Below are 72,089 nucleotides of genomic sequence, written 5' to 3'. Positions count from 1 at the left end.
GACAGAATATTAGCTCACTTCTTCCACTTCTTCCACTTCAGGTCCCTATTGTTTTGTAGAACACCAGATCAAAATATTAATTTCCACTCGATTTACATTTACTATGACATTTGCAGTTTGCACACAGTGAAAAATATAGGCCTAAAGCAGTGTTTCCCAATCCTGGTCTTGGGCAACCAATGTCCAGCAGGTTTCTGTTCGCACTGCACCCCGATATAAAGAACTGAAACCTAAATTGAACTAATAATTAGCTTTACTTGATTTTTAAAATGTTTTAAATGTCCAAAAGTTGGAGAATCTGCGTGCCTGATATACTTTAGGTAGAATCACTATCACTGCTCCTACGCTTTAGCCAATCAGAGGGCTGTATTGATCGAGTTCTCAGGTAGTGGGGCGAGATCAGAGCGAAGATGGCTGCGCCCATGTGCGAGCGTGACTCTCTTAAACAAGCACTCTGATTATATCAGTGTATCATACATATTGTGAACTTTCAATACTTTCACAAGCACAGTTTCCAGGGCAGAACACAGTGGAGGCAGACAAAGGAGTGAAGGAAATGGTGACTGGTTTTATTTTGAATTTGTCTTTTTCAATGACCAATGCTGGGGAGGATTACAAAACATAAAAATAAAAATAAATAAAACCACCTGTCAAAAGTTGCAGCCAGTCTCTCCTCAAAAAACAGGAAAATAAAAATCAAAACACAAATCTGCAGCCCTGTTTGCTTTTCCTCTCTTTCTCTCTCTCTCTCCCCTTTGACAAACAAAAACTCCTCATTTGCTGCAGGTGCTGTCTAATTACCCCCCAGCCTGTAGCCTCTCACCCAGTTCTTTCTTAATTAATGGAGGCTGATTCCAGGGCATGTAAAGATCCCTCCAATGGTGTGTTTTGGGTCTGGTCAGCCCTCTTCCAGCCTCCCATAAGCTACCCCTAGTGGCTGACCTGTGAGCTGGCTCACAATATCAACAGAGTGGTGAATGAAGGAGTACAGCCTCTTACAGCAGATCTGTGGAGTAAAGTAGTCGAAAGTGCCCTGGAATGGATAGAATTGGGTGGAGCTGAGAGGGCATTAGCTGAATGGAATGTAAACACAATGTCAATGAAGATCGCCTTGTCATGCCTGATTCTACAGAAACTGGCGCCAATGAAGATTTCATTTAATCAAGTAAGGTCATCTTTCACCTGACAATATAGATGATTCATAGACAATAAAAAGATAACGAGTGCTGAAGAAAAAAAATGTACCACAGGGGTCTGTAACCCTTGGATGTCATCATAGGGAACCCATCTTTTCATCTGGCACTTTTCACCACAAGCTTTTCCTCACCAGGGACAATTAATCACAACTTGACATATTCTTCACCTATTTGATTTAGATAGAATATTTCATAATGTCCTACGATTCCAAAATAGTATTTTATTAAATCCTAGTTACAACCCATGGCAGTTGTAGTCTGTTTTTCAAGGAAAACTGTTTACATTGTCGTGTTTCAAAGTCTGGGTCACGGGAGGTTAAAAATGGATTGTCGAGTGCTAAATTAAGCTAGCATTTTGTTGCTTTTGCCTTTTACAACGACTTATAAATGTGACATGCGATTTCCATTTTGACAAGAATAAAGACAAAGTGCAGAACTAGACTGAACTCTATGCCTGATATGCGCGTTGCCCTCTCATCCTGCACACCTGACTGGACTGTGATATTGACAAAAAACAAGCAGCTCATCTGTCCCATAAATTTTGGAAATACATGCACGCATTTAGACAGGGCTCGCGAGTGAGCAGGTGTACACAGCCACAAAGGATGACAAGATGTGGGGGCGGCGGCATCTCCAAGGGTACACACCTGTCAAAACGAAGGTTGCGTAATGTATGTCCTGCCTCCTAAAGGCAAGTAACCAATCAGAAACATATATATGTTCTGCCACCGGAGCAGTTCTGTCCTAACAGAGCTGGTTTACAAAGCCTTATTTGTAATTTAACTTTTGCAAATGTACCAACCCAAAATTTGCATCACACAATAAGGTTGGCAGTAGCGAGTGAACACAATCAACTACACCACCCTGGTTTAATGAGGATGGGGGCTCACACCACCCAACCTTTTCCCCAGACAGGCACGATTCAGGACCCCAGTACACTACAACAGACACAGGGAAATGTTATATATATATATTTCAGAATGAGTAGCCAGTGCAAATATGAATGACAGACAGACGAATGGATTCGGAATCCTTTATCTGCAAATTCAACAGGAATACCTCTTGAAATAGAGGAGTCATTGATTGATCTGACAATTGATATGGCCCTGAAGCAGAGGTCCATGGACAGACCTCTGTCTGACTTCTGGATTTCAGTACAAATGGAATTGTGGCACTGAAAAAACTTGTCCCCTTTGAATCGACATTTCTATGCTCTTACTTACCTAAAAAAAACAATACAGAGCCCGTCTGAGGGTAGAAAATGATTTGCGACTCTTCCTGAGCCGTACTAAGCCCTGTCTGGAACACCTCTGTGCATCAATGCAGGCCCAACCATCCCATTAAGTGAGTAGGATTACATTCTTTAAAAAACTCTAATCAAAAATGATTTAATAATTAGGCTATAATACTAGGCTATATTAGGCTATAATAGGCTATCTCTCTTTGTCTCTCTCTCTCTCTCTCTCTCTCTCTCTCTCTCTCTGTATCTGTGTATGTGTGGAGGGAGGTGTGTGTGTGTGTGTGTGTGTGTGTGTGTGGGGGGAGGGGGGTGGGATCACAAAATATTTTCAACCTCAAAAAGGGGTTGCACTGTCAGAAAGGTTAAGAACCCCTGATTTACAGGATGTCTGCAGGGGCTTTATCAGGAGGACAGGCAGTACACTTGGATACAAGTTAGGGGTGACTCGCTCTCTCTTGATCGTTTATCTAGATCGGTTTTACTGTTTTAAGCACTATTTTAGTTGTTTAAATCCTGTTTTATGGCTGCAGTTGGTTTTATTATCATTGTTTAGTTGTGTGTAGCGTTTTCATCCCTGCCGTAAAAGCTAAGAGTGCATACTGGAATTTTAATACTCTTATATTGGAGGACTCCCATTTTAGGAACTGTTTTATTTTTTTCTGGCAGAAGTGGAGGGCACAGCGGGGGGATTTTGCTTCTCTCTGACAGTGGTGGGATGTGGGGAAGCTACAAATTAGGCAGTTTTGCCAGCAGTATACTCTGAATGTCACCCAGAACAGCATCTGGTCTGTGAGAGACCTGGAGATGGAAATCATGGAGCTTCAGACTTCTCAGGAGACCACAGCAGACACAGAGCAGATTGAGGCTCTCAAAGCCAAAAAAACATAATTGGCAGACCTGCTGGCAGCAGGGCACAGGGGGCGCTATTGAGGTCACATCTCATATGGATACCCCCACCAAATACTTTTCCAGTCTGGAGAAGTGTGGCCCAAATAAGCTCATCCATTGCTTGTGCTCGGCCTCAGGGCATGAGCTGCAGGAGTTGGGGGAGATCCAAAAGAGGGCTCTCGCTGAAGGAGCTCTAAGCTGCCCTGGACAGCTTGGGCATTGGCAAGGCCCCTGGCATAGATGGTCTCCCAGTGGAGTTTTAAAGGGGTTGTGACCTGTGGCCTGTGCTGGGTGAGGACTTGCTGTCTGCCCAGCAGGAGAGTCTGGCTTTCAGCTGCAAGGGAGCAGTAATTACACTCCTGCCAAAGAAAGGAGACCTGTGTGACAGCAAGAACTGGTGGAATGTTTACTGTGTGCCGACTATAAGCTGTACTCGAAAACTCTGGCCACCAGACTGCGGGAGTCACGCACTTGAACCACTCATACAGTGTCCCTGCCAGGTCCATCTTTAATAATGTATTTCTGATTTCGTATGTTCTGGACGTATCCAGGCTATTGGGTCTGGACACTGGTCTGATTTCCCTGGATCAGGAAAAGGTATTTTACTGGGTTGAACACCAGTATTTATGGAACACATTAGAGGCCTTTGGGTTCAGCCCTGATTTTATAGCCATGGCTCGGGTCCTGTATAGCGACATTCAGAGTGTAGTGAAGGTTAACAGTGGGTTAAGTTTTCCTTTTCATGTGTGTAGAGGCATACGGCAGGGCTGATCAATGTTGGGATGTTGTATTCACTGGCCATTGATCCCCTGCTCCACAGGCTGCGGACTGAGATCTCTGGCCTGATTATCCCTCACTGCCCGGCGCCTTTCAGGCTCTCAGCATACGCGAACGACATCGTGGTCATCGTGGGGGGCCAGCAAGATATTGATCATCTCAGTGCAGTGCTACGGGACTTTGAGACAACTGGGCCAAGAGCTGTGCTGTTGTCTTGTTTGGAGAGTGGAGGGGTGGCTCACCGGCTCTACCTTCTGGACTACAGTGGCAGTGTGGGGGCTTCAGGTACTTGGGGGTGCACCTTGGGGATGAGGCCTCCAAGGAGAAGAACTGGGAGGGGGTGCAAGGGAGGCTGGGCCGCTGGCTGTTCCCTCAGTTGTCCTATACGAGTAGGACACTGATTATTAATAATCTGGTGTCTTCAGCACTGTGGCACCACCTGGTGTGTGTGCTGCATCCTCCACTACTGCTGGCTGAGCTCCAGAAGGTGGTGCTAGATTTATTTTGTGATGAGCTGCACTGGCGGAGGCAGTATGTGCTGTACCTGCCCCGGGAGGTGGGTGGGCAGGGTCCAATTCACATCAGCAGCAGGGTTGCGGCTCTTCGATTGCAGTCCCTCCAGCGGTTGCTGTACGGTCCTGACAGCTTGGCCTGAAGGCCGCTGGCCTGCACACTGCTGTGGTGAGCCGGAGGTCTGCACCTGGACCTCCCCCAATTCCTGCTGGACAGTGGTCAGCTGACCCTCACAGCACTGACCCCCTTCTACCGTAGCCTGATGAAGGTCTGGAAGCTGCTGGGAGTGCAGAAAGCAGAAGGGGCCCCCTCCCTTTACTGGCTGCTGTAGGAGCCTCTAGTCCACAACTCCAACCTAGACATCACCCGCATCCTCCCCAGTTCCCCCACCTGCTGATCACTGTGCCACCTACTGGATGTTCTAGGGAGGTGCTGGCAGGGGGCAGACAGCTAGGCTGCAGCACTGGGCCTGTGCTCCTTACACTGCATTAAGAGGTTGCTGGTGCACCTCCGCTCTGTGCTACTTGAGCAGGATGCAATCCTACTGGGAGAATTGTTTGAGGGGCGTGAGTTTTCTTTCCCCACACTGCTGGTCACCCCCAACATCAAAGTGACTGCAACCCCAGGGTCCCTGCTCTCCCAGGGGGGCCTTGTGGCTGTGTCTTTTGACTCGGTGTTGGGTAAGTGCCTATACAGAGCTTGTATAAGGTCCCAGCACCAGGCCTTACTCTCCACACTCCCTGGCGAGACTGGCGAGAGCTGGTGATCTGCAGTGGAGGGTGCTGCACACCATTGTTGCAGTTAATTCCTTTGTGTTGCTTCTTAATCCCAGGGTTGGTAATGAATGTCCCTTCTGCCAGCGTCAGGAAACCGTTTTTCATTGTTTTAGTAAGTGTGCACGTCTCACCCCTTTTTTAATGGGTTTAGCGAGTTTGTTTAAGGATTTTAACATGGTTTTTAGTGCTTCAGTTTTTATATGTGGTATAAATGTATATGAAATTCACAAATTATCTTGCCCAAATGGCCAACTTCCTGCTTGGCCAAGCCAACATGCCAGTAGGAAGAACAAGATAGAGGGCAGGGCCAGTGATTATATTTTATGGTTGTTTTAATCCCAGGTGAAGTGCAGGATCACAGCTGATGTTAGAACATAAGAACATAAGAAAGTTTACAAACGAGAGGAGGCCATTCGACCCATCATGCTCGTTTGGTGTCCATTAATAACTGAGTGATCCAAGGATCCTATGCAATCTGATTTTAAATGATCCCAAATTTTCAGCTTCTACCACATCGCTGGGGAGTTTGTTCAGATTGTGACAACTCTCTGTTTGAAGAAGTGTTTCCTGTTTTCTGTCTTGAATGCCTTGAAGCCCAATTTCCATTTGTGTCCCCGGGTGCCTGTGTCCCTGCTGATCTCGAAAAGCTCCTCTGGTTTGATGTGGTCGATGCCTTCCATTATTTTGAAGACTTGGATCAAGTCCCCACGTAGTCTACTCTGTTCCAGGGTGAAAATGTTCAGTTCTCTCAGTTTCTCATTAGGACATTACCTTCAGACCTGGAATAAGTCTGGTTGCTCTCCTCTGAACTGCCTCTAGAGCAGCGATATCTTTCTTGAAGTGATAATGAGTGCATTGTACAGTCTGAACATTACTGCCCTTGTTCTCAATTCTATACTTTTGACAATATACCCTAACATCCTGTTTGCCCTTTTGTATTGCTTCCCCACATTGTTTGGATGGAGAAAAATAAGGAGTCCACATAGACTCCTAGGTCTTTCTCATGCGATACTTCATCTAGTTCTATTCCTCCCATAGTGTAATTATACTGGACATTATTGTTACCTGAATGTATTAACTTGCAGTTGTCCACATTGAATTTCATCTGCCAGGTGTCGCCCACAACTGAATATTATCCAAGTTCCTTTGACTATCCTGTGCTGCCGAGATTGTATCTGCTGAGCCACCTATTTTAGCATCATCTGCAAATTTGACAAGTTTGCTAATTATCCCAGAGTCCAGATCATTAATATAGGTTAGAAATAGCACAGGCCCTAGTACTGATCCCTGTGGAACTCCACTAACAACCTCACTCCAGTTAGAAGCAGCTCCTCTAATCGACACCCTATGTTTCCTACATCAACCAGTTAATAATTCATCTTCTTACATTACCCTGAATGCCTACAGCTTCCAATTTGATGATCAGTGTTTGGTGTGGAACCTTATCAAAAGCTTTCTGAAAATCTAAGTATATCATATCATATGCTTTCACATGATCTACAGCTACAGTTGCATGTTAAAAAAACTCCAATAAATTAGTAAGACATGATCTGCCTCGTCTAAATCCATGTTGTCTATCTCTAAGAATATGGTTTTCTTTAAGATGCTCCTCTATTTTCTGTCTAGCCATTTTTTCCAACATTTTACAGGTGATGCAGGTGAGACTGTTTGGTCTGTAATTTCCTGGCTCAGTTTTGTCCCCTTTCTTGTGGATTGGTATGACATTTGCTGTCTTCCTATCCAGTCTATTTTTAAAGTTTAGTCTCTATCCCTTTTGTATGCGCTATACAACATTTTCTTTCTCTTTATATTTTTGTGCATACTTCTATTAAACCAGTTTGGCCAATGTTTTTTGGTCCTCAATTTGCTACATTTTGGTACAAACTTCTCCTGAGCCTCAAGTAGTATATTCTTAAAATATACCCATCCATTTTCAACTGACTCTGTATCCAATGTGCTCCAGTCTACCTCTTCTAAGTGCTGCCTCATACCTTCAAGGTTTGCTTTTCTAAAATTGTAAACCATCATTTTAAACTTGGTCCTTGTTTTTTGAAAGAATGCCTCAAAGCTAACCATGTTGTGATCACAGTTTGCCATTGGTTCTCTAACTATTGTCCCTCTGACTCTATCTTGGTCATTTGAAAATATCAAGTCAATGCACGCACTCTCTCTGGTTGGTTCCCTGGCAAATTGAGTTAGAAAGCAATAATTTACCATCTCAACCATTTCTATTTCTGCTTCTGTAGTCAGACTGGGCTTTCCCAGTCTATGTTTGGGAAATTGAAATCCCCCATTATAACAGCCACATCCTTGCTACATGTGGTCCTGATTACATTGTACAATGCAACATCTTGCTGAATAGAGTTGGGTGGTCTGTAACACACTCCTATCACTAATCCTCCAGATCTCCTGTTCAAAAGTTTAACCCACAAAGATTCTGTTTTGTTACTGGGATCAAATTTGAGTTCTTCTGCCTCAATGTAATTTTTGACATATAATGCCACCCCACCCCCTCTTCAATTTTGCCTGTCTCTCCTAAACTGTGTGTATCCTTTCAACTTGTATTTATCCCCATCATTTTCTGTAAGCCATATTTCTGTCACTCCTACAACATCATAGTCACATGCCAGTACTGTGGCTTATTGGTCTAATATCTGGTTCCTTATACTCCTGGCATTGAGGTACAAACATTTCAGGACTTTCCTACTAGCAGCTTCACTAGGTTCTCTTTCCTTAGTGGAACATCTCCCATTGTCAGAGCTCCCTGCCCCCCTGGTCCCTAGTTTAAAAGATTCTCAACTACTCTGCACATGCATTAGCCCCCCTTCTGTTTAGATGTAGACCGTCCGGTTTGTACAGGTCACATCTATCCCAGAAGAAAGACCAATGCTCCATAAACCTAAAACTCTCTTCCCTACACCAAGATTTCAACTACCGTGGAGGTTCTGCTCTTTAGTTTCGTTCCTAACTCTTTAAATTTGTCTTGGAGAACCTCTGCCCTACCTTTTCCTATGACATCGGTTCCAATGTGGACCATGTCCAGTAAATTCCCCCCAGCTTTGGCCAGTAGCCTGTCTACTAGTTTAGGGAGATCTGCAACCTGAGCACCAGGCAGGCAAGATACCATGCGGGTCTCCTTATCACTAGAACACACTGTGTGATCTACACCTCTAAGAATCAAGTCTCATACTATATCTACCTTTCTGTTCTAGTGGGGAGTGGGCACCATGGTGCTCTGGTGCTCAGCTGCCCTCCCATCACCCTCTGAGTCCAATTCGGTGTCCAGCAGTTGGAATCTGTTGGGCAATCCTAGCTCTTGGGGTGTCTCTAGGGGTTGTGCGCACTCTTTTCTGCGGTTATGACCTACTGTAACCCAGCATTTCTCTATGCTGTCCTGCTATAAGGTCTCAACTCTCCTAGGTTTTGGCGTGCACACCATCTTCTCTCATGGGCTGATTGACCAATTCTTCCATATCACTAATACAGCACAGATCAACAAGCTGAGCCTCAAGATCATGGACCTTGATCTCTAGGATTTCAACATGCTGACAAAGTTCACAAATGACATCTTCTTGGATGAGTTCATCCATGAAGGCCATCATTCTGCAAACCTGACACTATAGTGGCCACATGCTTCTTATATATATTTTTTTGTTTGTTTGTTTTTTGGCTCCTGATACCTGATCCCTAATCAACTGTTAACTTTTTGTCACCGAGAAACAGTGCAGCTCTTTCGTAACAGCAGCTTTAAGTAGCTTTTGTCTACCTGCCACCAATTCACACCTAACTGGCCCCATTTGTGGACCTGCATTCTCATCTGAGGATTCACTCAGAAATACACCGATCAGCCATAACATTATGAGCACTTGCCTAATATTGTGTAGGTCCCCCTTTTGCCACCAAAACAGACCTGACCCATCGAGGCATGGACTCCACTACACCTCTGAAGGTGTGCTGTGGTATCTGGCACCAAGACGTTAGCAGCAGATCCTTTAAGTCCTGTAAGTTGTGAAGTGGGGCCTCCATGGATCAGACTTGTTTGTCCAGCACATCCCACAGATGCTCGATTGGATAGAGATCTGGGGAATTTGGAGGCCAAGTCAACACCTTGAACTCGTGATTCATCAGACCAGGTCACCCTCCTCCATTGCTCCCTGGTCCAGTTCTGATGCTCGCGTGCAAAATGTAGGCGCAGTAAGGAATTTAATATAACATATTCTACTCACTGTTAGGGATTATTAAGCATTGTTTTGATATTATGTAGGCATACTGATTATTTAACCATTTGTAACGGCTGTCTTATTTTAGCATTTAACTTTACAAGTTGCAAACAAAGAGATGATGTGTTGGAGCAGCAGCTACAGGGAAGTGAAATTGTGGCGGTGGGCTTTCACGGTGGAAAATAGACATTTTTTGAGGGTTTTGGACAAAACTCAAACTATTTCAAGGAACATCTCAGAGCTGACTACATAAACAAGATACATGCTGCTTTACAGACCAACCAGATAATAGATCGAGTCTTATGTCATCTACTGCTAGGTAAACCGTGCAGATATGTCAACCGAAACTCTCGAGTGTTAGGCATTATGATAACGGACACATTCCATGTCTGGCTAGCAGCTAGATCTGTAATATGTCCTGCCCCGATACGGACTTTTGAGATGTATAAAATTGTGTGCTGTGACATAAAGAAACTGACGGGAAACGATCTGGCATTGTGTTGGTGACGTTTCTTCCTGAGCTTGTATCCTGCGGAGGATCCACCCACCATTCTGCACTGACAGGACTGGGTTATCCTAGTCCAGGGGTTATCCTAGTCTGGGGAACCTGAAGGGTTCACTTCTCCGTGAAGTGGTTGTATCTTAATAGGCGCTTTTGACAGTGGACAGGGGTTAGCATGGGCACCCTGACTGATCTGCGATGCACTGTGTGTTCTGACATCTTTCTATCAGGACCAGCATTAAGTTTTTCAGCAATTTGAGCTACTGTTGGATGATATGATAACGAGATTATTAGTGTTATTCACTTCACCTGTCAGTGGTCATAATGTTATGGCTGATCGGTGTATATTGTGAGCTGTATGTAGTCTATAGCCATATCCCAATAGAGTACTGGTATACAGTGCCGGGACAGGGCTGTGGCTCAGCGCTGAGAGCTATAGCTCAACACTGTATAGATCTGTGGTGTGGGAGGTGCCAGGCTCAAACCTCCACCTGTGCATTAAACTTGTTCTTTTCTTTAAAATAACCTAGACAAACGTATTCAATGTTTAGTCTAGATAGGTTTGGGTCTCATTTGAGGAAAAAAAAGTGCAATGGGAAATGCAATTAAGGCTTAGATATGTATTTTGTTCCATAAATATATTATTGTACACAATATTGTCTTAAGTTTATATTTAAATACACAAACAAAAATAATTCTAAAGAACAAAATAATAATCGACTATTGTACTGAAATAAATATAGCATTATATTGTGTAAATGGCATTTGCATTTTAACATGATTTGCATTGCCAATGTGCATAAGCATTAGCTTGTCAGCACCAGCGTTTTGTATACGCTGTAAAAAATCACCCAGATTTGCCATTTGAGGTGAGGCACGGCCCTCTTCACCGACTTCACTTCCTGGTTAGTAGCAGAACAAACTAAATCCTTAGTACAGGACTAAAGCTGGGGATCAGCCAGTCTCCAGCTTTGCTCTGCCTCTTTTTTCGTTGCAATCGGTACTAACTTTAGTACGCAGCTGGGGATGATCCTGGAGGAGGGCAGAACTGCAACACTGTTGATCGAGACACTCCGGCTGATGAAGACAGGCGAGTCCAGAAGTCTGCAGTTTTAGTCAGGAATGACAGTCGGTACACAATACAGTAAATCCACAAAAAAAGGGTCAGTGAAATGTATGAAAAAAAAATTATGACCAGTATCTCTCACAGGTATGTAACCCGAGTGTTCCATGGGGGCCAACAGGGAGAAACACGGGAGGAGCTGACAGCGGCGGCAATACTGAATAAAAGATGCTTAACACCTTATCTTTTTATGTCTTCTCTTTTCACATATATTCATATCCAAAATGGCAAGAGATTAGACACTTAGCTTGCCCTGGAAGAAACCGTCCTCTCCAGCTGCATTCGCCAAATCTTTGCCGCTCACTAGGAACCAATACAGTCCTCTGGTAACAGATTTGTAATCCACACAGAATAGAAGGAATGCCACTCATCTCCACACACTGCCTCCCATCTCAACCTATAGCTCCCACACGTGCAGTCTGAAAGCTCCACACCAGCTGCTCTCTCTCTGCCTATCGACCATCTGTCAGCTAGTTAAATAGACCTAGTCTGCAGGTCAGGGACGCAGGTGAAGCAATCAGCTGTGGAATGCAGGTGGATCCACGTGGGAATGTGCTCTGGCTAGGTGACTCGGCAAAACAATACAATGCATGTGAAAAAAAAAAGTGAAAGAAACACAAAACACAAAACCAGTAATTTAATAAAAATCCAAAATCAAATAAAAGAAAGAAAAGTACACAATAGTAAAAGTCATAGAAAAGTAATTTCTGATTGAATAATATAAACAAAATACCAAGTGATGGCCAAGTCACGACACTGTCTGTGACACTTAAACCTTACATTACTCTGTAAACTGAGTGCAAAACATGTTTACAGTATGTAAACCTGCTGTACAAATATACATGCTGAGCTATACAGTAAGTAGATCTTTGTAAACACTGTAAACTTAATTAAAGTGCATGTCCTTTAACTGCATTCAGACTGACTCCCCCTCCCCTTGAATAAAGTGTTGACAACCGAGAATACAGTCAGGAGTCAAGAAGTTCAGCGGATTAAAATAAAAATTTCAATTATTCAAATAAAAAGTCCATTATTATGAATGTGAATCCAGTTTCTTGATTGACATATATATTATTACCCAACTAATTTTGTTGTTTGTTTTCACATTGATGAAACCTATCCCTATTAATTAAATGTATTTATAGCCCCGTTGAGCAGGAATTTTGTTTAGCACGAATAGTTCTTTTTCTCGTGCTAAGCAAGGTATACCTGTACAGTGAAAGCAGATAACAGCACATGCGGGTTGGTTTTTAGCCTGAGATAGAGATTGCATTGTGAGAGAGGAAAGGGTTCAAATTGGTCCGATTGAGAAATACATAATTTCAATTGGCTACTGCAGAGTTCAGCTGGACTTGAACCTGCACTGCTGTTAGAAAAGCTGTGGAGATCAGACCCTCCCTTCATACCCTCCTGTGATCAAACCAGGGGGTGCACAGGTGTGTGTCTGTCTGCTCTGCCTGTGCCTGAGCCCCTGGGAGAGAGGCTTGCTGTCAGGCTCAAGGGCCTACATGGACCCCTCTGACAGCCAACTGAAGAACACACTCACAATGCCCACCTGTCACACACTGCTTCAGCGGCCGCTGGGAAATGTGACAATAGCTTTACTTTGCTGTTTACTGCCTGTACTACTTTACTGTGATATTGTTTTGCATTTTGTTGTGCTTGTTAAATCAATCAATCAATCAATCAATTTTTATTTGTATAGCGCCCTTCGCAGGGTAGCCACAGAGCACTTTACAAACTGGTAAACATACAACAAACGTACAGCAAAATAAAAAACATAAATACAATAAAATCAAATCTAGACCTGTAAACATTTTACAAGATCTAGAATAAAGTGAGTGAACATTTAAGTAAATAAACCATTTAGGCACGGAGGAGAGAAAAACAAAAAAACTTCCTATGGATGGCATGTAGGAGAAAATGAAGTTGCTATCTCTGGGGGTTCCTCAGAGATAGCATCAATCCTGCTAACTTTGAAATTCAGTCTCTGAATTCCCACCAACATGAGTCAGGAACTGATAAAAGTGTTTTCTTCTCACTGTAAGTCCTGTGAGTCTGATCCCTTTGGTGCTCCCCTTATCTGTGTCTCTCTGAGGGTTAATAAAGACTGCAGCACTGCAGACAGCAGCCTCTGGGGTCAGTGCAAGAGGCCGCCCATAAAAAACGACACATGAAGAGTCTTGTCCAGAACAGAACAGACACACAGCCCAGGTACCTGGCACTGAACATCACTCCACACTGAGAGATACAGACCACAGCAACGAAATGACATCTGAAAGGTTTGAGCTTCTTCTAAAATGTTTTATTTAATTTATTCTTAAGAAGATATGTCATGAAATTCATTGATACATCAATTATATTCTTTACAGATTTTCACCAATACTGTTTTCTACATATGTTTCAAACATATGTGTTGTAAATCAATTTGATCACATTCATTAAATGATGTTTCTCTATATTCAATATATATTTTGAAATGATATACATATTTAAAATGTTTTTACATACATATATTTTTATTTTTATTTAATTGAAATACAGATATTTGTTACAGAATTTCAAATTACAAATATGTTGAAACATTTACAGTGTCCTCCAGATTGATTACTTTAAAATCTCCTTTGATACAGGAAACCTTCAGGAGGTCACTATATAGTTCCAGAAGATCCCACTGAACTTCCACACAGCAGAATGTTGCTGTAGATTTGTTTTTGTTACATTTTATTTATAGAACACTTAGAGGTTTGAATAAATCCGACCCTCATGTTTTCTGGAATTAAATTACTTATCGATCACAAACATGACTTTGTTCTGTGTAATGCAGTTAGACCCCTGATATGGTGTTTACTTATTCAATATAGAGAAATGCATAACTGAGCCAGTGTCCTTCTCTCCTCCCAGCTGCCCCTCTTCTCTTTACAGACCCTGTGTGGTCCTGAGCCATGAGTGACCCCAACACCTCCCTGCCCTCAGCCTCCTATTTTATCATCGTGGGGGTGCCAGGCCTGCAGGAACACTACACCACACTCTTCCCCATCTTCCTCCTCCTCTTCCTGGCTACCATCCTGGGGAACCTCCTGATTGTGGTTCTGGTGGCCCTGGACCCCCGGCTCCACACACCCATGTACTTCTTCCTGTGGAACCTGGCTGTCCTGGATGTGCTACTGACAACCGCCATGATACCGAAGCTGCTGGCAGTGCTGTGGGGCCACGACAGGACCATCTCCTTCATGGGCTGCTTCCTGCAGATGTACTTCATCATCTCAATTGCGGCTGTAGAAATATTCCTTGTGGCAGCCATGGCTTACGACCGGTACGTGGCCATAGTGAAGCCACTGCATTACAACACCATCATCAGCACAAGGGTGTGCCTCACGATGACCGCCACAGTCTGGGTGCTGGGCTTCCTTGTCCCCCTGGTATCTGTGGCCCTCGCCAGTTCAGTGCCATACTGTACCTCCAACTATGTTTTACACTGTTTCTGTGACTACCCCACTGTAATGTCTCTAGCCTGTGCTGATGTGATGGCCCAGGTGAATTTTGCCTTGTTTCTCGCCATGGTGGTTGACTGGGGACCCTTTGTATTTGTGCTGTTCACCTACTGCAGGATCATAATATCGGTGTTGAAAATGAAAACTGTGGAGAGCCGGAAGAAGGCCTTCTACATGTGCTCCTCCCACGTAGTGCTGGTGGTGCTGTACTATGTCTCCTCGGCTGTGGTGTATATAGGGCTGAGAGTGGACAGCATTTCCCCCATTGGGCGCATTTTCATTGGTGGGCTGAACTACTTCCTCACCCCCCTGGTCAACCCAATCATCTACAGCTTAAGGAATAAGAAGATAATGGCAGCAACTCAGAGGTACTTTGCACTCAAGTCTGTCTTTCCACACACTGCCAAGAACACTGTCAGGGCTGTTGAATAAATAAATCCCTGTAAATCCCTCAACAAAAACGTTTCTTGCAAAGACAGAACCGGATTACATGTGCCGGTTTGCCTGAATATACACAGGGCAGATGCAGCCATGTAGGTCGACCAGTTCACTGAATTCTTCAAGTTAAGCAAAAGGTCCCCCTGTGTCCAACTGTCCCCACATATGACACAAAGCACAAGCATCATGTTGACACACACAGACACAGTATACAGATCTTTACTTATGTGACCCCCACTTCTCCACACAGTACATCTAATAGGAGCCACACAGTACTAGGGGAGTGATATGGGACCTGGTTTGTTTGGAACTTGGCTAGTCTTAGTAGTGTAAACAGTGAAGTGAAGGTTATGTGAATGTATACTGCAATATAAGTATCAATTGAGGAAAGAAACTATACTATAATTATACTAGTGTAATCTATACATGTGTGCTGTACTTGTAAAAATAATATAACTATGGCGGTACACCTCCATCCAGGAAGGTGCTGCTGTACCACTGAGCACTCAATAAAACTCAAGTTATAACCCTTAATGCAAAATAAACCTTAGCTCTAAATACTACAAATTACAATTTAAACATTCAATTTAATGAAAAAGAAATACAATTAACAAAAAATAGTGTTTATGATTCAACAGTGAAACACATTCAATCAGTACTGTACAGATTAATCACAGAATGCATTGATATGAAAAATAACAAACCCTTCTTTCATAATATTTGAATTCTGGTACCAGTGTTTTACTGAGAGCTTGAGAATCCCTTATTCAAATAAACACAAACCAAAACATATCAGTCCCAAAAATGTAGTAAAATACATATTTATATAGAAATCCAAAACAAAATTAAGCGCAAGCAGTTTCAATCGCGTATTTTTTTTAAGAAATGAATTGAAGTAAAACTCTTTTATTCATACTGTGTCCAGTTCGAACTTATTTGGTTTCTTCACTTCAGTCACTGTATGCATTTAAACTCAGTTCAAATCAGACTGAATGTTTTACTTGTTATTGGAAATACGTAAATGTCTTAAAAATCTAGCAAAAAAATTGTAACTTAAGATATGTTTTTCCTATACTCACGTTCAGGGTAGTCTCCTTCTCTGTCTCCAGAAACTCATCCGATACTCCATTTCAGTCTCTCCTCTTTCACCGCCCATCTTGGGGTGATGAAATGCATGAAAAAGTCAAATTCTCAGGTCCAAATTTGGAAACTATTAATTAAGGTTATGGAGCAAAATTTAATTGTTAACTCATAAGTTGATTAATAAATTAGTAAATTAGTTTGTAAATTAATTAGTCAATTGGTAAAATCAATTCATAAATCAATTAATTAATTGATTGCACTGTTTGCCAAGTGATCTTTCAATTTAATTTGCCAATTGATCTTTCAGTTTTATTTGGCAAATGATCTTTCAATTTCATTTGGCAAACAAACTTCTTTTTAATGCTTGTAGGTCACCCGAGGGGGCGGTTTTTGACCGTCTCGAGGCACCAATCACAAGCACGAGGCCGGGTCCGATTAATGGTGTTATAATTGTGTAATGGGGCTGCTGTGCTGTTGGGGAGGGACAACTAGTTTTGAAAATATTTCACAGAGTCTGTTTTGACCCGTGAGTCTCGTACATTTCAACAGCAGTTTGAGTGTGTATGTTGAGTCTGTGGTTATTTGTTTGTCTGTTTCCTACAGTGTCTGTAAAAGGGTCCTTTTCCCATGGAAGCCTCAGTGCTCCCAGTTCCCTGCACTGGACTTTGGATGCTCTCTGCAGGACACTCCTGGTTACAGAACACATTGCTATAAAGAATGCAAATATGAAACTCATTCACAATGCCCACATTTCACAGACTGCTTGGTCGCATAAGTAAATTTGAATCTCAAACCTGCTTTGACTGTCCAGCAGAAGTGAACACAGGCACTGTCAGGGATGAAGCAGCTCTCAGCAGATCCAGCCTGTAAAAGCACATAATAGTGTGTGGTATAGTCTCAGATAAAACCTCAGATAAGGGGGTGCCCCAAAAGAGCGCCCATGAAGTAGCAAGCCATGTATGGATGTGCCAATAGCTGCTCTGGCACCTGGAGGCCAGTTGCCTCTCAACCCAAGGCAAGGGTCTCCACAATGCAGTGAGACAGGCCCCAAAACCAGGGCAGCATGACACAGAGTTGATCAGTCTGACCAATAGAGTATAAATATAACATTGCAATGCCTGCACAGGGCAAAGGAAATGCAAATGGTGCAGATGGAAAGCCATCAACTCCAGCGGCTTATCGACGTGATACAGTATCAAACGTTTAGGAAGAAAAGCGTGATTTGGATGCAGGGAGGCTCTGGAGCCATCATCTGCTAAATACAATCAGGAAGGATGCACAAAGTGCATGCCACTCCCTCTCACTCTTAGCCAAAAAAATGGCCAGTACAAAGGACGTCTTCAAAGAATAATTCTGAATTCTCAATATTCAGAGATTCTCAATTCACTGTTAGAAAACCTACATTTGATATATTGTTTCCTTTGAATCCTAAGCACCTTGGGACAGATGCACATAATTTGCCATATTCAACACCCAGTTTTGCGTGGCACAATCCATTCTGTGCCATTCACCCTTTAATTGTATAAGGCACAAAACGGGGGTAGTGCCTGAAATTATCTGTGATTCCTGCTATATTCGTAGCTGTGCACTGCACAAAAAACAGGTTTGCGACATGCAAAATAACGGACAGCGACATTCCAGCGCACAGTTAACTATGGGATTGTGGGGCTGTCTGTTTTTATATATAGTTGTATGTGTGCTGCACCAGAACAAGTTCCTGACAGTCATTTATTGACTGAATGAAAATACATACATACATACATACATACATAGGAAACGTAGTTAGTAGCATGCAGCGTGTCCGTGGACATTTGGACAGTAATGTTGCACTGTACTCTGGCAACAGCAACCCTGACACAGGCAAAGATATGCTGCAGGGTGTACCAGCCTCACACAGACACAATTCACCACCTTTATACGTTCTCCATATGAGCATAAGTAACCATGAGTGCATTCACTTATCATAGAGCCATATAACATACACATATACATATATAGGTGTATATATATATATATATATATATATATATATGCACACACACACATACACACACATTTGTTCTTATTTCTAATTATTTTCTAATGTATACAGTTATTTGTGACTAATTCCAGTAATTGAGTCATATACAACTAATCAGGACAGTTGGTTGAGGCAGCTGTAGGATACTTAGGCTACCATCATTGTGAGTTTGATTCCCGAAGTGGGGGTGTAACTTATTTTATTTATTTTTCCCTTTTTTAATTATTTATATATATTTTGTCCTGAAGTTAAATGGTATCAGAGTAGAATGGACAATTATAAGGTGATTAATACGTCTTTTACACAGCTTCCATTTTTGCATTTCAATTACAAGGTTCAGGGAATGTGAACTCATAGCAAATGTAACAACAAAGCATGGAAAATTAATTAGTTAATCCAGTTAGAATGGATCATTAATCGAATTCAGCCAAACAAAATTTAAGAAATCAATGACAATAAATTGTGATTAATAATAGCTATAATAATAAAGACATTTATTCTTTAGAGGTCATTAAACATTCGCATAGCGCAATCGAATTTGAATTGCTTAAAAGTCCTATTTTGACTGAATATACACATTTTTGTGTGATATTTGCGGCGTACATTCATCCAAGAAATGTGCAAAGCTGGCTCAAACAGTAGGAATAATAGTGCACTGTGGAGTGGCACAGGCGAGTTTGTGAGCCCCAAACAGATTGGCACAACACAGGTAAAAAATGCTATAATCCAATGTCACCAAAGATTTGCACCATGTTTGAATATCTCTCTTTCTTTGGCCAAGTAGCACTTGCGCTGTACACAATTTGTGCGGAAATTGCACAAAGTTTGAATATCAGGCCCCTTATCTTTAGTTACCAGCCATTAACTTCTCTTTGTCTATGGGTCTGTTTAGGGTTTTCATTCTTTAGACATTTTTACAACTATTACACCAGTCCTCCAAAAGTAAATTGAATCCAAACATAATTGTTTTTAAGATCATAGATAACCATTTTCTTTACCGATCAAGGAGAGTAATATTAAGTGAATATTCAGAGTCATATTTAATTCTAAAGCTCAGCAGCCTCTGGCACAATCTTACTGAAACCCTGTCCCCAAGTATGAAGTGGGATAGACAGGTCTGCATAGCAGCAATGCAAGCATCCACAAGTGACACTGTCATGAACAAAGAGTTCAGATGCAGCTCCAGAAATTGCAGTCCTTAACTTGACTAACCAGCTATTCTCCAGGTTGACCCTGAGGCCCAACCCCTGGAGGTCAGTAATAACTAATCTCATATGAGCCACCACCTGCTCCCATGAATAGGCACACAACAGCCAGGTGTCTAAATATTTCAGGACCCTCATGCATTGTAGCATATATGGCACCAGAGTGGTGTCTATACATGGGAAAGACCGAACAGCAAGACCTGGAACTTGAACACTTTGTCCGGAAACGCAAATCTCAAAAACCTCCACTTTGACCAGCACACATGGGAACCTTGACCAGCACACATGGGAACATGAAAGTATACGTCTTTCAAGTCCATAGTCTTTAACCAGTAGCCCTGTCGAATGGCCTTGGCGATAAAGTAGTGAGCATCTTAAACTTGAATACCTGCAGGTGGAGTTTCAGGTACCTCAGATCTAAGATAAGTGGTAGCTGAGATTAATGTTATTGGTGCAAGAAAGCAAATTACCAAGTTGCTTGGAGTAGGTGGAGGTCAGAGACTGCCGTGTTATCTCAGGTGCAGGATTCTGAGAGACATGAAAGACACCCTGTGGTCCTTGGAAGCTCCCACCTGTAGAGGACAGTGTAAATCGCCAGTCAGACTAGGCCATTGCTGTGAGGGAAGAAGCAAGGCGCTGATGTAGGTAGATTCAACTGCAGGACCAAAAGTTAAGCCATGAGTGATAGGTGCAACAAGGAGGTGTGGCTTGTCCTTCTCAGGCACCCTGGCCTGAGAAAGCCACAGCTAGAGCCTGGCAGCAACCAGGGCCACCAGCAAATGGCCAGATGCATGCAACGAATACATCATGAGCTCCACAATGAAACTGGCAGCTCCAGTAATCTCTGGCATGACCTCCAGGGTCGGATCTGTTTTATGTTTCTCTGCCAGATCCCATCACCAGGAACAACCTGGAAGTGTTCTGTATGGGGACCACCTGGGCCTTAGCTGTAGGGGAATATATATAAAAAGAAAGAACTGTGCTAGGAGCTTGTGCTCACCTTATGTGGGTGTATCTCCAATGTGCAGTGTACTTGGGCTGAAGCATGGTGTTATTTCCCACCAAAATGCATCAGGAATTTATAAAAGTGTTTTTCTTCTCACTGTAAGCCCTGTGAGTCTGTTCCCTTTGGTGCTCCCCCTCTCTGTTTTTCTCTGAGGGTTAATAAAGACTGCAGCACTGCAGACAACAGCCTCTGGGGTCAGTGCGAGAGAACGCCCATAAAAAACGACCGGTGAAGAGTCTGATCCAGAAGAGCTGTGACTGGAGCCGAAGACTGAAGTGAACAGACACACAGCCCAGGTACCTGGCACTGAACGTCACTCCACACTGAGACACAGACCACAGTTAATGCAGCGCACCTGTTTCACTAAACAGCGCCCCACCCTTCACTCACAGCCACCACACCTGTTAGCACGCAGCGTGAATAAAAGCTGCCCTGACCAGAAGAAAGAGAGCAGCGGAGAAGCAGACAGAAAAGGCAGCTTTGAACACCAGCAGCAAACGTGACCACAGGGCTGCAGCAAGACAGCAGGACGGGCTGTGGAGAACCGTATACTGTGAGGGTGCCAGCCGGTGGGAGCCGAGTCTTCGTTGGTCGAAACGGGTCCTTGCGGAAGAATGGCTGGTTGGAAAAACATTAGCTGCTGAACGCCGTGCACCTAGTGTGGTCTAGAAAAACGTAGTGGATTATAATTGGCGAAAGACATGAATTAACAGTGTATTTTAGTTGAATGCATTATCAGACTTACCTTGGAGATTTGGCGACTTCCATTTCTGTAGCGGTAGCCGGCACCTTGGGCTCCGGATCAAGCAGCACAGACGGAGAGAAGCACATTAAATGGTGAGAGAGACGTATTTAATACTATCCGTGAGTGTGTCCTTACCCTGAGTATTCCATTCTTTCTCTCTCTCTCTCTCTCTCCCTCCCTCCCTCTTTCCTTAATTGGCATGGGTTGCGTGGACAAGCAGAGAAGAGTGCCCGTGGGAGGATCTTCATCCCCAGCCTGGGATGGGAGCCGTGTTCTGGGCCGGATTGGGACTGATGGAAATCACCGTATATAGGACTGTACATCGGGACTATTTATTCCCTTTTCCTTTATTCTTCTTTGTGTATTGCTGCTAGTGAACTCTGTGATTAGGGAGTATGGTTGTGGGCTTAGATTTAGTTAGGGATTTACTATAGTTTATATTTCTACTTTTAGCTTTTGTATTGGTTTTAACATTTTATTTGCCCAGACCAATTAAAGGCAATTTTAACTGCTGGTTAAAAATACTTCTGGGACTAACATATTTCGTGCCCTGCTAGTTGCCCCTGCTGTGAACGTGTATTGTGGATATCCATCCATCCATCCATCCATTTTCGAAACCGCTAAAGTGGTGAGGGTCGCGGGGGAAACTATAGGGGCGATCACGGCAGGCATAGGGCACAAGGCAGGAATACACTCCGGTTGGGACGTATTGTGGATATCATTTAACTAATTGGAATAAAATGCTTGTTTTATTGACTGCCTTGTGTCCATGGTGTATTGTGGTGACGAGTTTGTCCTGACCTCATCACGAACATGAGTGTTTTTAAATTACAGCAAGTGTGCACTTGGTGCGGTGCATTAAACTTACACTGTCATTTAGTGTTAAAGACATTGCTGCAGAATTGTGAATATGTTCAGGATAAACAAACAAAAACCCTTTCCTTGTGCAAACCGCACCTGCGGAGCTTCCGTGTAAATCCGTGGGAAGAAACAAACCAGAAATCATTCATTTCACCCCAGCTATCGGCTCCTTAATTGGTCTAAACAATTAACCGGATGAATTTAACACTTCTCTTCAGACTCTGAAGTGTTCTATGGGTTCAATGTTTTGAGTTATCAACTAATTGTAAGGCATGAGCTATAACAATCTAATATGAAAGTTTTAGATAAGCCTACTCAAGTAAATTGCATAAGTAATTGGAAGCTCCTATTGGAACAAAAACCAGTAGACCCTTCGGCCCACTAGGACTGAAGTCTGACACCCCTGACTTTGAGGTATGAATAAATCATGTTTTATGGAAATTACTTATTGATGACAAACATGATTTTGCTCTGTGAAATAAGATTACTGATTTTTTTTTTTAAATTAATTAATCTGGCTTTTTTCAGCATGACACACAATGCAATCCATAAATCTTTCTTTGATATGAAATTTTTTGTACCCATTTACTCAAGGCTATGAATTATCTATCTGAAGGGCACTGTACACTATTTTTAAATTATTAAAATGTTCATGTAAAAAAAGGATCTGTGTTGTTTATATGACAGAATATTAACTTGCAACAACTTCTGCCATTTTAGGTCCCCTGTGGTTTGCAGCAGTGGTTCTCAATCCTGGTCCTGGTGTACCCCCCACCTTGCTGGTTTTTGTTCCAACTGAGTTCTCAATTACTAATAACTGAATGGATGGCTGTGTGGTGAACGGTCTGGGGTCTGAGCACAGATGGAGAGTGCTGTTACACCATAGGCCACAGAGCGACAGTCTGGGAGATCAGAAACCCACTCTGAGTAGTTTGTCGAGGAGTGCTCTGTGACTCTGAACTCTGAACAAGCTGAACAAGCTGAACTCTGCAGCTTGTCATTATTCTCTCTGCCCTGATTCGCACACGCTACTCCACTGCTCCGCTCCCTCCACTGGCTCCCGATACCGGCACGCATTCCATTCAAGACATTGACCCTCATCTACTGCTGTCTCGACCACACTGCACCAAGCTACCTTCAGACACTCGTCTCTCCATACATCCCCTTCAGACCACTACGGTCTTCTGGTGCCAAAAGACTAACTCTGCCTCCTCTCCACTCTCCTTCCTCCAGAGCCCGCTCCTTCTCATCCCTGGCCCCTAAGTGGTGGAACAACCTACACACTGAAGTCAAGACAGCAGAGTCCTTTACCTCCTTCCGGTGCTTATTCAAAACACTATGGCAGGCCAAATTGTCATTTAGAGATGTCTCAAAATACAATTCAAGATATCTTAAATAGAATTGCAGATCTCAAACTAACTCCATTTCATTGACTTCCTGTCTACTTTGAGATCTTAAATTCAATTAGAGATCTGAAGTAGGACAGGAAATCAATTTGAGATATCTCCAACTCAATTTGAGATCCCATTCACTGCTCCATTTCAAGCTATCTGACATTGGAGCTTTAAATGAGATCTCGAATGCAAGTTGATATCTCTGATTAACCTAAATTTCAAGATATCTTAAATTCAATTCAAGATATCTCAAATTGACTTCCTATCTAATTTGAGCTATCTTGAATGTAATTTGAAATCTCAAATTCAATTTGAGATATCTGCAATTCAATTTAAGATATCTTGAATTGCATTTTGAGATATCTGTAAATGACAATTTGGCTTGCCATAAAAACGCATCTTTTGAGACAGTACTTGTAATTTAGTAATTTACTCTCCTGTAAGATAACAGTTGCATTACTAGTACTTGAATTGTTTATTTTGATCTCCCCTATGCTCCCTTCCCCTGGGCCTTGACTGTGACATACCATGCACTTATCTGCTTTTACAGTCCAGGATGTAAGACCTCATATATTGTGTAAATTGGAATTTGTAAAATGTATTATGCTTTGTATTATGTAAATCTGAATTTGAAATGTTTGACTTGTACTGAACTGTATTTTTGCACTTTGTATTGCACTAATGTTTTGTAAGTCACCCTGTATAAGGGTGTCTGCTAAGAAATAAATAATGATAATAATAATAACAGGAACAGATACATTCTCATCTGAGGATACACTCAGAACAATATGCAGTTGTCAGTTAATGGTGGGGCACAAACGTATGTTATAACACAAGAGATTGTCAAAAGCTGTTCATCAATGTCACGCAGGATGCTATGATCAAACTAGGGTGTGCACAGGTGTGTGTCTGTCTGCTCTGCTTGTGCCTGAGCCCCTGGGAGAGAGGCTTACTGTCAGGCCTACTTGGATCCCTCTGACAGCCGACTGAAGAACACACTCACAATGCCCACCTGTCACACACTGCTTCAGCGGCCGCTGGGAAATGTGACAATAGCTTTACTTTGCTATTTAAGGCCTGTGGTACTTATCTCTAATTTGTTAAAGCTGTGAATACAGCAAACATTCATCATGGAAATCCACACACCATTGAACAATACAAGTATTCTCAGTATTCATGCACTCTCCAGAAAAACGATTTCAATTTGTATTTTGAAGCTTATGATTTTTAAAATGTGTTTTGTTTTGCTTTATCCTGTTAGCTTTGAAAGTTAGACTGAATTCCTTCTAATATGATTCAGGAACTTATAAAAGTGTTTTCTTCTCACTGTAAGCCCTGTGAGTCTGATCCCTTTGGTGCTCCCCTTCTCTGTGTGTCTCTGAGGGTTAATAAAGACTGCAGCACTGCACACAGCAGCCTCTGGGGTCAGCACGAGAGGATGCCCATAAAAAACGACAGGTGAAGAGTCTTGTCCAGAAGAGCTGTGACTGGAGCTGAAGACTGAAGTGAACAGACACACAGCCCAGGTACCTGGCACTGAACGTCACTCCACACTGAGAGACACAGACCACAGTCACAAACTGACTTCTGAAGGTATGATCTTTTTTAAAATGTTTTTTAAATCAGATTTTGTTTTATTTAATTTCTTCTTCAGAAGATAAGTGATGATATTCATCGATACACCAATGATATTCTTTACAGATGTTTACCAATACTGTTTTCTAAGTATGTTTCAAACATATGTTTTGTAAATCAATTTGATCACATTCATAAATGATGTTTCTTTATATTCAACATACATTTAAAATATGTATATATTAAAATATATTTTAAACCTCAAAATGTAAATACATACATATTTGTTAGCAGAATATATTCACAAACATTTAGCGATTATCCTCCAGATTGGCCTCTATATAGTTCCAGAAGAATGTTGTTGTATATTTGTTTTTGTTGGATTTTATTTAAAGAACATGTCTAGGTATGAATAAATCTGACCCTCATGTTTTCTGGAATTTGTTTTCTGGTTTTCTGGTTCTTTTCATCTTCTTCAATATAAAGAAATGCATAACTGAGCCAGTGTCTCCGTGTCTTTCCAGGTGCCCCTCTTCTCTTCACAGACCCTGTGTAGTGCTGAGCCATGAGCGACCCCAACACCTCCCTACCCTCACCCTCCTATTTCATCATCGTGGGAATGCCAGGCCTGCAGGAGCATTACAATGCACTCTTCCTCATCTTCCTCCTCCTCTTCCTGGCCACCTTCCTGGGGAACCTGCTGATCGTGGTGCTGGTGTCACTGGACCCTCGGCTCCACACACCCATGTACTTCTTCCTGTGGAACCTGGCTGTCCTGGATGTGCTGCTGACCACTACCATCATACCTAAGCTGTTGGCTGTGCTGTGGGGCCACAATAGGACCATCTCCTTCACTGGATGTTTCCTGCAGATGTACTTTTTAATGTCTTTCGGCACCACTGAAGTTTTCCTTGTGGCGGCCATGGCTTACGACCGGTATGTGGCCGTGGTGAAACCACTACATTACAACACCATCATCAGCACCAGGGTGTGCCTCACAATGACGGCCACAGTCTGGGCACTGGGCTTCCTCGTCCCCCTGGTGTCTGTGGCCCTGGCCAGTTCAGTGCCATTCTGTGCCTCTAATCATGTCCTGCATGTTGTCTGTGAATACCCCTCTATAATGTCTCTAGCCTGTGCTGATGTGACAGCCCAGGTGAATTTCGCCCTGTCACTCGCAATGGTGGTTGACTGGGGGGCCATTGTGTTTGTGCTGTGGTCTTACTGCAGGATCATATTGTCAGTGGTGAAAATGAAAACTGTGGAGAGCTGGAAGAAGGCGTTATTAATGTGCTCCTCCCACATAGTGCTGGTGGTGCTGTACTATGTCTCCTCGATTGTGGAGTTTATAGGGCTGAGAGTGGACAGCATTCCCCCTGATGGGCATGTTTTCATTGGTGGGCTGAACCACTTCCTCACCCCCCTGGTCAACCCCATCATCTACAGCTTAAGGAATGAGAAGATCAAGGCAGCAGCTCAGAAGTACTTTAGACTCAAGTCTGCCTTTCCACACGGTGCCAAGAACACTGTCAGGGCTGCCGAATTAAACTAATTCTCTGGATTCTCTGTCCATTCTAGAACAGGGACCAAGCCAATTTCTCTGTAAATCCCTCAGCAAAACAGGGGTGAAACTAAAATACATATTTTGCAAAGACAGAACCAGATGACATGTGCTGGTTTGCCTGTATAAACTCAGGGGCAGGTTGTAATAAGTTTCTGAAAAATTGTTGGGGTTAACCATATTGTTTTCAATTACTGCACATTATTTTTTTTGTTCAAGTTAATTGCTTAGTTGAAATTCACCTGTACGGACCAGGGTGTCGCTCCACGCCCCCTATTAATGAACCAGTGAATATAAAAGTAAGGGGGAAGACGCACAGAGAAGGGGAAACGCACTGGAGAGAGCACAGGAGACCATGAGACTGAGGGAGTGCCCTGGGTGACCCACGGGGCCGGCAACATGACTCAGCAGATGGGGAGGAGGATTCAGACAGAGATGGTGCCACGATTGCAGGAAGTGTGCAGCTGCCAGACAGGAATGGCCCAGTTCCCTATGGGAGGCAGACTGGAAGGGATACCAGCCGACTGGCAAAGTCTTCAGCTTGAGGAAGTGGTAGGATCTGGTTCCTTAAGGGAGGCAACTGTAAAGGGCAATTGAATTGATGAGGACATTAAATTGGTGCTGCTTTTTATCCAGTTTAAATTGTGAAGAATGATGTGCTGTTTTTTGTCTAGTTTCAATTATAAATAAATGATGTGCAATAGAAGGGTACTGTTTTATGTTTAGTGTAACTTATGAAAGAATGTGCAATAGAGATTTTGGTCATACTTTAAGATCATAAGAAAGTTTTCAAACGCGAAGGAGGCCATTCGACCCATCATGCTCGTTTGGAGTCTATTAATAACTAAGTGATCCAAGGATCCTATCCAGTCTATTTTTAAATGTTCCCAAATTTTCAGCTTCTACCACATTGCTGGGGAGTTTGTTCAGATTGTGACGCCTCTCTGTGTGAAGAAGTGTCTCCTGTTTTCCATCTTGAATGCCTTGAAGCCCAATTTCCATTTGTGTCCCCGGGTGCGTGTGTTCCTGCTGATCTGGAAAAGCTCCTCTGGTTTGATGTAGTCGATGCCTTTCATGATTTTGAAGACTTGAATCAAGTCCCCATGTAGTCTCTTCTGTTCCAAGGTGAAAAGGTTCAGTCCCTCAGTCTCTCAGTAGGACATTCCCTTCAGACCTGGAATAAGTCTGGTTGCTCTCCTCTGAACTGCCTATAGAGCAGCCGGCCTTGCTATTGTGAGCGGAGGGCGTAAGAGTTAACCTCTGTAGCACCGCTTTGTATATGCTGATTCTAGACAGTTCCCGGTAAGAGTGTGACTACGGTCCTCACTCCTGGGTGGCCCTACGAGACCCCTGAGGTTACTGTCTCGAGTTGTGTTCCCTTATCAGCTCACTGCCTCCTCCCTTGTGATGGTTTTGTTATACAGTAACCCCTCCCCCTTGGGCAGTGCTTCCGACTTGAAAGATAACAATAGGTTGCAAATGCAACCCCAGTTATCTGTAAAAGGAAGCACTGCCCAAGGGTTGAAAGGTCGTGCTCCTCTGAACTGCTTCTAGAGCATTGATATCTTTCTTGAAGTGTGGAGCCCAGAACTGTCCACAGTATCCCAGGTGAGGTCTAACTAGTGCATTGTACAGTCTGAACATTACTGCCCTTGTTCTCAAATCTACACTTTTGACAATATACCCTAACATTCTGTTTGCCTTTTTTTTTGTTTCCCCACATTGTTTGGATGGAGAGTGAGGAATCCACATAGACTCCTAGGTCTTTCTCATGCATTACTTCATCTAGTTTGGTTCCTCCCATAGTGTAATTATAGTGGAAATTTTTGTTACCTGCATGTAATACCTTGCACTTGTCCACATTGAATTTCATCTGCCAGGTGTCGGCCCACAACTGAATAATATCTAAATCCCTTTGAATAACCTGTGCTGCCAAGATTGTATCTGCTGAGCTACCTATTTTAGTATCATCTGCAAATTTGACAAGTTTGCTAACTATCCCAGAGTCCAAATCATTAATATAGATTATAAAGCACAGGCCCTAGTACTGATCCCTGTGGAACTCCACTAACAACCTCACTCCAGTTAGAAGCAACTCCTCTAATCGACACCCTCTGTTTCCTATACATCAACCAGTTAATAATCCATCTACTTACATTACCCTGAATGCCTACAGCTTCCAATTTGAGGATCAGTCTTTGGTGTGGAACCTTATCAAAAGGTTTTTGAAAATCTAAGTATATCATATCATATGCTTTCACATGATCTACAGCTGCAGTTGCATGTTCAAAAAACTCCAATAAATTAGTGAGACATGATCTCCAAAAATATGGTTTTCATTAAGATGCTCCTCAAATTTCTGTCTAATCATTTTTTCCAAGTAGTAGTCTTATATATAATATTTGGTCTTAAAATCAGTTATCTGTGAAAGACATCATGAATTCAATAACAAATTGTAAATTATATGGATTTTTAAATTTAAGAGAGTAAAATATTTTAGAACTAAATGTTTGATTATTTCATTTTTTCTTGAAACCATGTGCTGAGTTACAAAACTGTCTTTTGGACTTCCTCACATTTAAAAATGGATGAGAGGAAGTTGATCAAGGAAGGAGTTTGGATGTTTGTTCTTCATGAGCTATTAATGTCTCCTCAGCTCTGTGCGGTAGAGCTGTCTGAGGGGTTTAAAAGCTGTTATATGCACTGTTTAATTGTTCAAACAGGGTGCAGATTATGACCCCGACAGCGGCCCCAGACTGACGAAGGAGACCAGAGAGACTCAAAGGTAAATGTGTTCTCATTAGTCATCTTTGGAGTTGATATTAAATACAAATTTGGTCCCTGAGTTTCCTGTATCTGACAGAATCAAATTAAATTGAACATTTACTATTGTGCAAACGTGTTTAAACATGTTGTTTCAATTCCTCCTTCTTGCAATGTAATGCAGGTGAGACTGATTGGTCTGTAATTTCCTGTTCTAAGTGTCTTTTGGAATATTTGAGTTAGCGGCCTATAAATCATTTCCCTCATTTCTTTAAGTACTGTTGGAAATATCCCATCTGGCCCAGGTGATTTGTTTGTTTTTAATTCTGCTAGTCCCTTTAGTACCTCCTCCTCATTTATCCTTATCTCTCTTAGGATTTGCCTGGACTGGTTGTTAACCTGTGGCATGTTATCTGTTTTTTCTTTTGTAAAAACCTCTGTGAAATACTCATTTAGAATATTTGCCACATCTTGTTCGTTTTCCAAGATACCTCCATTTTTGCCCTTTATCTGTTTCACTTCCTCCTTTATTGACCGCTTGCTGTTGTAATATTGAAAAAAGCTGTTTGCATTGGTTTTAGCTCCAAGAGCTATGTTTCTTTCTATTTCTCTCTTTGCTTTCCTGATCCCTTTCTTAAGATCTCTTTGCAGCTCAACATATTCTATGTATTTTGTTTCATCACCATCCCTTTTGTATGCGCTATACAACATTTTCTTTCTCTTGATATTTTTTTGCATACCTCTATTAAACCATTTTGGCCAGTGTTTTTTGGTCCTCAATTTGCTCCTGAGCCTCAAGTAGTATATTCTTAAAATATACCCATCCATTTTCAACTGACTCTGTATCCAATGTGCTCCAGTCAACCTCTTCTAAGTGTCGTCTCATACCTTCAAGGTTTGCTTTTCTAAAATTGTATACCATTGTTTTAGATTTGGACCTTGTTTTTTGAAAGAATGCCTCAAAGCTAACCATATTGTGATCACAATTTGCCATTGGTTCTCTAACTACTGTCCCCCTGACTCTATCTTGGTCATTTGAAAACATCAAGTCAATACATGCACTCTCTCTGGTTGGTTCCCTGACAAATTGAGTTAGAAAGCAGTCATTTACCATCTCAACCATTTCTATTTCTGCTTCTGTAGTCCCCACTGGGCTTTCCCAGTCTAAGTGTGGGAAATTGAAATCCCCCATTATAACAGCCATATCCTTGCTACATGCAGTCCTGATTACACTGTACAATGCAACATCTTTCTGAATATCTGAGTTTGGTGGCCTGTAACACACTCCTACCGCTAATCCTCCAGATCTCTTGTTCAAAAGTTTCACCCACAAAGATTCTGTTCCGTTACTGAGATCTGATACAAGTTCTTCTGCCTCAATGTCATTTTTCACATATAATGCTACCCCACCCCCTCTTCGATTTTGCCTGTCTCTCCTAAACTGTGTGTATCCTTCCAACTTGTATTCGTCCCCATCATTTTCTGTAAGCCATGTTTCTGTCACTCCTACAACATCATAGTCACACGCCCAGAGCCCACACGTCTACCGTGGGCTCACCAGAGAACTCTCTGGATCGAGTAATAGGGATGCTGGAATGTGTTCTTGAACACAGACCACAAGAGTATGTAGGAGTACCTGTTAGTCAGACTCAGCAACAGTTCCATAGGAAGAGCTTTGTTAAGCATATTGCACCTTGCATGATCTGCGGAGATGCAGGTCATACCACCCTGGTTCACTGTCGTTTAAACCGGCTTTGCTTCCATTGTCATTCTGCAGGGCACATTAAAATTAACTGTCCTTCGAACACAACTGCAACTGTGCAAGTTTCGCCACCGGATAGTAGTGCAGCGGTGCCGCATGGAAATGGGGGAGCCCACACAACCAGGGGACGAGTGTAGGGCCATTTAGTCAGTCCCCATTTGTCAGTGATGTAGATTTGCAGTTTGTCTACTCCCATTGTGCTGCACAGGAGAAAAATGTGAAGGTTATCATGCAAAATACACAAAGGATTTCACCAAATTACTCCCTTTTTTATACTGATGTACTGATTCATAATTCTGTTGAGCTGAAAGCATTGATTGATAGTGGATCTATGGCATGTACTTTGAGTAGCCTTGTTGTTCCCCATCTTGAACAATCAGTTATTCTAAATAGAGATTCTCTGTTGCCTATGGGTGTCATATTAATTGGTTGTGGTGGTGCAAAAACAAGTCCATTGGGAGTATGTGAGTTGCAGATGAAAGTCTATGGCTGTTCTGTATTAGTTCCAACTCTTGTTGTTGATGGTCAAAGTGATGATTTGATAATAGGGAGTAATGTCATCAAACATGTGATTCAAAAGTTGAAGGTTTCAGGGGAATTTTGGGATAAATTGTCAGAGCCTGGCCCTGCTGATGGAGAGAGTGGTGACAAGCTGATTCAATTGCTTGCAAACTTGGAGAGATGGAGAGGGGGTGAGTTACCTGAGAAAGTTGGTATTGTGAAACTTAAGGGTGCTGTTACACTGCAACCAATGCATGACCATTAAGTTTGGGGTAGATTAACGGGAACGACATTTTGTTCTGCTGGTAGTGCTGTAGTTGTGGAGCCCACTGTTGCACATTCACGTCCGAGATAAATAATAGTGGGCAGAACCGTTACTCCACTGTGGGGGGATGGATGGATTCCTGTTAAGATAATTAACCCCTCTGACAAACCAGTGACATTGAGACGCAATGCTAAGATAGCTGATGTGTTTCCGTGCATTGCTTTGGAGGATTTTGACTTGGACAGCTTACCTACCATAGACGACTCTGATAATGTTTACCAGCAACAAATGCATAAAGTAGCAGTTGACTCACATAGCTTGACTCACAGTAGTACAGCAAAGAGTCTAACAGCTGAAAGTGATTTTGAACATTACAGAGAACGCAGTAAGATTCTACAAGACCTTGGGTTGGGGGATCTGGATGTTGATTCCTGTCAGCTGTCTTCTTACTGGAGAGACAAATTGATTGAATTAATAGCTAAGTATGAAGTAGTCTTTTCCAGACACAGACTGGATTGTGGGAAGGCTATTGATTTTGTACATCACTTTCGGTTGACTGATGAGAAACCTTTCAGGTTGCCTTACCGGAGACTCTCTCCAGCACACTATGAGAAGCTGAGGGAAGCTTTGGATGAAATGGAAGAGTTGGAAATCATTAGAAAATCAAGTAGTGAATTTGCTTCCCCTCTTGTTTTGGTTTGGAAAAAGAATGACGATCTCCGGTTGTGCACAGACTTCCATTGGCTTAATGCACATACAGTTAAAGATGCACACCCCCTACCTCACCAGTCTGATGCTCTGGCAGCTTTAGGTGGCAATGCATTTTTTAGTACCATGGACTTCTGGATATTATAATGTTGCTGTGCATGAGGATGATAAAAAGTACACTGCATTTACTTCACCACTAGGGTTGTATGAGTATAACAGACTGCCTCAAGGTTTTTGCAATAGTCCTGCAACATTCATGAGAATGATGATGAGCATTTTTGGTGATCAGAATTTTTTGAGCCTTCTGTGCTATTTGGATGATGTGCTAGTGTTTGCTCCGAATGAAGAGCTTGGGTTGCAGGGCTTAGAAATGGTTTTTCATCGTCTTAAAACACACACTGCTCCAAATAAATGCTATTTGATGCGGAAGTCAGTGCAATTCTTAGGGCACATTGTTAGTGTGATTGGCGTGGTCACAGATCCTGATAAAGTCAAGGCCATTGTAGACATTACAGAGGATGACCTTATGGAGGAAGACAACCAAGTGCCATCTCAAAAGAAAGTAAGATCTTTCCTTGGCATGGTGGTGTAGTACCAACATTTCATTGAAGGATGTTCAAAGATTGCCAGACCTTTATTTGGCCTTACGACTGGTGTGAAGAAACCTAGATATGGTAATGGGAGGAAACGAAGGGCAGTTCCTAGGAAACTTGTCCCATCAGATTGGACACCAGAGTGCAGACAAGCCTTTTCGGACTTGAAGCAGGCTTTGTTAGAAACTGTTACTTTGGCTCATCCTGACTTCAGTAGGCCTTTCCTGCTTTCTGTCGATGCCTCCAGTAATGGACTTGGAGCTGTACTTTCACAGATACCGGCAGGTGGGGATGTTGCTTGCCCTATTGCTTTTGCCAGCAAATCTTTGAACTATGGCACTCAAATAGGCGGTATGTGATAAGTTTAGCCATCAGTTGAGGGGTCACTCATTCACAGTATGGACAGACAACAACCCCTTGACGTATATACTGACGAAACTGAAACTGGACGCCTGTGAGCAGTGATGGGTTCCTAAGCTAGCACCTTATGATTTTAGCATTAAATACATCCCTGGTTCGAAAAATGTAGTTGCGGATGCTCTTAGTAGGGAGCCATTTGTGGTACCTAGCATTCTACACCGCATTACACGACTACCATATGACACTGGAGGAGGCTAGAGTGATGAATGTAGACAATGTGCAAGACATGGTCCAATCATCCAATCGATGTTGCATTAACGTGTGGTTCACTCCCCGCTACAGTTCACGAAAGCAGTAAGGGTGATATGAATTGCAATATTTTCCTTGAACCATCTTATGGCTCTTTTTCAAAGCAGGAAGTTACTGTTGTCCTGGATTCATCTAAAAATTGGGATTGTGCTGCAGCTTCACGAGCATTAATATTGCCTCAACTCACACAGCGTTTGTTGCCTTCTGATCAGTACAACCTTTCTGTATTTTCTCATCAGGAGTTGTTAGACAGGCAGCGTCAGGATGCTGTTGTGGACAGAGTGATTTATTTTGTAGAGAGACAGCATCGGCCATCTCGAAGAGAACGTTCTCATGAGCCTGTAGAAGTCTTGCATCTATTGCGTCAGTGGGATAGGTTGGTTCTAAAGATGGGAATGTTGTAACGTGTTTCTAGGGACACAATGTCTAAGAAAAAGACTTTTCAGTATGTGGTACCAGCATCTTTGAGGGAGTCGGTGTTGAAGGGAGTCCATGATGAGGCTGGACATCAGGGCCAACAGAGGACATCGTATCTCTTGAGGCAGAGATTCTACTGGTACGGTCAAGAAAAGAATGTGAAAGAGTATGTGCGTCTTTGTAGAAGGTGCGTCCTCAGCAAATCTCCAGAACCAGAAGCTAGAGCCCCATTAGAGAGTATCACCTCATCTGAACCCCTTGAGCTGGTGTGTATTGATTTTTGGACTGCTGAAGATTCCTCTAACAAATCTGTTGATGTTTTGGTTGTCACTGATCATTTCACAAAATTAGCTCATGCATTTCCCTGTCCTAACCAGTTAGCTAAAACGGTTGCTCAGCAACTTTGGCATAATTTTTTTTGCTTGTACGGTTTTCCCCAGTGCATACATTCTGATCAGGGTGCCTATTTTGAGAGTAAGCTAATTGCTGAGCTTTTGCAGATTGCAGGGGTTGAAAAGTTACACACTACACCTTACCACCCCATGGGGAATGGTGGGGCGGAAAGGTTCAATCGCACACTGGGGAATACGATTCGTTCCTTACCTGCTAGAGACAAACATAGATGGCCTCAAATGCTTAAATCTCTCACATTTGCATATAACTGCACAGTCCACGAAACCACTGGTTATGCTCCATTCCAGTTGATGTTTGGAAGAATTCCAAGACTTCCTATTGACGTGATGTTTGGGGCTGTGTTGAAGGACCAAGATATTGTCAGCTATGATGTCACTTCCTTGGTGAGGGATTTGAGAGAGGCCATGATGAAGGCACAAGAGTCTGCAGGCAAGCAGCAGAAGAGACATGTGGCTCTCTATAACCGTAAGTTGAAGGGTGCCCCTGTAGAAGTTGGAGACCGGGTGTTGCTGGTGAATAAAGGTGAACGTGGAAAGCGGAAAATAGCAGACCATTGGGAGGGCCAGATGTACGTTGTCACTAAGATGAATCCCTCTCTTCACACTTACCTGATAAGAAATTGCGCTACAGGACAGGAAAAGACGGTCCATCGAAATCTCATCATGCCAGTGAATTTCCTGCCTATCCCTTTGGATGAGACGGATAATGCTGTTGGCATGCGGGAGATGTCAAGTGATGGAAGTGGTGAAGATTATGATGTCCAACACGAGAGACCTGAGCCTTCTTTGTTCCCAGATGTTCTGCCTGATGGTACTGTAGATTGAACATCTGCGTGGGTTGCTGGACTTGAAAATGTAGTTAGTGGCTCTAAATTAGGTGTTCAGGACACTGTTGTACATGACCTTGACTATTCCCAGGAGTTACCTTCATTGGAGAACATGCAGGATTTACCGGATGTACAGGATCACTCTGTAAATACTGATCACATGCACTCTAGTAGTAGCACTTCTACTCATCTAGAAAATGAACAAGTTAATTGTTTGGGTGATATTGTGTTGCAAATCCAGTGTATCTGATGTTGGCCAAAATACCAACTCATGTGTTGTTGAGAAGTTGTCGGTTGAGACTTGGGTTCCTGGTATTCCTACTGATTCTGTGACTGTAGTCCGAACGCGAACTGGATGAATTGTGCGACCGGTAAATAGGTTGATACAGACAATGCAACTTCAGAAAGTTTTTACAAACAAAGGTGCAGAACCTTCTAAATGGTTCAAATCATTTACATCAGTTTTCAAATAATATGGTTTTGTAGTCAGTATATGCACTAATTTTTCATATGTTCACTAAAGGTGATAATTTTTTTATTGGGAGGAGACAACTGTTGTGTTTCCCGGTTTGGTTGTTTTTTTTGCTGAGGGACTTCTGTTTCACAAAGTGTATATAACATGTAAACGGCATGTTTGTCTATGTAAGTTAAGAGAATTTGCTACCCTCTTTTCTTCCTAATCCTTTACAAGATAGTCTCTAGACTGAAATATTTTGTGATTAGACATCTTCTTTTTGCCATGTCCTTCAACAGTTACTACAACAGTGCATGTAATGACTTGTTCATGTTTCATAGAGAAGTATTTTGTTTGAATATTCTTCTCTTAATCTTCAGCCCTCTTAATGAGCTTGGATGGTGGCAAGTGAAAGTCAGTGGGGGTGAATGTAACGCTCATTAAAATGCTTCCACTTGCTACCATCCAAATTCAAGAAATTGTGTTTAAATAGCTTACACTGGTTGGCCCACTTTTGTCTTTTCTTTTAAACCTAGTGAAATGTTTTGGTTGTACAGTGTATAAGATGTGCTATACAATCACTTATGTGAGATCGTGCCATTTCAGGAATCTGGGAGGAGTTAATACACATGGAAATATGCAGTGCATTTTGTTAAAAATGTCTGAGTAATTAATTGGTGGATAAATACCAATTGTAATAGATCTACATTCTGCATATTTACAAATTGTCATGCAATAGGCTGCTAGTGATAAATTAAGGATTCCATAAAAATGGGTCTGTCCGTGAATTTGAAGAAAAAGCTTTTTGCTTTTTTTGTTTTTAATTTTTAATAAATTTGCAAAGATTTCAAACAAACTTCTTTCACATTGTCATTATGGGGTATTGTTTGTAGAATTTTGAGGAAAATAATTAATTTAATCAATTTTGGAATAAGGCTGTAACATAACAAAATGTGGAAAAAGTGAAGCACTGTGAATATTTTCTGGATGCCTTGTATGAATTAAATTGTGAGTTTCAATACTTGGTTGCAAATCCTTTGCAGTCGATGACTGCCTGAAGTCTGGAACCCATAGACATCACTAGATGCTGGGTTTCTTCCCTGGTGATGCTCTGCCAGGCCTGTACTGCAGCTGTCTTTAGTTCCTGCTTGTTCTTGGGGCTATAAAGCATGTCAGTATGAAACAACCAGGTATGATTTACAGATGATAGACCTTCTATTAAGTATTATATCATTCTGAAGTCTGTAACCCAATTCTTTATGTTTCTCTCTTTAAATTAAGCTCTATCAATATGAACAGTTTGGTTTGTACATTTACAGGCATTTTAAAACAGATACTTCCTCTATACAGTAGCTTGCCCATCCACAGGCTTTGACCTTCAGACAGGGCTGGTGAGGTGCCTGTGACACAGACAGCAGTGTGGCTGTAATGAACAGCTGGCTCAGCCTTGTAGGCAGATGGCGGGACCTGCTGTCTCAGGTGCGAAGCATGCTCTGGCATCCCAATCCCAGCATGCTCCAACTCTAGACTCGGCCCCTGAGCCAGATTACTTGATGGCTTGGGGTCTGTCGGATGGGGAAGTTGCCCCTTTTCAGTCAGCAAGATCTCCATGAAGTTGCAGCACTCCTACCACTGGTGGATATTCAAGATTTGGTTCTAGGACATGGCACATGACCAAATCAATTGTCATATTGGGGTCATTTAGCAGTTCCTATATATACCTACACCAATCAGCCATAACATTATGACCACCTGCCTAATATTGTGTAGGTGTAGGTCCCCCTTATTATTATTATTATTATTATTATTATTATTATTATTATTATTATTATTATTATTATTATTTTTATTTCTTGGCAGACGCCCTTATCCAGGGCGACTTACAACATAAGTGCAAAAATACAGAGAAGTACAAGGCATCAATCATTACAAATTCAACTTAGCTAAAACATAGCAGTGAAAGCTGTGTGCTGTCAAGATGTAGGGTTACAGACTAGGGCTATGGGAAAGGGAGCAAGGAGGAAAACAATCAAGAACGCGAGGAGCATAATAAGCTGAAGTGCTATCTAGCAGGGATAGAGGACTAATATTACAATTGCTGTCGGAAGAGCACATTATGTGAAGCCATAGTGTTATGGCTGATCGGTGTATATAATTTCTGTGTGCCACACCAGAATTTATGGCGAACCACCTGGGTCGCATTTCCTGGCCTCACAGTTCCTGAAGGGTGTGCGTAGGCTAAGGCCTCCTCATGCCCCTTGCTTACCGGTGTGGCGCCATGATGTAGTGCTGGATGCACTTTCCAAGGACCTCTTCGAGTCATGGCAATCAGCTGACCTCAAGGTAGTGTAGCTTAAGACTGCATTTCTATTTACGATTACACCTGCCAGACACAATAACGAGCTGCATGTCCTTTCCGTACACCCCTCTTGTGTACATTTCTTGGGAGATGGATCCAGGGTTATACTTAGACCTAACCCTGCTTTCCTTCTGAAAGTGCTCTCCTTGTTGAACATATGAACAGGCATATAAGAGTTGATGGCTTTCAATCCTCCTCCCTTCTCTTCGGAGGAGGAGAGTCAGCTGCTCCAGACTATGAACTTGGCTTAAAGGTAGCCAGCCTGCAATGGGAAGGGCAGATGAGGAACAGAGCAAGCAGGAGGACAGAACCCAGCGCGGAATTGGACTGATGCGGAAGGGGGCATATAAGTTGAGTATTCGGACTGATTTCTAATTTATTCGGGACGCACCAATTGGCTTCTGTCGGCTGCCGGGTTGGAGACTTGACCTGTTCTCCTGCAAAGGAAATGCAGGAAATTCCATAGTTTATCAGGTTATTCAATAAATAGAAACATGTTCTGTGGAGTAACTACATTTTGTGACTGAACATCAGCTTGCTCTTGATGCCATAGCTTCAAAAAAGTCTTCTCACTTTTGCCAACAGCCAGATCAAAACTAAGGGCTAGGATTTCCCTTTGGAAAACGCGCTTGCACAGTTCGCACTCCGCTGTAGCGATGTGGGAGTCCCTGGAATAAATTAATCATGAAAAGTAATAACGACAGTTCTGGGTAGTGAAATACACTTTTTATGACTACAAACCGATGGTTCTTTCGGAAAAATAGGGTGATGGGGCCATCGAACTCGCATAACATAATTGTTTTCTGATATCCCCCTTTGACTTTGACCAAAGCAGCTCCAGAGTTACCACCCGATAGCCTGAGATAGAGATAGAGAGACTCTGTGCTGTGGTCCACGGATCTCATCAACACACCAAGCTGGGTGGAAAGTGTTCAAATAGATCCGATTGAGAAATTAATAATTTCCTTTGGCTATCATAGAACTCAGCTGGACCTAAACCTGCACTGCTGTTAGAAGTGAGCCATGGGGATCAGACCCTCCCTTCACACCTTCCTCTCCCTTCATCATCCTCCTGTACATCAGCAGGATGGCTGTGCTGCAACTGGTCTGGAGTCCGAGCACAGATGGGGAGTGCTGTTACAGCACAGGCCACAGAGCGACAGTCTGTGAGATCAGAAACCCACTCTGACTAGTTTGGTGAGGAGATCTCTGAGGAGAGTCATTCTCAGTTTGTATATTTAAGCTCATGATTTTTATATTGTGTTTTGTTTAATTGGTTTTGTTGTGCTTGTTAAATTAATCCTACTACGTTTGAAAGTCTGAGTCTGAATTCCCACCAAGATGCTTCAGGAACTTATTAAAGTGGTTTATTCTCACAGTACATTATGTGAGTCTGTTCCCTTTGGTGCTCCCTTTCTCTGTGTCTCTCTGAGGGTTAATAAAGACTGCAGCACTGCAGATGACAGTCTCTGGGGTCAGCGCGAGAGGACGCCCATTAAGAACGACAGGTGAAGAGCCTGGTCCAGAAGAGCTGTGACTGGAGCGAGTGAAGAAGTACCTGGCACCTGGTACCTGACACTGAACGTTACTCCACACTGAGAGATACAGACCACAGCCATGAACTGACATCTGAAGGTTTGATCTACTTTTAAAATGTTTTTTAAATCCAGATTCTACCACCAAGTGATATTCAGTGTTACTCCAATTATATTCTTTAGAATCTTTGATTCTCAACAATATAATTTTTTATTTTATTTTTTTTGGCAGGACATATAATGCAATTCGCAAATGAATTAATCTGTATTGAACTATTTACACAGTATATTGGGACTTGAGAACCTTCAATTATACTGAATTCACCTCAAATACAAATTTCACATGTAGAAGAAATATAGGAAGATAGCTAATTTATGTGCTTTTTACTTCAAGAAATGCATAACTGAGCCAGTGTCCCCCTGCCCTCCCAGCTGCCCCTCTTCTCTTCACAGACCCTGTGTGGTGCTGAGCCATTATTATTATTTTTATTATTATTTATTTCTTAGCAGACGCCCTTGTCCAGGGTGACATGAGCGACCCAAACACCTCCCTGCCCTCTGCCTCACACTTCATAATCCTGGGAGTTCCAGGCCTACAGGAGCACTACACCGCACTCTTCTTCATCTTCCTCCTCCTCTTCCTGGCCACCATCCTAGGGAACCTGTTGATCATGGTGATGGTGTCCCTGGACCCCCGGCTCCACACACCCATGTACTTCTTCCTGTGGAACCTGGCTCTCCTGGATGTGTTGATTACAATTACCATCGTACCAAAGCTGCTGGCGGTGCTGCTGGGCCACAACAGGATCTCTTTTGCTGGTTGCTTTCTGCAGATGTACTTTTTAATTTCTGTCGGCACCACTGAAATCTTCCTTGTAGCGGCCATGGCTTACGACCGGTATGTGGCCGTGGTGAAGCCACTGCACTACAACACCATCATCAACACCAGGGTATGCCTCACCATGACTGTCACAGTCTGGGCACTGGGCTTCCTCGTGCCCCTGGTGTCTGTGGCCCTGGCAAGTTCACTGCTATTCTGTAACTCCAACCTTGTCCTGCACGTTGTCTGTGACTACCCCACTATAATGTCTTTAGCGTGTACTGATGTGACGGCCCAGGCAAACTTTGCACTGATGTTCGCCATGGTGGTTGACTGGGGGGCCTTTGTGTTTGTGCTGTTCACCTACTGCAGGATCATAATGTCGGTGGTGAAAATGAAAACTGTGGAGAGCCGGAAGAAGGCCTTCTACATGTGCTCCTCCCACATAGTGGTGGTGGTGCTGTACTACGGCTCCTCGATTGTGGAGTATATAGGGCTGAGAGTGGACAGCATTTCCCCCCATGGACGTGTTTTCATCGGTGGGCTGAACTGCTTCCTCACCCCCCTGGTCAATCCCATCATCTACAGCTTAAGGAATAAGAAGATCAAGACAGCAGCTCAGAGGTACATTGGATTCCAGTTTGCCTTTCCACAGGGTGCAAATAACACTGTCAGGGTTGCCGAATAAAACTCATTCTCTGGAGTGTCTGTGCATTCCGGAACAGGGACCAAGCCACTTCCTCTGCAAATCTCTCAGCAAAACAGGAGGGGAACTGAAACACATATTTTGTAAAGACAGAACCAGATGATGTGTGCTGGTTTGCCTGTATATACTCAGGGTCAGATGCAGCTGTGTATATTTTAAATCCAGATTCTACAACAGAATTACTCAATAGGATAAGTGATGATATTCAATGTTACTTCAATTATATTCTTTAGAAACTTCGGTTCTCAACAATATGATTGTTTCTAAATATGTTTGTGTGCATGTTTGGCTGTTTTTAATGTCTATTGTTTTATTTAATAATAAACAGCTTGATTACCCTGATTGTTGTCCACAGTGGGCACTCTGGGATACTTAATGAACCTGCAGTGGGGAGGGGTGACTGTGAGGCTTCCCTCCTCCCTTTAAACATAATGGGAATGGTGTAGTCCAGTGGATGCTGATTTACTAACGTCATAATGGGGGGGCTCCACTGGGCCCAGACCCCCCCACCCCCCGTCAGACACACTCAAAGACACAAACACATTCACTCTCAAAGTGAAACACACAAACACACACACCTACATACACACACTCACTGTATACAGATTTATACTTATGTAAAGGCAAATAAATAACATTCAGATTTTAATGTTCACTTGACCAGGTGTAAATCTGCCCTTGATATTGGTAGAGATGTATTTCAAATATTTTTACCACAGTGACTGGATGTCAAATACAGAATATCAGTCAAGCAAAGCTGAGTCTTAGTGAATATGTTTACAACTGCAGCTAAAATTCAAAACATAAAAAAATACTCAAGATGGATTATACTCCACATTCTCTGCTGAACACAAGATTTCTATTTATTTTTATGGTTTTAAATATTTAAATAATTAAAAATCAGATTAATTTAGAGCCCAATCACCTGCTAACTGCAATCAATAAACAAATACATCAAATAAAAGTTGCCATGATTTGCAATTTGCAAGTGGGTCAAAGTTTTATTTCAATTTCAGATTTACATTAATTTGATGTAATCAGCAGTTTGAATATGTATGTTGAGTCTGTAAGATATTCTAAGGTGCAGCATATTTCTCTACCACAGAGGATTCTCTCCATGGGAGGCTGTGTGTCCTAAAAGCCAGCAGTTTAACCTTCTCTAGTGCATTCTTGTGTTGACCTCCACATGGGCCCAGGAGAGGGGGCCATGGTAAAGCATGGTCTCATCACGCATGGAGATCATGGTAAAGAGGTGTTCCACTATGATTGGTTGAGAGGAACACTATAAACTTGCAAACTGAACAAATGAGAAGGGGTAGGACAAGGAGATGAAGGACAGGAGAAAGCAAGAAAAGAGAGAGAGAGACACACTAGGCTGCTGACCAGACTGAGCACAACTGGTCTCTCTGCGAGGAGAACTGAGACATATCAGTTATTATCTATTTCTTTCCTGTAACTCAGCATAACCTAAATATGACTTATTTTAGAAATTTAATCAAATGGTATTAGTTTTACATGAATTCTGTACATGAATTACAAAGACTTGACTCGGCTCTAACCGGCTTCTTCTCCAGGTTGTCCCAGAGGCCCAAACCCTGGAGGTCAATGATGACCATCCTCACATGTGCTGCCACCTGCTCCCAAGAATGTCCACACCACAGCTAGTTGTCCATGTTAATTCAGGACCCTCATGAATTAGAGCCTATATGTCACCAAAAAGGCTATCTTCAAAAACAAAAAATAAAATAGTCCACATATTGAAGTGTCTCAAAGGGGACCTAGAAAAGTGCCTCCAGCACAATATAAAGTTGCCATGATGGAAGTGAGTGTCTATGCAAAGGGACAGACCAAACATGAAGACCCAGAACTTTAATGCTTTATCCAGAAACACAAAGCTCAGAAACCTCCATTGACTGGCACAAATGGGAACATGAAAGTATGAGTCTTTGAAGTCCATAGTCCTTAACACTAGAAGCGCTGAGCTGGTCAATTTGAACGATTTGGTTATTAAAATTTGAATTTCTCTGTGTTCCTAAATACACTGCGCATACCCGTTCGTGACTTTTCCTAAATATATGTATTAAACATGCCTACGGCGTTTTAGCTGCATAAATGCGAAAATAAATATGTTATAAACACATTTACCTAGAATAGCCAAAATCTGGTTATTTTGACCGGTCATTTAAATACATAATAACTGAAATATAACGCATAATCCTGCCTATCCTTTACAATAGAGTTAGTCTGGCGCTCCAGTGGCGATCTCTACCTGTCTACGGTCTTTCATGTGCTTGAAAAACACACGCATTGTATAGCATTACAGGTGTTTCTTACAGCTGTAGTCAGATTGAGTGGATACCGAAGAGAGCTCATTTTGGACATGCTGTGTATGTGAACATGACTGATTCAGGGGCATCAGTGATACTGGCAATGACAGATCTTTCAAGGGTTTGTGCCAGTCCTGTGAAAACACTGTGAGTGAAACGTCAGGTCCAGATGGCACCGAGTGCTTTTACTCCACTGATCAATACGCGATTGCTACTGCACATAGTACAGAGTGCAATAGCGCAGCACATCGCACACAAAATAATGATTCACGAACATTATCAGCGGAGGAGCAATTATTGTGATGTTATATATTCGTGGAGTAAAAGTGTTCACCTGGACAGGGCTGTCAAAATGCAGTGTGAGGTACGAGCTCATGCAGGGAAAGTGCAGAAATGTGTCCTGTTTGGACTGTACCGAGTTAGTCAGGTATGCAGGCTATATACAGTGAGGGAAAAAAGTATTTGATCCCCTGCTGATTTTGTACGTTTGCCCACTGACAAAGAAATGATCAGTCTATAATTTTAATGGTAGGTGTATTTCAACAGTGAGAGACAGAACAACAGCAAAAAAATACAGAAAAATGCATTTCAAAAAAGTTATAAATTGATTTGCATGTTAATGAGTGAAATAAGTATTTGATCCCCTATCAATCAGCAAGATTTCTGGCTCCCAGGTGTCTTTTATACAGGTAACGAGCTGAGATTAGGAGCACTCTCTTAAAGGGAGCGCTCCTAATCTCAGCTCGTTACCTGTATAAAAGACACCTGTCCACAGAAGCAATCAATCAATCAGATTCCAAACTCTCCACCATGGCCAAGACCAAAGAGCTGTCCAAGGATGTCAGGGACAAGATTGTAGACCTACACAAGGCTGGAATGGGCTACAAGACCATTGCCAAGCAGCTTGGTGAGAAGGTGACAACAGTTTGTGCGATTATTCGCAAATGGAAGAAACACAAAATAACTGTCAGTCTCCCTCGGTCTGGGGCTCCATGCAAGATCTCACCTCGTGGAGTTTCAATGATCATGAGAACGGTGAGGAATCAGCCCAGAACTACACGGGAGGATCTTGTTAATGATCTCAAGGCAGCTGGGACCATAGTCACCAAGAAAACAATTAGAAACACAATTTGCCGTGAAGGACTGAAATCCTGCAGCGACCGCAAGGCCCCCCTGCTCAAGAAAGCACATGTACAGGCCTGTCTGAAGTTTGCCAACATCTGAATGATTCAGAGGAGAACTGGATGAAAGTGTTGTGGTCAGATGAGACCAAAATCAAGCTCTTTGGCATCAACTCAACTCGCCGTGTTTGGAGGAGGAGGAATGACCCCAAGAACACCATCCCCACCATAAAACATGGAGTTGGAAATATTATGCAAACAGAGCCTTTTTCCCACCATGATGCTTCAGGAACTGATTAAAGTGTATTCTTTTTGCTGTGAGCCCTGTGAGTCTGATCTCATTGGCGCTCCCCATCTCTGTGTCTCTCTGAGGGTTAATAAAGACTGCAGCACTGTAGAATGCAGGCCCTGGGGTCAGCGCGAGAGGCCGCCCATAAAAAGTGACGGGTGAAGAGTCTGGACCAGAAGAGCTGTGACTGGAGCTGAAGACTGACACACACCTCAGGTACCTGGTACTGAACGTCACTCCACACTGAGAGCAACAGACCACAGACACGAACTGACATCTGAAGGTTTGAACTTCTTTTAAAATATGTTTTAAATACAGAATTACTCAGATTTAGTTTCATCCCATTTCTTCTCAAATGGATAAGTGATGATATTCCAATGATACTCCAATGATACCTTACCTTAAAAAAATCTTATAATGTATTCATAATCAATTAGAATGCATTCTTTAAATATGTTTTTCTATTTTCAAGACACATTGTAAAAAATATATTTCAAGGAGCATAATACTGATGTAGATGTGTTTTTCTTGGATTTTATTGAAATTAATATTTATGAATAAATCTGACTCTCATGTTTTATGGAAATAGATTACTTACTGATGAATGACTTTTCTCTGTGGATTGCTTATCAGATTAAAGATTAATATTCTTAGACAAAATCCAATCTGTAAATCATTCCTGGATGTATTTGATATGTTGTGTTCATATTTATTCAGACCTATGAATGATTCTGGAGGGCACTGTATATACATTATATTGGGATATGGGAACTTTAAATTATATTGAATTCACATGTAACACATATTTGATATATGTGCTTTTCAACATTATATTAAATATATTCAATAACAACTTGTTATACAGTTTGCATTATATTATACATTTGAAAAGATATAATTAAATCAAAGCAATAAAATGTCTAGTTCTTTTCCTGTTGGGTGTTTACTTCTTCAACCTAAATAAATGCATGACTGAGCCAGTCTCCCCCTGCCCTCCCAGCTGCACCTCTTCTCTTCACAGACCCTGTGTGGCGCTGAGCCATGAGTGACCCCAACACCTCCCTGCCCTCAGCCTCCTATTTCATAATTGTGGGAGTGCCAGGCCTGCAGGAGCACTATACCACACTCTTCTTCATCTTCCTCCTCCTCTTCATGGCCACCATCCTGGGGAACCTGCTGATCGTGGTGCTGGTGTCCCTGGACCCCCGGCTTCACACACCCATGTACTTCTTCCTGTGGAACCTGGCTGTCCTGGATATGCTGCTGACCATTACCATCATACCCAAGCTGCTGGCGGTGCTGCTGGGCTACAACAGGATCTCCTTCGCAGGCTGCTTCCTGCAGATGCACTTTTTCATTTCTATCAGTGCCACTGAAGGTTTCCTAGTTGGGGTCATGGCTTATGACCGGTATGTGGCCGTGGTGAAGCCACTTCATTACAACACCATCATCAGCACCAGGGTGTGCCTCACAATGACGGCCACAGTCTGGGCACTGGGCTTCCTTGCCCCCCTGGTGTCTGTGGCTCAGGCCATTTCAGTGCCATTCTGTGCCTCTAACCATGTCCTGCACGTTGTCTGTGAATACCCCACTGTAATCTCTCTAGCCTGTGCTGATGTGACGGCCCAGTTAAATATCACCCTGTTGTTCGCCATGGGGGGTGTTTGGGGCCCCTTTGTGTTTGTGCTGTGGTCCTACAGCAGGATCATAATATCAGTGGGGAAAATGAAAACTGTGGAGAGCTGGAAGAAGGCCTTCTACATGTGCTTCTCCCACATAGTGGTGGTGGTGCTGTACTATGTCTCCTTGGCTGTGGTGTATATAGCGCTGAGAGTGGACAGCATTTCTCCCGGTGGGCGCATTTTCGTAGGTGGGCTTAACTACTTCCTCACCCCCCTTGTCAACCCCATCATCTACAGCTTAAGGAATGAGAAGATCAAGGCAGCAGCTCAGAGATACTTTGGACTCAAGTCTGCTATTCCACACACTGCCAAGAACACTGTCAGGGCTGCCAAATAAAACAAATTAAAACTAAACTAAGGGAAAATTAAACACAGAAAGAAACAGAGGCTGGAAGGGTAAGTGGGGCACAAATAAAAGGTACTAATAACCCCCATGAGCTGAGCTGCAGGGGTCTGCAGTAATAGGGGTTGGTAGGTGATTGTCATTAGGGTCTGTGCTCTTCAGGACTAACACATCTGTATATTAGACCAGTTATGTAAAACCTTCAAAATCCAACCAGTGTATGAGAGTAAAACTAGTTCTAATATGAAATGAATGTGATCTTTCTATATGACTGGGTTTTGTAATTTTGCAAAGACAGAATCAGATGATGTGTGGTGGTTTGCCTGTATAAACTAGTTCGACCAGTTAACTTACTCAAAAGGTCCCTTTTTGTTCAACTATCCCACATATGAAATAAACTACAAGCGTCATGGTGTACTAGGTGACACAGACACACACTGTATAATAATGTGATATGTTGTAACAATCTTAAGTCACCCTGGATAAGGGTGTCTGCTAAGAAATAGGGTAATAATTAAGATCCTTTCTTAATTTAAAGGAAAAAAATAACATTCCAATTTTATGTTTTTCATTTGACCAGGTGTCAATCTGCCCATCATACTGGTAGAGATGTATTTAACATATTAATACCACAGTGACTGGATGACAAATACAGAATATTAAACAATCAAAGCTGAGTCTGACTGAATGCTTTTACACTTGCAGCTACAATTCAAAACATTAAAAATACTTAACATGGATTATTCCTTTCTTTCTGTATTGGACAGAGATATATACATTTTTCATGGTTTTAAATATTTTAAATAACATAATTATAAATCTCATTAATTTAGAGCCCAATCACTTGCTAACTGCAAATAATGATAGGTTACATATGCAACCCTGGTTATCTGAAAGAGAAACCCAAAGGGGGAGGGGTTAAGCAAGTTTCTATGGATGCCTCATTGAAAAACACTTTTCTATCAAAGCTGCCTATAGGCCCGTGTGTGTCACTCAAACTGACCTTTCCTTTTCCTTTTTGTATACATGGTGACGTACACACAGGAACTTCCTCTATGTCGGGAGACAGAACTCCCGAGCAACCTTACAGCCCTTGGGAAATGCTTTCTTTTTCAGATAACCGAGGTTGCAAATGCAACCTATCATTAGCATTCTCTCGAAAGCACTGCCTAAAGGGGGAGGAGTTACTGCACAACCAATCTGTCTTAAGGGAGGAGGTGTCATATCCTCAGTGTAAGCATCCCCACAGTTCTCCACTGGAGGTCGCCACTGCCACTTAACTACCAGTCTCCCCTCTCAGTTCTCCACATTCAACCATTGAATTATCACCATAATCAACCAGAGTACTTACCACAAACCTGCTTGCTATTATCTGGTCTTCTACCTCCCTATTTAAACCCCTCCCTGGCTCTCATTTCTCAAGTTCTTGTTTGCCTCACAGCTACATTTCTGAGCAGTTCCCATTGTTTTTATCTACTGTTTATACGACCTCTGACTTTTGGATTTTCCTTCGACACACTGTGACCTTGACTATGCCTTCGGCGCCTTAATTTTCCCCATCTTTCTGGTACATCTTTCCTGTTTCTGACCACCTCTTCCACACTCTACACTTGGGTCCTCTACTTCCCTGTATTCTCCAGCTCTATGGCTTGTGAAAGAAGGGCAGCATACTGGTAAGGAAGTCTACCCTGAATTTATACCTTCTAAGGGAACCTAGACTTGAACCAGCTTTGGATAGAGACCACGGGGGCCCCTCGGGGTCACATCCATGCTGCCCAGGAGCAAGGATATCACTGGGGACAATGGTTTGTTGCAACAAACAAAGTATATAAAAAGCTCTTGTGGTCTTCCGCTTAACACAGGAGCAGTCACCCTTCTCAACTGGTATTCCATTGAACTATATATACAGTGGGGTAACAGGATAATGCACATGCACAACCGTGATGCAAAAAATACACAAATACATACAACATGCTAGACTGGATGCACCTGAATAGCCTCTTCTGACATAACAAACTAACTATATACAGGGAGGCCTCACAAGGCAATAGCAAGTATGTGGCCACAAGATCAAACTCTGCAGTCAATTGAGCTCAACAATATTCACAAACCAGGAGCAGCTCTCATGGGAATAGGTTATCTATACCTCCATCTGAGGTTGAAGATTCTAGGATGTGCTATCAAGAGGCAGACAGGTAGATATAATAAAGCCAGGATCCTGTGCCTCATAGACTACTGAGACTCAACTGAAGCCAATACCTGGTTACCAATAGAGGGAGTTGATCCTGTCACATCCAACGTGTAGAACTGAACAAAAGTGTGCATCGAGGCACGTCTTGCAACCATACAAATGTCCATTAACAGGGACCCTTGTAAAAAAAAAGGCCACACCTCGAACCGAGTGAGCCACCAGGTGTTCATGGAATGGGGCTCCACCAGACTTGTAGGCCATTGCGTTCGTGTCCACAATTCAGTGCGAGAGGTGCTGTCTTGGAGAGTGCCTGGCCTTGTGTCCACGCTCCATAGGACACAAATAACTGGTCCGAGCAGGACTGTCCTTAGTGCGCTCCATGTAGCACCTGAGGATCTGAACAGGGCATAACAGGTGCAGATGACTCTCCTCCACCGAAGAGAAGGGAGGAGGATGGAAAGGCATCACCTCTATTGGCCTGTTTACATGGAAGGGAGATATTGTCCTTGTGCACGGTGCGCTACTCACCACGGACCCCCTTTCACACCGAACACACAACGGATGTGGCAGGGCTCTCCTTATATAAATGCTTTATGACATTTGATTGTCAAGCACGAAGCATGAAATTACATCAAAAAAGGAGAAGAGCCTAACACTTATTTTACACAAACTAAATACACAGACCTACATCAATATTTTTAACTCCTCCAATACTACTATCATAACCCCCACACTATAACCTAATTTACTCAATGTAGCCATGCAATTTTGTTTGTTTATAATAAAGTCATTGTTATACATTATTAATACATAAGTGAGTTTTGTGTCATTTGATGAAAGTTTGAAGGCTTCATTCATTGTTCACCGTGCATTACAGTTTTTCTCAATTGCTTAAACAAAAAAACTGGTTCCTGTAGCACAAAAACCCATACCCTTAAGTAATTCCCAAAAACACACACACATTTCCCAATACCATAAACACTATTCACCAGTTTCCACACGTTTCAATATTAAAAACTTACACAAAAGTGGCCAAATAAATCATTAATTGCACTATATGTTCATTCAGAGAGGCGGCCATCTATTGGAGGTAGGCGAAGACTTCTCACAGGAGACTGTCCTGGTGAATATGGTGATTGCCAATAATGCCATCCGTTTGAGGGAAATTCAAACCCAAATAGTTGAAGACCAGGTAGTCTTCCAAGGAATTGACAGCATCAGCATTTCCACCATTGACTGGATCATTCAGAAGAACCACATAAGGACAAAGCAGCTGTACTGTGTGCCCTTTGAAAGGAATTCAAACAGAGTTAAGGAGCAACAATTCCAATATGTGCAGGTAATTGCTATAATGTACAGAATTTTTACAGTATGTAGAGTGAAGAAACCCTCTTAAATTGACGAAAACGGCAGCTCAGGAGTTGTGTTGCAAACGGTAAAGAAGTCTTTTAATCAGACCGGCCTAGAAGAAATCCAGAGTGAACTCGTGTTCAAACTGCTTTATTACAGATCTCATTTGCATTTTTATACAGTTCTAAACAAAAGGTAAATAATGTCCAATCAGCAGAGGGCAGTGTCCCAGATGTGCATGTGGATTGGCTCAGCCCTCGCTTCTCTACTTCCTCTTCCTCCTTTGGAGTGTAGGGTTACCAAAAACCGGGGGTGACGTCGCCATTTCCTCCGCAAAGCATTCTGGGATGCGCAAAGGACTGTGGGGGAGAGAGTGGTTCGACGTGTTTTGCACGTGGAACCAGACAAAGAGAAAAGTTGCTGTGCAGGGGGAGGGAAGAGTTGTTCCATGTGTTTTACATGTGGAACCAGAAAAGTGGGTGTGCAGGGGGAGAGAGACAGACAGACAGAACTATACAATAACATTTTATATATTCCATTCAAGGAAATATATATACATATTCAAATACATTTGAATATTTATGCAGAGCTGATATGTCATTTATTGTATTTAAATCTGCATTACGCATTTCAGGCATATCAGCAAAGCATAGATTATTAAAATTGACAAAATCCCTTGAAACAACACATATCCCCAATGTCCCATTATCCATTTTAACCACCCAAACATCCCCCAAACCTCAGCAATGTGAGGAGAAGAAATCTCATGATGGTTTAAATCTGGGGAGACAAAAAGGTGTTATTTGATTAATCATTTTTTTAGTTTTTCAAATTTTTTGACGTGAGACCAGTGCTTCCATCTGGATCCTCCCTCATGTCCATCGATACAAACAGATGAGTCTGTTGTGAGGAGGACTGTGTGTGGGCCAGACCATTTGGGTCTGAGGCCTGGTCTATCAGGAATTATTTTGACCATTACATTGGAGCCTATAGGAGGAAGCTCAGGTGGTTCCAAGTCGTGTGACTCGAGATCGCACATGTTTTGGAGCTCCTGTGCATGGAAGCACATGGACTGTAGCCATGTACAGAGGTGCCATACATATTGTTTCAGATCATCTTTAAATGGAGCACTAGAGTCAATGGGTCTCCAGAGGTCAGACGGGAGATGCATTGCCCTGCCCTGTCATGAGCTCTTAAGGGGAAAGTTGTGTGCCCTTATTTACAGGGGTTCTGAGTTTAAAGAGAATGGCAGGGAGGGACACAGTCCAGCCCTTACCTGTTGTGAGCAGAGCCTTTGCTAAGCTTTCTTTTTATAAGCGATTTGTTCTTTCCACCAGGCCAGAGCTCTGAGGGTGGTACCTGTTTCACACCAAGGAGCTGACAGGCCTGTTTCATAATTTTACCCATGAAATGTGTGCCCTGGTCAGAGTCCATCTGTTGGGGGACACCCCAGCGTGGAATCGCCTCAGCTGCGAGAATGTGGGCAGCAGTGGTTGCACAGCAACACTGCTGCAGTGTTAATTATTATTATTATTATTTTTATTTTTATTTTTTTGGGGCAGCTCTTTTGGATTTGGTTTTAGTATAACTCCTTTGACTAAAATGTTTGTCAGTTTTAGTCATATTTTAGTAATTTCATCTATCATTAGTTTTAATTAATATTAGTCAATGAAAACTCCTGTCATTTTAGTCCACACACATTGTTTATTTATTTTTGGTTTATTATTATTACCACCATTATGCATTATGTCTGATGCCAAATGTTTACATCACTTAGTGGATAGTTGTAAAACAAACGCTGATTGACTTAATTTGAAATTGATTTGAAATCGAGTCACAAACAGCTATTGTAAACCTCATGGTCACAAATTACTGTAATTCAGATTTTCATTTTGAAGTCTCTCTTGAGAATGTGTGAAATAAGAATATAGTTACCAGAACAGTATAGAAGCATATAGTGGACTTTATCCAATTGTAAAATGTAATCCCACAGTTGCATTTTTATTTATGCATGCGTTATTTAAGTCAAAATGCAAAAACAATCATCCCATTTGTATTTTTATATTCCAGTGTGCACATTCGTTGACAATATTAACATTTCCAATGGCTTTTGTGTTAACATATCATTTTCAAACACGTCCCTTGGGGTATGGGCTGGAGGTGTTTCAGGATTTTAATTGGTTTACCTGGGTGCAGGCGAGACATTGTTGGCACCATTTTGCGACATCGCGGCCCATACCAGTCCATCACCAGTGCATACGCATGTGTTGTAACACGGGTTTGTGGTGGGTCAACCCAGAGCCGTCTTTCGTAGACAGCTCCGCCTTTGACCCGCGCCAACCCCTCCTGTCCGCAGTCTCTGTGATGGACAGACCTCTGTGAGAGAGGGGTTATGGGACTGCAGTGAGACAGAGGACGGTGGTGGCAGAGTGTCAGCGGCTTTTGCAGCCAGACTGCCCGCGTCCTGGTGCGCCTTCACTTTCATTACAGCTGCCTTTAGGGGCAGAGAAGCGGCGACTGGTTTCTTTCTCTGATTCTGTTTATTATCTACTTCGGTAGCCCACTGGTATAGATCGCATTCGTTTTTATTTGTTTTTTCAAAGTTTAATACAATAAACATTCTGGGTTGTTTATTATAGAAGATGTTTACCAAACTTATTATATATTTTTTACATTAAAGTTTATTATTATTATTATTATTATTATTATTATTATTATTATTATTATTATTATTATTATTATTATTAAGTTGCGCATGATTCTTACAAAAGATGTCTTTCGTTAAAACAAGCGCTATAGTTTTCATCCAGGCAGCCCCCATTGGCTCAATGGGAAGAGGCGCCGGAAGGGGCGTTTCTGTATGTACCAGACTATTGTACCTTTAATGTTGCCGGCCGCAGTGCTGTGTGGGTGAAGCGTATGTGCAGCGAGAACAGACCGACTCTGTAGATACTAAGAAAATGGAGGGCGCGCCTCTCATTTTCACGCTTTTAGCAAAAGTAACTCCCAGGTTTGGCTAAAAACAACTGTAATTATGTAATGTAGACAAACACACACATCTACCATGACAATGTCGGTTCGAAGCTGATTGATTTACCTTTTGAAAACATGGTAGAATCACAATACATGTGCTTCTTATATATTCTGTTGTACGCTTCCTCATGCACCGATACAGCCATTTTGGTGAAATCTACTTTAAATTGAAACACAGTTTATTTGTCAGATCATTCTTCTAGTTTGTCTCGGAAATCTAGGTTACCCTGGTTTTAATTTCGGGAGATCAGAGAGAATCACATGTTTCTCTCCGGGGTTAGCGGTCTGTGGACGGAGGTGTTTAAAGTCATTACCCTGCTGTTGTTCTGGCTCTGTGTGTTATTCGTGAATGGATGTCTCGATCGGAGCCATCTTAATGGTCTCTGTTTCATTTAAATGGGGTAAAGTTTTCCTTCGCCTGGGTTGTAAGGCGGAGGCGATGCTGAGGCTCTCCGGTTTAAATCGTCCCAATCTAGTCGTGCACCCAGCTGGCACACTTTATACCTGCGTTTCTCGTTTTATTTCTTTTGTTTTCTTTCTGTTTCTCTTCTTTTAACTTGGTCTCGGGTTGTTCTATTGTATCGTGCAATACTTCTACGTTTCGTATGTGTTGACCTCTCTGTTAATACGCTTTTGTTCGAGTGAGTGCGCAGCTGTACAGACTATTACACTCGCTCTCTCGGTTTTATTTTATTTTATTTTATTTTTCTGTTTGTTTCGCTCAAGTGGGGTCAAAGCTCAAGTCTTAAACACTTCCCCTCACATCTGTCGAGAGAGCGCACAGCTGTACAGACTATTAATTTATTACAATCGCTTTCAAGGTTTCATTATTATTTTTTTCTTCTTTGTTCCACCATGTGCGGTGGTCTCGGGATGATCCTTCGGGATCCCACCCCTTTTCCTGTGTCTTTGCAACCATTTTTTTTTTTTCTTGTTTGTTTCGCTTAAGTGGGGTCAAAGCTCGAGTCTTAAACTTCCCCTCAGGAGATCGCTGTGGATTCCCTGTCTTGCTCGAGTGGGGTCAAAGCTCAAATCTTCAACAACTTCCCCTCAGAGATCCTATAAACACAGTTATGGATTCCCTGTCCATGCTCGAGTGGAGTCAAAGCTCGAGTCTTAAACTTCCCCTCAGGAGATCGCTATGCAATCCCTGTCCTTGCTTGAGTGGCCATAGCTCAAGTCTTCAACAACTTCCCTCAAAGATCCTATAATCACAGTTATGGATTCCCTGTCCGTGCTCAAGTGGGGTCAAAGCTCGAGTCTTCAACAACTTCCCCTCAGATCTGTCTAGACTTCTTTAACATGCCCACAACTCGTCTTTTAGTTTTAGATATGATCCCTCTCCTTACACAAACATTTCACTATGCAGTCCCTAAATATTAGGTGGTAAATAAATGTACTCACCTTTTGGATATTTTGTGTATGGAGATGGATCCTGCTGACTACGCCATCTGAAGAAACCCTCTTAAATTGACAAAAACAGCAGCGCAGGAGTTGTGTTGCAAATGGTAATGGTAAAGAAGTCTTTTAATCAGGCCGGCCCGGAAGAAAACCAGAGTGAACTCGTGTTCCTGAAAGGATAGTCACTACTGTGATTTTACAAAGATCCAAATAATTTCTCTGAAAACCTATTCTAAACATTTTGGTAGCAGTGTTTTTAATTAATCCCTCCAGTGTGTAACAAACAGTCTGTGTTTTTTAGCAGCTTGTGTGTGTTGTCTGAGGGCAAAGTTTGAACTGGGACCCAGGAGTTAGATGTTTTACCATTGGGTGTGAGTTTTTAAAATTGTGTGAAGATTTGAGAAAATGGTGAGTTGATCCAGGAATTGTGTCTAAGCAATTGAGAAAAACTGTAATCTGTGCTCAAAGTCAAACAGTGCTTTCAGATTATACACACAGCCAGTCTAATGCATCACAGGTCATCACTGTGCCCCCCACTTTGAGAGGGTAAGTACAACTGGTATCCTCCAATTCCAGCTGACTTTGATCCACTCATCATTGTAGTCACAGCAGGCTATACAGCCCACATGAGAGGCCCAGGCAGCCAGCAGGGGATACTCATTATTGATGAGCCGAGAGAGACCTAGCTGATTTAGCGCTCCCTAACGCGTGCAGCACTGGCCAATTGTATGCCGTCACTGAACACTCACGGTCACAACTGGCACATTACATGAGCTGAGATTGAACCGGCAACCCACAGCTCATAAGGCTCTGAGCTTTTACCAGCTGAGCCACTCTGGAGGCCATTATATTTAATTCTTCATCCCAGCAGCATTTGGCCCACTCAGTAAAACTTTTTAATAGGTCTCCCAGTTTACAGTTTATTAACATAGTAGCTATTCATTAACTACATATTAAGTACATGTTTACAAATGCTTAATTACATTGTTCTTATGAGTAACTAACATGTAGTTAATGAGTACACACTATGTTAATAAACTGAAATTTGGGAGACCAATTACCACGTGTTATTGTGGGTGGACCAAAGGTTAAGCCAGAAGTGATGGAGGCATCAAGAAAGTGCAGCTTGTCCTTCTTGCACAGCCACAGTTGGATGCCTGGTGGCAACCAGGACCACCAGCAAATGGCCAAATGCACGCAACGAAAACATCATGAGCTCAGTGAAGTCAGCAGCTGCATCAATATCTGACATCTGCCAGCAAGCTGAAAGTGTTCTGCATGGGGACCACCTGCGTAATTGTATTTGTAGTAGTTGTATGCAATTCAAGAAACAATGAACCTTAAGGTAGAGACAGGGTAACATGACCTACATGTATGAAACTACAGACCAAAATGCATGAAGAGACTGAAAATTAAAGTGGCCCCCAGAAAGGAGTAAATACAAACTAATGATTTACTTCATAGACAAAACTGAATAAAGGACATGAGTATAAAGAAAATAATAAAAGTAAATTTTCCCACTACAAGGATAAGGGCACTTCACAGATGGGCCTGATGGTGAAAGAGGGAGCGTTCTGGCTACGGATCCCCTGGCCAAGACACATCCAAATGCTGTGCAGCACAGCCGATCCAGGACAGAAAATTGTGCAAAGGGGTTGGGGCCTCCACCTCTGAAGAGGTAACAGAGGGGAGCATTAATGAGAATGAGGGCTCTCTGACACTGAGCTCTCAATGCAGTTAAGCACACAACCCTTGCGGCAAGGCAAACAGTTTGACACTGGAAGCAGGGGTAAAGATATAGAAAGAAAGGAATACGTAAACAACAGGCTAGTGTGTGAAATGTTTTTCAAAAAACAGCAGCAGTAAAGCTCTCATGTCTCATTGAAACGACAAAGAGGCCATTTCTCCAGTGTGCAGTGTACTTGGGCTGAAGCAGGGTGTGGGCTAAGTTATTGATTACACACAAGAGCCTATTTCAAACCAAGATGCTTCAGGAACTGATAAAAGTGCTTCCTTCTCGCTGTAACCTTGTTGTGAGTCTGTTCTCTTTGGCACTCACCTTCTCTGTGTCTCTGAGGGTTAATAAAGACTGCAGCACTGCAGACAGCAGCCTCTGGGGTCAGCGAGAGAGGCCGCCCATAAAAAACGACAGGTGAAGAGTCTGGTCCAGAAGAGCTGTGACTGGAGCTGAAGAGTGAAGTGAACAGACACACAGCCCAGGTACCTGGCACTGAACGTCACTCCACACTGAGAGCCACAGACCACAGACACGAACTGACTTCTGAAGGTTTGAAATTCTTTTAAAATGTTTTAAATACAGATTCTTTAACAGAATTACTCAGATTTAATGTTTAATTTAATCTCATTCCTTCTCAAGAGGATAAGTGATGATATTCAATGATACTCCAATCATATCCATTCCAAACAGATTTTCACCAAAACTATATTGCCTTGATATGTCTATATAATGTGTCAAAAATCGATTTGATCACATTCATTAATGCAGTTTATCTATACAGTCATCACCTGAACTATGTTGTCTTTTCTTACGTTATTCCTCACTTACATCGGCAAACATTGTTTTTTAAGTCCAGATTATACTACAGAATTACACAAGATTATAAATAGGGATATTCATTGATAAAACAAATTATTTTCTTTAGAAACTTCTCAACAATATGACTTTTTGTAAATGTTTATAATATATTCATAACAAATTAGAACACATTAATTAACAATGTTTTTTCTATATTCAAGATTAGGTAATTTATGCTGTGTTTATATTTGTGAATGAATTTCTAGAAGCAGAATGTTGTAGATTTGCTTTGTTAGATTTTATTTAAAGGGATACTTATAGGTGTGAATAAATCTGACTCTCATATCATCTAGAAATAAATAATTAATTGATGACAAAAATGTTTTTGCTCTGTGAAATGCTAATAAGAAAACAGATTCATATTCTTAGACTTTTCTGTGGCATACATAATGCAATTCATAAATCTTAATTTGATATGATGTTTATTGTTATTATTTATTCAGGGCTATGAATTAATCTGGAGGGCACTGTACATACAGTATATTGGGACATTATATTGAATGAACTTAATAACTTAATAATTTCACATGTAAAAGCAAAATAGGAAGATATTTGACTTGTGTGCGTTTACAATGTAAAATACATATATTCAATAACTTTTAATACAGTTTGCATTAAATTATATAATTGAAAAGAGAGACTGAAATCAAAGCAATAAATTCCTTTCATGTTGGGTGCTTACTTCTTCAAAAGGAAGAAATGCATAACTGAGCCAGTGTCCCCCTGCCCTCCCAGCTGCCCCTCTTCTCTTCACAGACCCTGTGTGGTGCTGAGTCATGAGTGACCCCAACACCTCCCTGCCCTCAGCCTCCTATTTCATCATCGTGGGAGTACCAGGCCTGCAGGAGCACTACACCACACTCTTCTTCATCTTTCTCCTCCTCTTCCTGGTCACCATCCTGGGGAACCTGCTGATCGTGGTGCTGGTGTCTCTGAATCCCCGGCTCCACACACCCATGTACTTCTTACTGTTGAACCTGGCTGTCCTGGATGTGCTGCTGACCATTACCATCACACCCAAGCTGCTTGCGGTGCTGCTGGGCTACAACAGGATCTCCTTTGCAGGCTGCTTCCTGCAAATGTACTTTTTCATTTCTATCGGTGCCAGTGAAGGTTTCCTCGTGGCTGCCATGGCTTACGACCGGTACGTGGCCGTGGTGAAGCCACTGCATTACAACTCCATCATCAGCACCAAGGTGTGCCTCACAATGACGGCCACAGTCTGGGTGCTGGGCTTCCTTGTCCCCCTGGTGTCTGTGGTCCTGGCTAGTTCAGTGCCATTCTGTACCTCCAACCATGTCCTGCATGTTGTCTGTGACTACCCAGCTATAATGTCTTTAGCCTGCACTGATGTGACGGCTCAGGTGAATTTTTCCATGTTCATCGCCATGGTAGGTGCCTGGGGTAACTTTCTGTTTGTGTTGTGGTCCTACAGCAGGATCATAATGTCGGTGGTGAAAATGAAAACAGTGGTGAGCCGGAAGAAGGCCTTCTACATGTGCTCCTCCCACGTAGTGCTGGTGGTGCTGTACTACGTCTCCTTGGCTGTGGTGTATATAGGGTTGAGAGTGGACAGCATTTCCCCTGATGGGCGTGTGTTCATTGGTGGGCTAAACTACTTCCTCACCCCCCTAGCCAACCCCATAATTTACAGCTTAAGGAATGAGAAGATCAAGGCAGCAGCTCAGAGGTACTTTGGACTCAAGTCTGTCTTTCCACACATTGCTAAGAACACTATCAGGGCTGTTGAATAAAACAATCTCTGGATTCTCTGTCCATTCCAGTACAGGGACCCAGCCAGTCCTCTATAAATCCCTCAGCAAAACAGGAGCGAGACTGAATCACATATTTTGCAAAGACAGAACCAGATGACATGTGATGATATTCAGTGTTACTCCAATGATATTCTTTAGAAACTTCGATTCTCAACAATATGATTATTTCTAAATCTGTTTGGCATGTTTGGATGTTTTTATTGTCTAGTGTTTTATTTAATTATAAACAGAGTGATTAACTTGATTGTTGTCCATGATGGGCACTCTGGGATACTTAACGAACCTGCAGTGGGGAAGGGTGACTTTGAGGCTAGGATGGAGTAGTTGAGTGGGTGGTGATTACTGACGTTATAATTGGGGGTCTCCCCCCCACCCCATCCGACACAAACACAAACACATGCACTCTCACACTAAAACACACACACACACACACAAACTCACTCACTCTATATAGATTCATATTTATGTTAAAGCAAATAAATAATACTCAGATTTTTATTTCACTTGACCAAGTGTTAATCTGCTCTTGATACTGGTAGAGATGTATTTGAAATATTTATTTAGGTATGTAAGTATTTATTTATGTATTTCTAAGCAGATGCCCTTATCCAGAGTGACTTAAAAAATATAAGAGCAATACAGAAGTGTAATAATACAGTGCAGTTCAAAGCATAATACAATTACAAGTTCCAAATTACACAAGTGTATCGGAAAATATACAGTAAACACAAAATATAAGTCCTACATCCTATATTGAAAAAGCTAATAAGTGCAGACAAGGGCCCTGTTTCAGAAAGCAGGTTTAACAAACTCTGAGTTGAAACCTGAACTCTGGGTTGAAAAACTCTGAGCTGTCAAACTCAGAGTTTGAGTTAACCCTGAGTAAAGCGCGAACGCAGAGAACAAGATTCACCATGGCAACAGGAGGAAAAAGTGATCGAACTTCCTACTTCTCACCAGTTGAGATAGAAATATTAATGACTGCGTATGCAGAATATGAGTATATATTTAAGAAAAAAAGCAATACAGTAGCAGCAGTCAATGCGTGAGTATTAATTGAAAAAACATAAAAGTTTTATCTCGAGTTTTCCACTTATTCAATATATATATACACTCACCTAAAGGATTATTAGGAACACCTGTTCAATTTCGCATTAATGCAATTATCTAACCAACCAATCACATGGCAGTTGCTTCAATGCATTTAGGGGTGTGGTCCTGGTCAAGACAATCTCCTGAACTCCAAACTGAATGTCTGAATGGGAAAGAAAGGTGATTTAAGCAATTTTGAGCGTGGCATGGTTGTTGGTGCCAGACGGGCCAGTCTGAGTAATTCACAATCTGCTCAGTTACTGGGATTTTCACGCACAACCATTTCTAGGGTTTACAAATAATGGTGTGAAAAGGAAAAAACATCCAGTATGCGGTAGTCCTGTGGGCAAAAATGCCTTGTTGATGCTAGAGGTCAGAGGAGAATGGGCCGACTGATTCAAGCTGATAGAAGAGCAACTTTGACTGAAATAAGCACTCGTTACAACCGAGGTATGCAGCAAAGCATTTGTGAAGCCACAACACGTACAACCTTGAGGCGGATGGGCTACAACAGCTGAAGACCCCACCGGGTACCACTCATCTCCACTACAAATAGGAAAAAGAGGCTACAATTTGCACAAGCTCACCAAAATTGGACAGTTGAAGACTGGAAAAATGTTGCCTGGTCTGATGAGTATCGATTTCTGTTGAGACATTCAGATGGTAGAGTCAGAATTTGGCGTAAACAGAATGAGAACATGGATCCATCATGCCTTGTTACCACTGTGCAGGCTGGTGGTGGTGGTGTAATGGTGTGGGGGATGTTTTCTTGGCACACTTTAGGCCCCTTAGTGCCAATTGGGCATCGTTTAAATGCCACGGCCTACCTGAGCATTGTTTCTGACCATGTCCATCCCTTTATGACCACCATGTACCCATCCTCTGATGGCTACTTCCAGCAGGATAATGCACCATGTCACAAAGGTCGAATCATTTCAAATTGGTTTCTTGAACATGACAATGAGTTCACTGTACTAAACTGGCCCCCACAGTCACCAGATCTCAACCCAATAGAGCATCTTTGGGATGTGGTGGAACGGGAGCTTCGTGCCCTGGATGTGCATCCCACAAATCTCCATCAACTGCAAGATGCTATCCTATCAATATGGGCCAACATTTCTAAAGAATGCTTTCAGCACCTTGTTGAATCAATGCCACGTAGAATTAAGACAGTTATATATATATATATATATATATATATATATATATATATATATATATATATATACACACACACACATATAAACAACACATTTTAATTTTGAAGACTTTTATTGTAATTTTATGATGTTTTGTTTTGTCATGTTTTGTAATAAATAAACACACCTGCCCTTTCTGTCTCACATTGTAAAAGTGTTTTGTAGGCATCTGATTCTTTTCTCTCTGCATTTCTGGTGCGCTTGAACCTTTTTTAGGAGGTAGCTGTGGTGTAGGCCTACTGTTAACTGAGGGTCCAGTTTCTGGTTCAACAGGGGTGCAGACTTGTGTGACCTCTTGACTGCAGGCTGATTCAACACACACATGTTTACTAGGGACTCACCTCCCTGTGGAACATTTGGTAGCCCTTGCAGTGAATGGGAATCCTGCCCACCAATGATGCCTAGTACCACATCTGTGTATTCACCCCACTAATAGGGCTTTTTGCCAGTTTCTGGGTTTTTGGCCTGACTGTGGTCTTTAGTAGCCTTCTGTTTTAGGTTCTTCAACCTCAGCCGTACTTGCTCCACCATCCTCTTCTGTCCAGATCCTGTGGCATTCACATTTGCTGTTATTTCTAACCATATTAGGTTTTTCATTTTGGATGTTGCTGCTCCACCCTCTGTATTTAAAGTGCTGACTAAAGAGCTGTAGTGTGACCTTACACTCTCTAGCAGTGAGTGGGTCTCTGGAGGTGTAAAATGTGGCCCTTTTGTATCCATGTTTTGGCCTTGTTGACGTTGCCAAAACTGGCAATTTATAAGTCTTGGCTTTAGTGGTTCTCAGTGCTGATCACAAGCCCTAACATTTCTATCTGATTGAAGTCACAGGTGTGTATTTTCAATATTTCATACTTGTTAGTCAGAGAATCTGAGACGGCAGGTATTGTTCACCTCCACTATGCTGAAAGAAGATCTTACTGCCAAAGAGTCTATATTGAGTATCTCAAACCTCTTCAACAGTATACTACAGAAGAAGTTTGTTCGTTCATTTTTGCTTTGGAGTTGCTGATATTAACTACATAGTAGAACTTGTTAGGCCACAATTGCTGCACAGAACACTGCAGAGTCATGCGCTGACTGTGGAAGAACAGGTCATCATTGCTCTGTGGTTCTATGCATCTGGAGCATTTTATCAAGTCATGGCTGACAGTATGGTAGTCCACAAAACTACTGTCGGTGAAGTGGTAAAAGCTGTGTCTTTTGCATTGGCCAGAATGGTCAATCAGTTTGTTGTATTTCCGAATGATGATGAAATATGCTGCGATGAAGCGCAAGTTTTTTTCATTTAGGAAATATCCCCAACACAATTGGGGTGATAGACTGCACTCAGGTGCATGTGCAAGCACCTCATCAGAGGGAATGGGAGTTTGTCAATAGAATAGGGAGACACAGCATCAATGTTCAGCTTGTGGGAGATGCTGACCTTGCCATCACCAACTGTGTAGTGAAATGGCCTGGGTCAGTCCATGACGCACACATCTTAAGGGAGAGCTTGAGCTGTTGTATGGTGTTGCACAACATTGGTATCCGACGCAATGACAGACTTAGTGGGCGTGCAATCAGAGATGCTATTGGCAACAACTACTTTCAACAAGTTTAATACTGATTACAGATGGACATATGCCTATTTAGTTAACAAATGTTTGAAAATGACGAAGATATGTTTGTACACAGGAACATCCTCTTTGGCGTTGTTGCCCTTGGAATACCTTAGTCTGTAAGCACCAGTGCTTTTTCCTGTGCCACATACCTGGCGTAGCCTCGTAGGCAGACAGTGAGACCTGCTGTCCCAAGTGAGATCACTTGACGGCCTGGGATCTGTCAGACACAGTAGTTGCCACTATTCAGTCGGCAAGAGCTCCCTCCACCAGGTCCCAGCACTCCTACCACTGGCGGACGTTTCAGACTTGGTGCCAGGACAGGGCTCATGACCCAATCAATTGTCATATTGGAGTCATTTTGCAGTTCCTGCAAGAGCTATAAAGGTCTCCATCTACACTCAAAGTATACCTGGTGGTAATTTCTGTGTGCCATGCCCGAATTGATGGTAAGCCACCTGGGATTATCTGAGAAAGGAAGCACTGCCCAAAGGCTGCTAGGTCACGTGGGAGTCTCCTGGCAAAGATGAAGTTCCTGGTAAGTGTCACATTATATACAAACAGGAAACAGGAAGGGGGCTGTTTGAGTGACACACACAGGGGCCTATAGGTGGTGTTGGTGACTGGCATAGCCCCTCCCCCTTTGGGCACTACTTCCTTTCTCAGATAACCGGGATTACATTCACAACCTATCAATTTAGGAAATGAATTAATTGTAAAAGTGAAATTTTAAAAATCATTTGAATATCAAATGCTAGCAAAGCTAAATACCATCACTGTTTAAAAACTGTTCAGTAATTATCATTAAATGAAAGCAAGATTATTCAAATATAGTGGGTCAAAATCAAATGAAGCACATGTTTCTGAACTGCAGGGAAACTGACTACCCCTCATCTTGAATAAAGTGTTGAAAACCATAAATCCGTTAAGCTTTATTATTTTATTTATAAAAAAGAAAGTGAAAACATTAAAAAGGAACAAATAATGATCATAATTCACCCAAAACATGGCAGAAATGAAAATTCAGTCAGGAGTCTAAACTTCAGCAGATTAAAAATTAAATTCCAATAAATATGGTGAGCCCACGATTATAATTTATATTATTGTAAATATATTAAATGTCAATGATTGACATTGATATTAATACTTAAAGATGAACTCCACCAAAATTCCATAGTTTCTCAGGTTATTCTATATATAGAAACATATTCTGTGGATGCCATTGCTTGAAAAAATGTATTTACTCTTCTTCGGTCTTCTCCCTTCTGCTAGCAGCCAAATCAATACTAAGGACCGGGATTCCCCTTTGGAGAACACTATGCGCAGTTTGCACTGTGCTGAAGTTTACACAGCATTCAATCAATAAAATAATCATATAAAATAATAGCGACGGTTCTGGGTGGTGAAATTATATTTTTATGACTACAAACCAATGGTTCTTTCAGACAAATAGGGTGATGGATCCCTGTGTGTCTGTGTAAACAAGGTCACTGACTCACGGTCTTAGTCTCATGGTACTCTGCAAGATATATCTAGAACAGAGTCTGATAAGAACCAGTTTTCACCAGAGATTTGGGCTTGATATATTGTAAAATCCCCCTTATATTAAACATTACGTATACCTTAAGTTGTCCCTGATTTAGTCATATATGCATCTTCCTCCCCAGTTGTCAGGCAGAAACTGTGCTTCCGCTCATCACAGGACAGACATGTGGGCTGTTATCTGTCTCTCCTGTCTGGTCTGCATAGAAGTGCCTGAAGTTTGTAACTTCTCTAAGACAGTTCTTGAGATTGCCTGTCCTTGTTAGTGGAACCTTGAAAAAGCTTCAGTTTGCAATTACATTGACCTAATTGTTCTTATAGTTTGTACAATATAGTATGCACACCATTTTAAAGGATTTTTGTTTTATAATCAGGAACAGACAAGTTTAATCATGCAAAACTTGCAAGATATAAATATATAAGAAAGGGTCTCACTCCACCAGTGTTAGATTCCTACCCTTACAATATGTTTGGAACCAAGTGAAGATGTTTTAACAATAACTGGTATCAGAAATACAACAAAAACAGTGCAGCAATACTACTGAATATGTATGAAAAGCAGTACATTAAAGTACACTTATATTTTAAAAATTTGGAATACCCTTTAGATGTAGTTAAATGCTTTAAATACCAACCATTTGTAACAATCATAATTTGTTTCCTGACTGTGCCTCCCCAAAACATTTAGCTTCATGATGCCCCTGTGTACAGGTATCAATAGTCACCAGGGGCACCGTCCCACTATAAAGAGTACAGTGAGTCTTAAAGAGATTTGCATTGTCAAGTGAAAGGTCCCGGGATTGTTGAATATGCATTGGTTGCCCATGATGATCCTCAGAGATGCCTTTTGGGAAAGCACCTGCATGGGGAGGCTATGGGCAACGTGAGGTTGTCCTTCCCTCACCATAATAAAAAGGGGAGTGGCATAGTCCATAGGAACATATAAGGGTCTGTGAAGGGTTCTGTAATTGGGGTTGTCCCCTGGGGATCCCCGCCCCCCACTTCACATACATTTTTCCTTTTTTTTCATTTTCATGATGAAGAGTTTTATGTCTCTAGTAATAACACAAGATCCCTAAGTACAATAAGTAGGTAAGAGATAAGCTATTTATCAGTTCAATCTGGCTTTGGGAACTGTTTTTCCAAAACTGTACTGGTGTAGATGAGACTTCAATAGGAGGAAGCTGAAACAATGAAGACCTATGAGCCGCGCAGGCGAACAGCTGTTTAAGTGCTCACACAAAATCTTTTTAAGGGAAGTGATTGACTGTACACATTTCATGAAACATACTATCCTGAACTTGGATATACTAGAAAAATTATATAATATAACGGTATGATAGATGTATGATATATATTGATAAATAATGTAGATGAATGTATAGCAAGGAATACGGAAGGTATGAAGGTTTGAGAAAGTTGATTAGAGTTGAAAAGGCTTGGAAAACTAGAGAGGGAAAGAAGGAATTTGTTTTGTGGGAATGAAATGGGCTGTCGTTTCCATCACAGGTTTTCTGAGGATAATATTATAATATTGATTGAGAAATGAGAGAGGATGATTAAACAAGTGCACATGGTGTTCAGGAATGTTGATTGATTGATTGATTGATTGATTGATTGATTGATTGATTGATTGATTGATTGAAGGGAGCTGGGAGAAGTGACTGGTAAGGAAGGGTGATGGTGACATCTACTGGGGATAGAGTGTAAGTGCTAGATGGTGGCTGTGACATCTGAATGCCTTGAAGCCCAATTTCCATTTGTGTCCCCGGGTGCGTGTGTCAATGCTGATCTGGAAAAGCTCCTCTGGTTTGATGTGGTCGATGCCTTTCATGATTTTGAGGACTTGAATCAAATCCCCACGTAGTCTCCTCTGTTCCAGGGTGAAAAGGTTCAGGTCCCTCAGTCTCTCAGTAGGACATTCACCTGGAATAAGTCTGGTTGCTCTCCTCTGAACTGCCCCTAGAGCATTGATATCTTTCTTGAAGTGTGGAGCCCAGAACTGTACACAGTATTCCAGATAAGGTCTAACTAGCACATTGTACCGTCTTAACATTACTTCCCTTGTATTAAACTCTACACTTTTGACAATATACCCTAGCATTCTGTTTGCCTTTTTTATTGCTTCCCCACATTGTTTGGATGGAGAAGGTGAGGAGTCCACGTAGACTCCTATGTCTTTCTCATGTGTTACTTCATGTAGTTCTATTCCTCCCATAGTGTAATTATAGTGGACATTTTTGTTACCTGCGTGTATTACCTTGCACTTGTCCACATTGAATTTCATCTGCCAGGTGTAGCCCACACCTGAATATTATCTAAGTCCCTTTGAATAGCCTGTGCTGCTGAGATTGTATCTGCTGAGCCACCTAGTTCAGTATCATCTGCAAATTTGAAAAGTTTGCTAAATATTCTATAGTCCAGATCATTAATACAGATTAGAAAAAGCAAAGGCCCTAGTACTGATCCCTGTGGAACTCCACTAACAACCTCACTCCAGTTAGAAGCAACTCCTCTAATTGACACCCTCTGTTTCCTATACATCAACCAGTTCATAATCCATCTACTTACATTACCCTGAATGCCTACAGCTTCCAATGTGAGGATCAGTCTTTGGTGTGGAACCTTATCAAAAACGTTTTGAAAATCTTAGTATATCATATCATATGCTTTCACATGATCTACAGCTGCAGTTGCATGTTCAAAAAATTGGATTAGTAATCTAAATGCCTCATCTTAACCCATGTGGACTATCTCCAAGAATATGGTTTTCATTAAGATGATCCTCTATTTTCTGTCTAATCATTTTTTCCAACATTTTACAGGTGATGCAGGTGAGACTGATTGGTCTGTAATTTCCTAGCTCAGTTTTGTCCCCTTTCTTGTGGATTGGTACGATATTTGCTGTCTTCCAGTCAATTCTAAGTGTCTTTTGGAATATTTGAGTTAGCGGCCTATAAATAATTTCCCCCATTTCTTTAAGTACTGTTGGAAATATACCATCTGGCCCAGGTGATTTGTTTGTTTTTAATTCTGCTAGTCCCTTTAGTACCTCCTCCTCATTTATCCTGATCTCTCTTAGGCTTTGACTGGACTGGCTGTTAACCTGTGGCATGTCATCTGTTTTTTCTTTTGTAAAAACCTCTGTGAAATACTCATTTAGAAAATTTGACACATCTTTTTCCAAGATACTTCAATTTTTGCCATTTATTGGTTTCACTTCTGCCTTTATTGACCTCTTGCTTTTGTAGTATTGAAAAAAGCTCTCTGAATTAGTTTTAGCTCCAAGAGCTACGTTTCTTTCTATTTCCCTCTTTGCTTTCCTGATCCCTTAAGATCTCTTTGCAGTTCAATATATTATTTGTATTTTGTTTAATCTCCATCCCTTTTGTATGCGCTATACAACATTTTCTTTCACTTTATATTTTTTGCATACCTCTATTAAACCATTTAGGCAAATGTTTTTTGGTCCTCAATTTGCAAGGTTTTTGTCAAAATTCCTCCTGAGCCTCAAGTAGTATATTCTTAAAATATAACCATCCATTTTCAACTGACTTTGTATCCAGTGTGCTCCAGTCTACCTCTTCTAAGTGCTGCCTCAACCTTCAAGGTTTGCATTTCTAAAATTGTACACCATTGTTTTAGACATGGTCCTTGTTTTTAGAAAGAATGCCTCACAGCAAACCATATTGTGATCACAGTTTGCCATTGGTTCTCTAACTAGTTTCTCTTTGACTCTATCTTGGTCATTTGAAAAGATCAAATCAATGCATGCACTCTCCCTGGTTGGTTCCCTGACAAATTGAGTTAGAAAGCAGTCATTTACCATCTCAACCATTTCTATTTCTGCTTCTGTAATCCCAGTCTATGTTTGGGAAATTTAAATTATAACAGCCACATACTTTTTACATGCAGTCCTGATTGCATTGTACAATGCAATGTTAGGTGGTCTGTAACACACTCCTACCACTAATCCTCCAGATTTTTTTTTTAAATGTTAAACCCACAAAGATTCTGTTTCATTACTAGAATCTAATTTGAGTTCTTCTGCCTCACTGTCATTTTGGACATATGATGCTAACCCACCACCTTCGATTTTGTCTTTCCTAAACTGTGTGTATCCTTTCAACTTGTATTCATCCCCATCATTTTCTGTAAGCCATGTTTCTGTCACTCCTACAACATCATAGTCATACACCAGCACTGTGGCTTCTAGATCTAACATCTTGTTCATTACACTCCAGGCATTGAGGTTCCAACATTTCAGGACTTTCCTACTAGCAGTTTCACTAGGTTCTCTTTCCTTAGTGGAACATCTCCCATTGTCAGAACTCCCTGGCCCCCTGGTCCCTAGTTTAAAATATTCTCAATTACTCTGCACATGCGCTCTCCCAATGCATTAGCCCCCTTCTGTTTAACTGTAGACCGTCCAGTTTATACAGGTCCCATCTATCCCAGAAGACCAATGCTCCATAAATCTAAAACCCTCTTCCCTACAACAAGATTTCAACCATCTGTTCAACTTTCTAATCTCTGCCTGTCTCCCTGGCCATGCACGAGGTACTGGAACTATTTTAAAAAAAAACTACCGTGGAGGTTCTGCTCTTTAGTTTCTTTTCGTTCTTTAAATTTGTCTTGCAGAACCTCTCCCCTATCTTTTCCTATGTCATTGGTTCCAATGTGGACCATGACCAGTGGATTCCTCCTGGCTTTGGCCAGTAGCCTGTCTACTAGTTTACGTAGATCTGCAACATGAGCACCAAGCAGGCAAGATACCATGCGGGTCTCCTTATCACTAGAATACACTGTGTGATCTACGCCTCTAAGAATTGAGCCTCCTAGTATAACTACCTCCCTCGTCTGGGGAGGAGTGGGCACCATGGTGCTCTGGTGCTCAACTGCCTGCCCATCACCCTCTGAGCTGTCACTGTCCAGCTCAGTTTCCAGCAGTTGGAACCTGTTGGGCAATTCTAGCTCTTGGGGTGTCTTGGGTTGTGCGCACCCTTTTCTGCGGTTACGACCTACTGTAACACAGCTGTTCTCTACGCTGTCCTGCTCTAAGGTCTCAACTCTCCTAAGTTTTTGCTGCACACCATATCTCTCATTGGCTGATTGACCAATTCTTCCATATCACTAATAAAGCGCAGATCAACAAGCTGAGCCTCAAGATCATGAACCTTGATCTCTAGGATTTCAACATGCCCACATCGTTCACAAATGAAATCTTCTTGGATGAGTTCATCCAGGAAGGCAATCGTTCGGCAAACCTGACACATGCTTCTAAATGTAACAGTTTTTTCAGTCTATTGGTTCCTGTTCCCTAGACAACTACTTAACTTTTTGTCACCGAGAAACAGCGCAGCTCGTTCTCAACAGCTGCTTTAAGCAGCTTTTGTCTACCTGCCACCGATTCATACCTAACTGGCCACACTTGCTAGTCCTTGACTAAATCACCTTTCTACAACCTATTAACTTTCACCAACTCAGCAGCTGAACTGAATTGACTTAAATTAAGGCAAACTACAGACAAGATTAACTTCAGTTAAGGCAGTAAAAACAAAATGAGGAATGCCAAGGCTGGTCTAAAACTAGGAAAACAACAGCCAGTGCCATGCAGATAAAGGATCCCCCCTGAGGAGAAGGGGGGGCAGTGTCAGTGGCTGCAACCTCAGCCTCCCAGCTGTTTGCCTGCTAGACAGAACGGAATCACACCAGAAGTTGAGATAGCGATGAGGCAGAGAGAGAGAGCAACTTTGTGACTTTGTGTAAATTAAAGGGTGTCACCCAATAGAAAGGGAAAGATGTGTACATTATCCAATACAAATGAAGAATATTATAATAGAAGAATTGAATTATAACTACCTTTGTATGTCTTCACAGGAGCCAACAACAATGACTAACCCTCACATTTCATCCCACAGGTCCCCTACCCAATGCCATGACTAATCACATTGACTGGTCTTTTGACAATCTCAGTGGTTGAGACATTCCTTTCGTGCACATCCTCCCCTCCCACACTGATCTCAGCGCACGTAGGTAATGGCACACCATCTTCATGTCTACTGTAGATAGTGTCTAAAGATGGACAGGAGGGAGGGCTGTGCTGGAAAACTTGGCCTCAGGTCTAATCATATTATGAAAAAACAACTAAAATGGTAAAATATGATGTTAAATATTCGTATGGGAACTCCTCCCTTCTTTATCTCTGTTGATAATAATCCCCAATCCCCCCCACTTGACATTCTGACAGCACCCTCCCGTCAAAATGGGGTGGGGGTGCCCTTTTTTTTTTTTGAGCTGCAGTTCACGGGGCTCAGCGACATACAGAGCTTGGAGGAAATGGTTCAAATTGATCTGATTGAGAAAGTGATAATTTCCATTGGCTACCACAGAGCTCTGCTGGGACTTGAACCTGCACTGCTGTTAGAAGTGAGCCATGTGGATCAGACCCTCCATTCATACCCTCCTCTCCCTTCATCATCCTCCTCCTAGTGTCATCCTCCCATACATCAGCAGGATGCCTGTGCTACAACCGGTCTCGGGTCCGAGCACAGAGTCAGAAACCCACTCTGACTAGTGTGTCAAGGAGTGCTCTGTGACTCTCCTGTGTGTAACAGGAATGGATTCATTCTCATCTGAGGATTCACTCAGAAATTCACTTATGCAATTGCCAATTAATGGTGGGACACAAACACTCATTGTAATAGAAGAGATTGTCAAAATCTGATCATCAATGTCATGCAGGATGCTATGATCAAACCAGGGGGTGCAGAGGTGCTGTGCCCATCTGCTCTGTTTTCTTTGCTGTATAAACAGTTTTAAAGAGTGACACAAACATTCAACATAGAAATGCAGACACCATTCTACAATCAAATTATCTTAGTATTACTTAATGCATTCTCCAGAAAATGTATTTCAGTTTGTATATTTCAGCTTGTGATTTTTATATTGTGTTTTGTTTTGATTAATAGTTTTTTTTGTGGTTGTTAAATTAATCCTGCTAAGTTTGAAAGTTCACCAAGATGCTTCAGCAACTGATAAAAGTGTTTTCTTCTTGCTGTAAGCCCTGTGAGTCTGATCCCTTTGGTGCTCTGGAGTCTGAATTCCCACCAAGATGCTTCAGGAACTTATTAAAGTGGTT

At 42.0% G+C, this 72,089-nt stretch overlaps 5 protein-coding genes across 5 annotated transcripts; all 5 read left to right on the top strand.

Moving 5' to 3' along the window:
• The first annotated feature begins 14,180 nt into the window (after positions 1-14,180).
• LOC136751700 (olfactory receptor 2AT4-like) lies at positions 14,181-15,161 on the top strand. The gene has a single exon (XM_066707493.1). It carries the CDS (start codon positions 14,181-14,183, stop codon positions 15,159-15,161), a length of 981 nt encoding a protein of 326 aa, XP_066563590.1.
• A 10,460-nt stretch (positions 15,162-25,621) lies between these two features.
• Positions 25,622-26,608, top strand: LOC136751699 (olfactory receptor 6N2-like). The gene has a single exon (XM_066707492.1). The coding sequence runs from the start codon at positions 25,622-25,624 to the stop codon at positions 26,606-26,608; it is 987 nt and encodes a 328-aa protein (XP_066563589.1).
• A 13,805-nt stretch (positions 26,609-40,413) lies between these two features.
• Positions 40,414-41,480, top strand: LOC136751697 (olfactory receptor 6N2-like). The gene is made up of 2 exons (XM_066707490.1): positions 40,414-41,327; positions 41,429-41,480. Exons 1-2 carry the CDS (start codon positions 40,414-40,416, stop codon positions 41,478-41,480), a joined length of 966 nt encoding a protein of 321 aa, XP_066563587.1.
• A 4,707-nt stretch (positions 41,481-46,187) lies between these two features.
• On the top strand, positions 46,188-47,165 carry LOC136751696 (olfactory receptor 6N2-like). Its single transcript, XM_066707489.1, has one exon. The coding sequence runs from the start codon at positions 46,188-46,190 to the stop codon at positions 47,163-47,165; it is 978 nt and encodes a 325-aa protein (XP_066563586.1).
• An 11,353-nt stretch (positions 47,166-58,518) lies between these two features.
• Positions 58,519-59,496, top strand: LOC136751695 (olfactory receptor 6N2-like). Its single transcript, XM_066707488.1, has one exon. The coding sequence runs from the start codon at positions 58,519-58,521 to the stop codon at positions 59,494-59,496; it is 978 nt and encodes a 325-aa protein (XP_066563585.1).
• The last annotated feature ends 12,593 nt before the right edge of the window (positions 59,497-72,089 follow it).

This window comes from Amia ocellicauda, chromosome 6, assembly GCF_036373705.1.
Source record: "Amia ocellicauda isolate fAmiCal2 chromosome 6, fAmiCal2.hap1, whole genome shotgun sequence".
NCBI classification, from domain to species: Eukaryota; Metazoa; Chordata; class Actinopteri; order Amiiformes; family Amiidae; genus Amia; species Amia ocellicauda.
The sequence above is the reverse complement of the archived record's forward strand: the minus strand, read 5'-3'. Positions and strand labels throughout refer to the sequence as shown.

Bases quoted from the DNA above. Each gene is read 5' to 3' on its own strand.
- LOC136751695 (XM_066707488.1), top strand. From the start codon at position 58,519: ATGAGTGACCCCAACACCTCCCTGCCCTCAGCCTCCTATTTCATCATC.
- LOC136751700 (XM_066707493.1), top strand. From the start codon at position 14,181: ATGAGTGACCCCAACACCTCCCTGCCCTCAGCCTCCTATTTTATCATC.
- LOC136751696 (XM_066707489.1), top strand. From the start codon at position 46,188: ATGAGTGACCCCAACACCTCCCTGCCCTCAGCCTCCTATTTCATAATT.
- LOC136751697 (XM_066707490.1), top strand. From the start codon at position 40,414: ATGAGCGACCCAAACACCTCCCTGCCCTCTGCCTCACACTTCATAATC. The intron at 41,328-41,428 runs GTACATTGGATT...ATTCCGGAACAG, and splicing joins ATCAAGACAGCAGCTCAGAG to GGACCAAGCCACTTCCTCTG.
- LOC136751699 (XM_066707492.1), top strand. From the start codon at position 25,622: ATGAGCGACCCCAACACCTCCCTACCCTCACCCTCCTATTTCATCATC.